Raw genomic sequence first — 72,089 nt, 5'->3', positions numbered from 1 at the left:
TGGAATATATCTCAAACCCTATTTTTGAGATACAATGATGTTTCCTATACATAGTTAGGTTAGTTTCCTTCTAGTAGTTTCCTATTTGTCAAGAAGTGCATGAGCACATGTGCTTTCTAGAGGTTGCAGAGGATTTTGGTTGCTGGTTGCAATTGTAGAGAGGCATTTTTGAGGTTTCTTGGGTATTTTTGTACAATTTTAGGGTTTTTTCCAAGTAGATCTTCATGATTTCTATGACTCTATTGCCCAACAGATGCACATGTTATTGGTTTATGCATAGTTGGCTTGCATTTGCCCTAAGTTGACAAAATTGTTGGCTAAATTTGCCTTCCCACCAAAATTGCCATATTTGAATTCAAATGCTAAATGGTCACTTGCAATATTTGAATATTTAAATATCGTGGAAATATGAGATAAATAAATGAAATAACTTTATTGTATTTCCTATTTTCCTAAGTTTATTTTTCTCAGCCCCACAACTTTTTGGACAAGCATATCTTGCATAGATCCATGGTGAGCCCTTTCCTACATTATGAAAGTGCTATATCTTTATGTGATGCAGAAAAGTGCCTCACTACCATGTGGCATCCAAGTCTTATTTTTTATGGGCCACAGACAAGGTAAAGATGTCAAGCTAAGGTGGCAGATGTACATTGGCATATAGATGGAATTTCATTAGCTATTGATTTCTTGCATTCTATTTCTTGTTAGAATATTGTATGATGCAAGGAAGTGACCTTCTACTATGTGGTTTATAGGCTAGGTTTTATTATGTGGGCCATAATGTGAAAAGGTGATGAGTCAAACTGAGGTAGCATATAATGGGTATTTTATTGGCTGAAGCCTCTAACATGGTTAGTTTGGTGGGCTCCATTCTCTAGATCGTAAAGGGTGAAAGTCAAGGCTATAATTATATGACTATGTTTCATGCTACAATCTTATGATCTAGTGTAAGATCACAAAGTCAATTATCATGGTCATTAATGTTATGATATGCAGTTATCCTAACATCATAGAAGTAGATGGTCATGATAGGTGACAAAGAAGGGTTTTGATCTTACAATATATGGTTGCCATAAGATTGTTAGTGTAGTGATAGAGGTCTTTCAAAGGCATGAATATAAAGGGATTGTCATAGCATTGTGATGATCATAGGATCATAGATAAAATTTAAAGGAAGCTCAATGTTATGATGAGTTAATGATCATATGATCATAGAGATTTTTGAGGGTTCCTCCAACCATAAGATTGGTTGACAATCAAATGATCATAGAACCTGGGTTGACCTGATAAGATGTTTCACTTGTCTAAGATGGAAAGGTAAAGGGTCTCCAACCAATAAAATTACAAGAAAGGTATAGGATGAGCATTGAATATAATTAGATTGTTGAAATATCTAACTGGGCATGCTAGTAGCAATGAAAAAATGACTCTTTAATGGTAGATCAGATTTCTAATTGTCTATAGATTGCTTTCAAAATCCCCATGCCTAGTAAATGCAAAAGAAGCATACACTCATCATTTGGTTATCTATCTACCCAACTATGCATTGATTGGCACCATTTCTATCACTTCAGAGTTTACTACAGTCAAGGTTTTTCATGATTTTCATGCCTTTGCAAGTGTGACCAAATGAAATCTATTGTTTGGATCATCTTGATTATTTTTTGAGTAGTTAATGGTAGTGGTTATGGAGTAACCTCAGTTAGAAATATCTCAGTTATGCCTGAGCTATAAAGGTAGATTTTGTAATCTTTGTAAGGGTTGATCTTTCTCTGATTCTCTAGTATTGCTTGTATGCATACTACTATAATTTCTCATGCCTTTGATCCATTCTAATCCTCTACCAAGTCTCTTTTAGCCATTAACACATTGTGTAAGATCTCTTTGCCTCTAATTAATTTTTTGTCTATATTCTGTAATTTGCATCATTGTATCTACTTTTGTCATTTGAATGATGTTAAGTGAAGTCACTTCCTCTAGAATTCTTTTGTTTTTTGATCTACATGTGGTTGATGAGTTAAGAAAAGTTTGAATCAATATTCTTCCACATTATAATTGGTTAGCTTTGCATTTATGGGAAGAGGTAAGGTCAAACACTCTATTTTGGTGAATCACCCCTTAGATTAGATTAGGTAGTTTTCTTTTATGCATTCCTTCTCCAGAGACTAAACCTCACAGTTCAAATCTCACATCTTGGAGGTTGTTTCCATGTTTCACAAGGTTGTCCTTAGATAAAAGCTTTGGACAAGGGTGGAAACTTTTGTGACAACAATACTCATGAGCATCCCTAGGTAAAGCCTTAGTGAATATATCAGCTATTTGTCCCTTAGTGTTTACATACTCCAATCTCACTTCTTCATCTTGAACTAGCTCTCTCAAGTAATGATATGTGATAGCAATGTTCTTAGTCTTTGTGTGCATCATAAGATTTTTTGATATTTTTATAGCACTAGAGTTATCATAATAGATAATAACTAGATCAATGATCTCTTACTTCATTCCTTTCTAAAGTTTCTTGATCTATATGATATTTGAACAATTTAATGTTACTTCCACATATTTAGCTTCAATTTTTGACTGAGAAATGTAGTTCTTCTTCTTGCTTTTCCATGAAACTAGTCTCTTTCCTAGAAAGTATGCTCCTCCACTTGTACTTTTTCTATCATCAATATTTCCTGTCCAATTTGAATCAGTAAACACTCTCGGTTAAAAATTTTCATTCTTCCTCTAATACAATCTAGTCTTTTGTTCCTATAAGATATCTCAATATCATTTTCACTGCCATCTTGTGATTCTCCTTAGGACTTGCAAAAAATCTTGTAACTATCCAATCTTCACCAGATATTTGTCTAGTATTTAATACCATGATATAAGGGCTTATTTAAAATATATATAGAGCTTTTTATATCTTGAATACCATGTTTTTCTTGCTGGGGTTAACAAATCCTTCTAGTTTTTTAATATAAACTTCTTTTTCCAATATTTTATTCAGAATAAATATTTGACATCCATTTGGTATACCTTAAATCCTTTATAAGAAGTATACGAAAGTAATGTTCCAAATCCTTCTAATCTTGAAATAGGGGCAAATGTTTCCCCATAGTAAATTCCTTCTTCTTGTCCATATCCTTTGCATACCATCCTAGCCTCATTCTTTGTGACTTCACATTTTTTATTCAAATTTTTCTTGAATACCCACTTTGTTCCAATAACATTTTTGTCCTTTGGTCTAGGTACCATTGTCCAAGTTTTGTTCTTCTCTATATGTTCAATTTCTTCATTCATTGTTTGAATAAATCCTCATTCTACAAAGAATATTTTACTAATTTTGGCTCACACTCACAAATTAAACATGTCTCAATTCTGAGTCTTTTCCTTGTCATAACTCTATTCTTTATCTCTAATGATTTGGTCAGGTGCATGGTGTCTTCTAACATATTTTTCTAGTATAGGTTCTTTCCTTATTTTTTCTACTATAGGCTCATCTTGAAAAATGACTGCAAGTTCATTTACTCTCTTTAATTTTGGTTCTAGTTCATGTTCTGTTGGGACTCAAAATTGAAGCCCTGATTTTGAGTACCTTAGAAAAATTAAGCCCATAAGTGCTTTTTGATGCACATGTACCTAGTTGTCCATTTATGGCTTAAGAGGCATTTAATATTTCTAACACCTTCCATTCAATATATCTACTCATGCCATGAAGATAAATTTCCATTCTGAGCCATTCTGTGAAGTCCCATTTTGACCAATCTCCAATTATGTATTTTTGCCTAAGTGTTAAACAATGACAGGAGGCCTTGTTTGCAATTGAATATCTTGCACTTAGTAACATTTCATGACTCATTGCTTTGGGAATGTCTAGTGTCCATACCAGAGAACCTATGTTTCATATTTTGAGTCATTTCAATTTTTTTTTACTAGGTTTTGAATCCCTCAAATTCAGTCATTTATTGATGTCATGCTTATGCAATTTGTTCTAAATTCTAGGAAGCCTTGTTTGACTTGTTATAATTTTGACTTAGTTGACCAAATTGAGAAAATTCCTATTGTGTTACATTTTAAAGGTCAGAGATTTACTATGTTTCAATTTTGAGCTCACGATGAATCCATTTGATTAGTTTTCAAATGCAATTTCTAACTTTTTACTGGTGTGAAGGCAGATTGGTCAATACCCCTGTTCATGATGTCATAACTCAAAATATATGATAGATGAGATTAAATGGATTGCACCACTATGTTGTACTCTAAAAATAATTTAAGTGTACCAATTTTTAAATCTTGACAAATCCATCTACACACTTTCCCAGGTCCATTCCATTTGCAAAAAATGTCTTTCTTCCATTGCTTCCAGTCCTGCAAACCTGAGTAGCCTACTTTGACCACTCGCCATTTGTGCCCAGTTATTTTTCATGAGCCCCAATAATATATTTATATTGTACTCATCAGAGTGAATAAATGCCCTAGTTTTCATTTTCCCTAGTGTTAGTTTGCCCAGTTTTCAAAGCCAGTTCCAAACATGATTTATGGTTTTCTGACATGTTTGCTTGCAGGAAATTTTGAGAGGGCAACTTTGATAGTCAATATCTTTTGAATGATAATTTTTCATGAGACAAGATTTGATAGGGTAAGAGTGTACAGAAAAAAGAATCAATATTTTTTATTTCAAAGCCCAATTATTTGTTTGGGTTAGTTTTTTAAGCAACCAGTGAAAAGGGAAGTAAACTGAGTTTTAAAAGTTGAATTAGTATTGTGAATTGTCTCCAGTTTGTGAGGTAACTTCTTTGGAAACATTCAGATGGGGTTAGGTGTTTGAATTCAATTTTTTTTTTTAGCCGAACTTACTTTAGGGCCCAATTGCCTTCATCAAATTTTGAAGTAGTACTTGCAAAATAAAGTTGTCTTGACAAGACATAATGTTGATAATGGACATGAGACAAGCCAGGGAGCTGAAAAGATGATTGAATGTTCACTTTCAAGGAGAGGAAGGATTTGATGTTGGTGGGTTCACATGGGAATGGTATCAATTATTTTTGAGGGTAATCTTTGATAAGAATGCTTTTCTATTTACTACTATTGGAAATGAAGCTATATTCCAGCCCAATCCAAATTCTTGTTACCAAATTGAACACCTTTCTCACTTCAAGTTTTTCAGGAGAATGATTGCAAAAGTTTTGTTTGATGGACAACTTTTGGATGTTCATTTTACTATATCTTTTTACAATCATATACTTGGAGCCAAGGTTTCTTATCATGACATTGAGGCTATGGATCCTCATTATTATAAAAACCTTAAGTGGATGCTTATGAATGATATAAGGGACATGCCTAATCTTACATTTAGCATGGATCCAAACATGAATACAATCTATGGATGTCATTGCATTATTTTTTCCCATGTTATTGAAAGTTCAAGATATATAAGAAATATTAGTAGAGGCCACCCAAAATAAGGTTGAAGTCAAAGATAAGGACATCAATCTTAAAATGATGAGACCAGAGACACCTTTCCTTGCATCGCACATACTAAATATGGTCTTTTCTAGATTTTAGGATGAGGAATACATAGCAAGCCATGACCTTGGAAGGAGGCCCTACTATAAAAGATAAAAGTTCATAGGGGAATTTGGAAGAGCATCACGACACATGTCTAAAGTAGTTAATATTTTATAGTTTTTGAAATTATTGACTTCTCTACCAAATTCATCTAGAAACCTTCCACCAGAGTTTGGCTGCTGATAGAAAGAGTGTGAAAAAGGTTAGTCTAATTGTGTAAAGCATGGAAAGTAGTCCGCAATAGAGGAGATGTCTTTTTCATTTCCTAATTGGAACCTTTTTGAAGACAATGGAGAAAGTTGCAGGGATGTATATGGAGAGGCATGGCAAAAGAGGAGAGTTGCCATAGCAGAGCATCCCATGGCATGCAAAGGATACCACATTCAAATCAAAATAGGGGAGTTTGATGCTAAGAAGAACACTGCAACAACATAAGACTTAAGCCATAGTAGGGGAGACCACCATGGCCCCTCATTCCAAGAAACCATTACAAGCCTATTATGTGAGCAAGGAAAATATCCCCAAATAGTATTATTAACCTGCAATAGGTGTTTGCAAGGATATAAAATGAAAAAATTCCACATGAAAATGAGCCAATAGGTTAAAGCAAAGATAGTTTAGCTATGGAGGTCCTCAAAGGTTGAGAATTTGTGGCGATGGAGGAGCACTAAGAAATGGTTTGGTGGTGGCATTTTAATTATAGATAGATAAATAAGCTCATTGTATAGTTACTGGGATATGTGAGATAATACCTTTTATTCCCAAGATTGGATCTTTTCCAAAAATTGAAATAATGGAGAATAGTATCTAGAAGAAGCTTATCAAGTTTAGTGTATGCAAGGAAATTATGGAGCAGCAACAACATAGATTGGTAGTCTATTTGAGACAAAATAGGTCAAAGCTGTCGGAAATCATATCTTCTATTCTGCTTGATTTGGAAGAATTAGAAAATGTAGTTTTAGCGACTAGAACCTCAGAGATAGCAGATTGAGCAATCTACCAAAAGGAATCTTTTTCTCGTGAAAGTGTGAAATGGATACAATGGTTATGTTTGAGGAGATGTCAGAGGTAGTCCTTGAGCAAAAGAAAAATAGAGCAAAATGGTCATAACCATTAACATTGCCCATATTTAGTCTTTGCTATGTCTTTAAATACAAATCTACTCTATAGCATAGTGTCTATTAAGACACAACTTTTAAAGCCTAAGATAGCTCTATGGTGGACCCAACCATGGATGTTAGCTGACCAGACTATGACTAATGAAATTTTTTGAATGCCCAAACATGCTAGTCCAAATATTGGTGACATCAACATGATAGGAGATGCCAGAGAAAATTGGCTAGAATCTAGTGGGTGCTATGTTCGCCACCAAAAAATAGGAGGTTTTTTGGCAAGTGACATGGTGGCCTAATAGAAAGCCTTAAAATATGATGAGAAAGGTGTGGGACCCAATGATAGTGATAACAAAAAACCAAAATCCAACAAATGGTAGCATGTGGTGAAGTAAAAACTAATGTGGCAGTCCAAATCTCACTGAGGCATAGGATGGTGACACATGGCAAATCCAACAGTAGTTGCCATGTCGCTAAAGCAAAGTTGCTCAACTGTTAACCAAGTGACATGGTGACCATATAAGATAGTGATACGTGGCAGTGAGTTGGCACTAAAGTGTTGAGCTAAGGTGGACAGGTGACTAGAGGCTAAGGTGGTGGAAGGTGACATGTGTCACGTGGTCACTATGTTGCGATGATGTGGCATGAGGCTGACTCAACATGTGACATGGTAACCCAACTAGCAAGTGACATGTGGCAACCACATGGTGAACATTTTAGCCAACTATGAAAAATTAGACCAATTGGGAATTGACACGTGTCACTAGGGTGGTCAACAAGGTTTGACCTAGATGGATTTCTAGAGGAAAATTCAAATTGCATTAAAAAATTAATTTTTAATATTCCTTCCAAAAACTTATGTGCCTATTCATTTTAAATAAATTTTGAATTAAACCTATAGTTCAAATTTCATAAAATGATTAAATGTTAGCAAATATGTAATATGAAGCTATAATAAGGGCTGATTTTTCAAACCAAGATCCTAGGAGTTCCCGATATGCCAATATAGTGATATTATATATTATCGAAACTAGAAGAAGATGAACTTTCTGATTATGGATTTTTTTTTGCATAGGAAGTCACTGGTTCAAGTTATAGGTAGAAATGTAAATTTTGGGCCTTCTCAATGAAATGGGCAAAAATTGAAAATGCAGTTACAGGCTTGGTAAAAACACATGGTAAAAGGTCTATTAGATTAATTTTGAGGATATTATGCAATTTTGGTATAATTTGGTTCCAATTTTCAATTAGGATACCAAACTAATCAGAGGATTTGATTTACCAGTTGTAGAGAGAGATTATAGAGATTATTTTCACTGTTAGGAGATGTTTTCCAAGTGGACACATGTCAGATGCACAAAAAATCCAAGAATTCACCGTCCTCTATATCATTCACTTTCTCATTCTTTGTAGAGGTTCTAGTTTTGGAGAAAAAATGACTCATTGCTATGATACCATTTGTATTCCAATCTATAGTTTTCTCAAATTTGTGAAAGCAGGATCTAGTCTTGATGTGTCCTCATCATTGTGACACCACATTCATCAGCATTATTTTTCTTGTATGAATAGTAGTAGTGAAGATAATATATAAAGTTCAGCTTTGTTAGGCATTTTTAATGTCTTAATTTCATGCATCTTAATGTATAGTTTCAAAGAAATGAATACAAACGAGTAGAATCTCTTTAGTTTCATTCTAATTCTTGTCTCCTATCTTAGTAATCTGCAGTCTTATGTGGTCTAGGAACAAAGAACTGACACTCATTTTCATCCCTTTAAGGTTGTATGTCAGATATGTTTTGCTATTGGAACAAAGGTCCAATTAAATGCTTGATGTGTTTGATAGGATTGCTAGTTGTTTTGAGAAGGATACTTCATAAGAATGAGGTATTTATGAACATCGATGTCTGATTCACAAAGTGATAGGATAGATTTGATGTCTAGGTAGTCCTAGATATCATAGATGTATATATTTAATTCATGAAATTGCCTAATAGATAAGCCACTAATCAATTATAGGATCACTAGTTTATACTACTACATATTTGAGGTTTTTCTGAAATCAACATTATTAATCAAACATCTTTCCCTTTCATGTTGAAGAGAAGAAAAGAATGTGCTCAGTCAGCTTTTGAATTTCATAGAGTTGCAATTTTCTACTGCACATCTTTGTTACTGCATACGTATTAGGAGATATAAGAGCTAAATCTGCTATTAATAGATTCAGGAATATGTTTTAGCACTGGTACCATGTAATTTGAATCTAAGGTCTACCCACCTAGGTTTTGCAGAGCTTGAAGTAGAAGAAGGGTCTAGCCTTATAGTTGGCCCAGTGTCTAAAATGATATGTTAATGATGGGAGTTAGCTGCCCCTAGATGTGTCTTGTTCTCATCATGGTAATTTGAAACCTGTAGCATTTCAAAACACCAACATGTTCTACTTGCTTGGTATTAACTTCATAATGTTCAACATCTTTTTCATGTACCTTGACATCATCTTATTGTTGCTTGACTCCCACAATTTTTTGCTTGGAAACTTGTTGTTGGAAGTCAATATTTCTATTTTGTTGCTGATTTGCAATTTTTTCTCTTTCTTGGGTAGGGTGCAAGGAGCACCTTTATTCACATATATGAATGAATTTTAGTCTTTAGGTTCTATTTTGTATTCAACTTCATTATTTTCTACATATTCATCAACTTTCACATTTGCACTTTCCACAACTTTTTTAGTGTTAGATTTCAAATACTTATAAGCTTTTCTTTTAGTGGAATATCCTAAGAATATGCCTTCATCACTTTTAGCATCAAGTTTTCCATTTCTATTGTCCTTTAGTATATAGAATTTGTTTCCAAAAGCTTTAAAATACTTCACATTAAGTGCATATCCATACCACAATTCAAAGGGTGTAACATTTTCTTGACTTGCACTTTGTTCAAAGTATAATTTACTCTACTTACAAATTCTCTCCAATAATTTTGTGATACATTCTTCTCCATCATCAATGATCTAACACAATCCATGATTGATCTATTTATGCTTTCATCTATTCCAATTTGAGGAGTGGTCCTAGGTGCTAACATTTGCCTTTTGATTCCTCTATAAATATATTGAATTCATTATGAATTCTCTACCTCTATCAGATCTCAAGCACTTTAGACACTTTCTTGTCTCCTTTTCAAATCTGACCAAACACCACTTAAACAACTAAAAAACATCATGGTCATCATCCTAGAGTAATTATCAACAAATAGAATTGTAGTGCCTCTCGTGTTTGCAATCTATGCCTTGCCTAATTTTGATTCATGAGATACTTGATACTCTTATTATATGTACTTTAAGGTGGCTTGGGGGTTGAATGTTATACATTAATTCAATACCATAGGTATCATACTACTCTGTTGTTCATTTTATCATATTTTCATGTTGATGCCATTATGAGATGGTAGTAGATCTATGATGATATCTAATTATTTGGTATTTAGACATATTTTCTAATTATGTTATGTGATGGATTTTACGCTATGGTTAGTTACTTCATTCTTGTCTATTTATGCTTTATGCAAACATGAGTGATGTAAATGGATTAATGAGGTATTTAATGCATTATTTCTTTGTCTATGATATTATATGAAATTGTACTTGATTGTGTGTTTTAGTGTGTAGGAATTGTATCCCTTGTAGTGGCACATGGAGTTAGTGATTTAGCTATTCATATTTGACCAATGTCACCCCTGTATGGTCGACATATCCTTATTTAATTGTTTAAATTAAATCTTTTGGTGATTATTAAATCTAAACTCATCTACATTATGTGATTAGACTAGTAAGCATGTTTGTGCATTTAGAGGTTTGCATTGTCATGAAAGTTGTTAAGTGATTTTTTGTGATTTTTGTTTTTTGAGCTTTAAATCTTATTGAATTTAATTTATGGCACTTTGCCTTAGGTGAATTCCTGTTACAAGGAATAACCTATTTTCATTTGGGTCAATTTAGAGTCTAGCTAGTCTAATTGGCTAATTGCCCTAATTGACTATTCACTCAAAAAATGAATAAGTATTGAAAAAGATATTTGTATTTTCACTTTTCAATTTTACAATTTGGAAATTGGAGAGCTTTTCTAAAATCCTCTTCTAAAGGATTTGAATTTTGTTCATTCTAGGAGCTATGAATGTGGGATTTTTGTGAGATTAGTCTCTTGTATCAGACTTGTGGAGACCTTACTTTGCCATCACTTTTGGTAGTTTAAGTGAATTATTTATTTTATTAGCCTAATTTTAGTTTTTTGCCCCTTTTTCTGTTAGGTAGGGCTTTCCAATTTTCTTTTTTCTCCTTTATTTTAGCTTCTATTTTTGGTAGTAGTTTGTTAGGAGGTTGAGAATTAGAGCTCCCCTCTATTTTTGTTTTTTGGTTCTACCTGGTTGGTCGAGTATGAATATTTTCCTTATTTTGGGGATGGGGGTTTGGGATTTTGCACTATTATGCTAGCCATTTTTGCATACAGTGTCTGAACTCAAATATTATTGGATTTTTAGAGTTCTTCTACCCAAAGGAAAAATTGATTTTAATTTCAATGTTTTTTAGTTTTTAGGGTTTTTACCTCATTTTGCATGCTGCCCTATTTTCTTGAGTTTTATTGGCATGAGTTTGGTTGTGGACCTGGATTATCTATTTAGATCTCTGTCAAACCTTGTTGCACTTTTATGTTGCATTGGGATGAATGTTGCATCTATCCTCTCAAGTTTGTTTTTAGTTGAGTGACTTTTTGCATTGTGTTCTCATCCAATCCTTGTGTTATCCTCTTTGTGATGGTGGTACACCACATATGAGTATGTGCATGTACAATTATTCGGTGAGTTGTGAGGCTCAATATTTTGTGGTACTTCAAGAATTTATGATTATTAGGGTTGGGTTTGGAATTTTCATGCCTACAGGCACTCATCATTGGATAAGCATGGGTAGGGCAGGGTAGCATGTGGAGGGGCTTCTATCCTACAACATGATCACTATTTTCTGTCAGTTGGTAGAAGAAGTTTTATATAAGTGATAACTAAATTAACATACTAGGTGGTAATAAATATAAGATAATTAAAATTTTCAAAACTATACCTTCCATTGGGAAGACTTACCACCTAGATTATGCACCTTCTGTTGGGGAGTGCAAATACCAAACTAGCTTGGGTTTGTCAATGTCAAGTGACTCTCCATGATGTTAGCCCCTACTTAGTAGCCCATTGAGTATTTGACCAAGACCTGTAGTTTATGCATTATCTATGATCTTGGTTTCAATCATCATATTGCCTAGCATGTGTATTAGCCATAGATGTTTTCTTGGTGTGTGTTTGTGGTTGGATAATTATCTCCATCAGCACTGTGAGAGTGGGCTTGCGGGTTCCACATGGTTGGGAGGCATAGCTATCTATATCATTGCTAGAGACTAGTGTATAGAGATAGCCTTTTGTCCTAGTGTGACCATTGCTAGATGTTTTCACTTGGTGCTTCAGGTTATGGAGTATGCTTTCTTGTGATTTATGATTTCATTGGGATGCTTGTATAGATAATGTATAGATGATTTATGTTTAGATAATGTTAGTTATTGATGCATTTCCATATTATAATGATTAGCATCTAATAGATGATGTTATCCATGTTTGTAGGATTATCTTATGCTTTACTTCTACCATATTAGATTTTCTTATGCTCATGTTGTAGTACATTTTAGTAGTGGCATTCTTATATTATAGTATTGATGATCTAATTGGTAGCTTAGGATGTTATTAGGAGATGGCTAGGGCCCAAGATGGCCTTATGATACTATTATGGTTGGGAGAAACAACATACTTAGTTTGGTTGTACTTTATTGTGATGTCATTTCTATTATTGTAATGTTATTTTAGTACACTGTGATGTTACCTTTTGTAATTTCCCTTCACTACTTGTTAGATGGTTAGATTTTATTTGTGTCTTTTAGTATTCATTTGAGTGTCCTTTCCTCAATATGTGGATCTGGTACTCCTTAGAGTGGAGGAATTCATTTTCTAGTTTTCTTCCTTTAATGTTTCTAGCTTGCTATTCTGGATTCTCATGCAAAATTATAGTTTCTCATGTCAGAATGCAAATTCTCACATGGTGTGTTGGGTTTCTTCATGCAAATTTTGGCACTTTCTCACATGAAATCCAACACTAGTTTTAGGTGTCTTGGCTATTGGGCCAAGTACATTCTCACACCATTCAGTGCACTTTCTCATGTAGATGGCAGTTTCTCGTGTGGCATTTTGTACTTCCTCATGCAATAATTTGTTAGTCTATTGGCATTGTACAAAAAATAGGGGATTTCTAGCCTTGTCTGAGAAAAGTTTAGATGTTGGTTCTGGACACCTTGTTAGGTTTTACACCTTCCCAGTTCAAAATAGATTTCTTATGGGGTTTAAAATACATTGTTTAACTTGATGTATATTTAATTCCTTACTTATACTTAAGATATATTTTAATACATGTGATGAGTCTTGTGAGATAGGTTCTAGACCTCTACGAGCTAAGATAAAGATTCTAGAAGATTTTAGGGCTTCAAGATTTCAAACTTAGCCAATTTTTAAGAGTTAGCTCTTGTCTTTGTTACTTGGTGTTTAGTGGCTGAGATATGCTTACTTTACATCTTTGATGTGTGTGAGATCATGGTTGGTTTCTATTGTTTTCTTGTTTATGTTTTGGTCAGTGATGACACCTGGAGATCTTTGGTGTTTGGTTGTTTGGTTAGTCTTCCATTGCGATCTTTATGATCCATGTATGATGGTTGTCTTGTGCTTTCATACTTGTTCAATAAAAAATTATCTTGGCTTATATTTGTCCTTTCTCCAAGGATCTCTGAGTGGGGCATTACAAGAATGAAATATTTATCTTCACAGTAGTTTTGAATGTGAATTGGTCCACAAAGATCAATATGAACCAATTCTAAAATATCATCAAATGAATATGTCTTTCTCTTGAAACTAGAATTTGTCATTTTTCCCAATTGACATTGTTTACACATAACATTATCAAGTTTCTTCAATTTTTCCAGAGCTCTTACTCTTTTTATCTTACTATACTTATCAAACTATCAAAACTTATATGACATAACCTCTTGTTCCATAATCATATGTCCTTATACTATGCAAAAAATATGTCTCATAAAATAAATCTAGATAGAACAAGCTAGCTTTTTTTTTATCACCACTTCTAATCACTTCACCATCAATATCAAATATCTTGACCTTCCTGTGATGGAATTTAACTATGTATCCTAATTTTTAAAAAATTTGAAACACTCAACAAGTTATAGTTAAGTCATTCAACCCAATAGAAATGTTCACACTTGATATTATTAGTCAATTGTATTGATCCTTTACCTTTCACAAGACATGGTACATCATTGCCAAACTTAACACAACTACCCTCATATGGTTCAATGGTTTTAAATTTACTTTTATCTCTAATCATGTTGTTTGAACAACCACTATCAATTATCCATTTGTCACTTTTATTCACATAAGAGATTAATGTAGTTTTCTAATCTTCATTAGAATCTTATTTCATAGAAATGTAGACAACTTCTTCATCATTACTTTTAGATTCAATATTAGTTTCTTTTTTAGATATATAAAAAGTTTCCTTACCTTTTTCTTTGTAGTACTTTTTTCTCCTATTGTCTTAGTCATCTCTTCTTCGTTTCTACTTGCTTTCCTTTCTTTAATCCTTGTCTTCTCTATTAGGACATCTTGTAGCAATATGATCAACTTTTTTACATGAAAAATAGATTATAGGAACTTTACCTTTGTATTCTAATTTTCCTCTTGGAATTTTACTAGCCATTAGTGCCTAAAGCTCATCAAGTTCATCATTAGAAACATCACTGTCACTTTTCACACATTTTCCTTACTAAGAACCAATGTGATTTAAAAGTAGATTCGATAGTTGTAGGAGTGAAGTTATCAAAAATTGACATCTAAAAAGCAGTAAGCCTTCCAATCACACCTTCTAGAGTTAGGTTATTACTAGGAGTACATCTCAATTCTTGTATTGCAAAAACCCTAATAGCATAAATATGAAGTACAGTTCTTAATACCTTTTTGATCATAGTTTCATCATCAATCTTTCCATTGGATCCTCTTATGGCATTTACAACTACTTTGATTCTCACCTTCCATCATTATTATTTAATCAAACTTAACTCTCAAGCTTTCTAATTTTTCCCTCAAGACATTCATGTCTCCTCCATAGATGGTCTACAATGTATCTCACATTTCCTTAATAGTCTTATAATATTTAATATCATCAAACTCATTATAGCATAGGGCTAATGCAATCTCCAACATTGCTTGGTTGTGTTCTTTCTTCTCTTTCAACTGTTGAGTTGTCAGAGGAAGAACTATTATCTCCACATATGTATTGTCCGCAAAATATATTGCACCATCTTTGACTCCTGCTAGATGTAGCCTCGTCAAATTTTTTCATGTAGGTTCTCTTTGTTCAACCAAGGTACCTCCTTTTTGTACATCTTGATCTTTAGCTTCAATTACTTTCAAAATTTTCTCTGCAAGCACCAATGTTATGACACCAATTCTTAGAATGTTTACAATAACTAAGAAGAGGGGCGAATCAATTATCAAAGGTCTAGATTTAACAAATGAATGAACAAACACTTAAACTACTTCATTTCTAAACATTCATTAGCTTGACCTCTATAGAAAAATTTTAGTAACATAAACTAGTAGTCCACTATCCTAATAATGTCAAACTTGAAGAGTATAAACATTCATAGTAAGTCATAAAAAATAACATCCACACAAATTTGACACTAGGATTAAACATGGAAACCCAATTTTGGAAAAGCCAACCAACATGTCACCAATACTTTTACTCTTTTGAGTTGAGCTCTATTAGGAGCCAACCCTATTAAAGGTTACAAAATAAACTATTAAATGTGACCTTGTTAAAGGATTTAATCACCCTATTAGGAGTGGCCTTGTTATAGGACTTTAGATTATTCTATTGGACTTCCACCTTGACTAAAGGGTTTACATATGATTTTTAGGTCAACCTTGATTAAAGGATTTCAATACTGATATAATGGTAAAAAGTAACAATAGGTTTTGATCTAGCAAATATAAGTCACTTTACAAATATAGATCACAGTTTGGCTCACATACTAATCCAAAGATTGGCCTTCATTATAATCTCATTTTCTAATCTTCTTGGCAACCCTTCAAGTAATCATTATTCAGCTCTTCTCAACTTTTCTCAACATTCTTCTTAAATTCACTAATCAATAACATCAAAAAATTCTCCAACCTTAATTAAGTCTTTACCAACTCTTCTAACCTCAATAAATTTTAAAGTTGTGCCTCACACCTTCTTAAATAGGTAATATTGATCTTTTTCCACTTAAACACCACCGCAGATCTTAGGTTTAGGTTAGATTCATCGAATCCTTCCAACATTTCATCTCCTCTCTTCTTTTCTAGAAACTTCTCCAAACTTCTCCTTGAATCCTAGTAGAGAAATGCACAACACAATTTCCCTTGATTTAAATTTTCTAGGTTATCTATCTTTATCTTCAACATGTTTTACATATTTCAAGAAATCAACTTCATTGGCTGGAAATCAAAATTTTCTCATAAACTTTAAAAATTTTATCCCTTGACCAACACTATAATCTGACACTTGGTCATCACCAAATTACTCAATCATTTCCAACATTCTATTTGGTGCATATATTGATGCTTGATCAATACTAATTCTTGACCAAAATTACTTTTGTTTAGCTTATATAGGGGTTTGGTCAACACTAGCATCACTTGACATACACTTCAAGTTTCTTAATCTTTTGCTTTGTTGTTCAATCAAGCCTATGCATTTGGTCAATCTTTGATCACTTGTTCAAGGCTTCAGTACAATTGGCTTCTTCACTTGTAGCATATTTAAACAATCACTTTATCTTGTTAAATTCTATCTAATCAAGTGTTGACTATAGTTTCTTCTCATAACTCAGCCTTTCCTCTAAGTGCTATTGTTATGTCCAACTTCTCAAATCCTCTTCATCAATCATGTAGATATGGTACTCAAATTAGATAGAAATTTTGTTTACCAATAAGGTTTAAAATCAATGACAACATACTAATTTTTCCAATTGTAGTTTCCAACAATATCCTCCTTAGATCTAGATCTTCTACTACTAGCATAGTCTCTACTAGTGATTGTACTTCTTGACAAAGAAGAGTGAGCACTTAATGAACTAAAAGTTATTTCCACTCTAGGAAAATCTCTAGATTTCTTCAAGATAACTTCTATTGCTTCCAACCTTCCAAGAAGAGTTTCTCTAGTAAAATTCTCAATGCAAGGTATCACTACCTCAATCATTTGCACTATCTTCTTGAATGGTGGCATCAAAGTTTTCAAGCTCTTCCAAATAATATCATCTTCATTTTTAGATCAATTACAAGACTTGATTCCTGTAACAATTAAAAAAACTAAAATATAACTTGGGGGTGGGGGGTGTGTAAATCAGTTATCCAACTATTAAAACATTTTTCAACCTTATTTATCCTTAACCATGTGAAAAATATAACCAAAAACCAAAAGAAGATACACATACACAACAACACCAGATATGTTAACTAGGAAAACCCTTGATAGAAGGGATGGCCCTAGTGAGGATGGTATCCATACAATGATGTACTAATATAAAACTTCCTTGTAAGAGGATGGAACTTGTTAGGAGATAATGAAATTCATTCATTACACATTAGTCCCTTTTAGGAGACTTTGAATCCCTGTTAGGAGTTATAAAAGGTAGAAGGACCCATTGTCCAAATAGCTTCAAGGGAAAGACCACTGAACTCACTATCCAACTAATCTTTTAATTATTACTTCTATAATAATAGAATGAAATAACTCAAAATCCTCTATCCTCTTGACTAGACCAAACCTCTTCAGATCTCTATATAAGGTATTTGAACTCATATCATAGTGATCCCTTTGATCACTTATATGCATTTACCAACTTTGCATATCACTTACTCATATATAATTGAATTCACACTCTTTCACACATTATACACACACTTCACCACAAGTAATATAACCTTTCTTTATACCATATCCTCAAAATAATTCCTTGAGTTTGCCTTGAGGCTTTCTCAATTAATTATAACAGGACCTCGTTAAGATATTACTATTCATCTCATCTTTCACAATTACAAAACATTAGTATTGGCTCATAGTAAATACAAATTTTCACATGTATAACCTGTTATCATTTTTTACACCTTGCCAAGATTCAAATTTTAAATTTTTGACCCACCAATGGCTAGTGTGTAGAGTTAATATTATTTTAAATACCCGATCAAACCTTATAATATGTTCTGCGGCCCGCAAGTCTTCCATCGTCAGATCTAAAGAATATCTATGGTTGGCACTATCTTGCCATGGGAAGTTGCACAGTGGATACGTTAGCAACATAGCACCCTTATATTGTGTGTCAGGTGGGTCCCCTTTTCCTCAATTGTTTCTGTAGTGCCAGGTTTTTCTAGTTCCATAGTGGGCACCATGGTGCTATCAAAAAATCCAAGCTTCTTGCTGTTAGCGACATAGCGCCCAGACGAAAGTGATCTTACGACAAGGTTTGGAAGTACGGTGGGTCCCAGGTGTGCCCTGTTAGATATCGACAAGGATTCTTCAGATAGTTGGCACGTGACCAGTTCCTATTGGCTATGCATTGAGAACTCATATCTATCTTGCTCATCATTAGATCAGTTCAGATCAACGATGGGCCCTATCTCGCTATGGAGAACTGCGAGAATTTTAACCATAGCGACATAGCGCCCTTTCGCCATGTGGACCAAAGGGCTAGGTCTCACCAAGGTATGTGTGCCAAGGATTTCCAAGTGTCATTCGAGTGTGGTGCAGTTGTCGAGATGGTACCAAGTATGATGGGCCTGGGTAAGAACAAGCATAGTATTATGACGAGTCTTCGCGATCGTCAGATTTTAGGAAGATCGATGGTTGCAATTATCGTGCTATTAAAAGTTGCACACTATATACCATAGCGACATAGCGCCTCAGCGACACATGTCAAATGGGCCCGTGTTATCTCATAAACCTCAAGGATGATGCTAGGTTGATCCAGGTAGATACCAGGTGTGCTGATAACATTTTGCAAGCCCAGAAGTTGAAAAGCAAAGTGCGAAACACGACAAGTCTCCACGATTGTCAGATTAAGAAAGATCAACGATGGGTGCTATCTCGCTATGGAGAACTATGAGAATTTTAACCATAGTGACATAGCACCTTGGTGACACATGTCTCACAGGCTCGGCCAAGGTTGATAGTTAACGACTGGCAGTTAGTGTAACCGTCTCAGCTAGAGTTTCAGGAGTTGGTGCGGTTAGTGATGAAGAGATGGTCAACTATGTAGGACTTCCATGAGGTGGCAAAATAAAAAGAGGTTGTTGGCCCATGTGGTCCATCTTGCTTATAGAAATAGGTTGACTCCCTGACTCTGCTGATTCACAACCCAAAAAAAAAATGAAGGTAATCAATTTTGTTACGCGATCTGATCTTCATGATCAATTCCAACTACCATGAAATAAATGCAGAACGAGAAGAACACTCCACCACCTATCTTTTGATCCATCTACTGGGTTAGAGCGTAGTTATGGGGCCATTTCTATCTTCTTAGGGCCTTGTTCCAAATCATTATGTTTGGATCCACATCTAGATCAGATTTCCCCTTGATTGTTCTTTGCAGAACTTAATGGTAGGTAGCTGCGAAGTCACTTCAGCTGGAAGAGATCTCAATTATGCTTAAACTATAAAGGCAACTTTTGTAGATTTTGTTGAGGTCAAACCTTTCTCTAGCTTTTCTTTGCTGTTGCTCTACAATTCTAGTGTAAATTCCCCTATGCCTCTGAACTGTATTATTCTCTATTTTATCTCCTTCAACCATTGGTATGAAAGTGCAAGAACTCTTCACCTTCGCCATTGTTTTGTGAAAGTATGTAATCTGCATGACTGTATCTCTTTTGGCTTGTGAATGGTATATAAGTGAATCTCTCTTTCCTTGTGACATTCATCTTGATCATCTTGATCTGCATGTGGTTATTTGATTAAATCAAGTCTAAATGTGTATATCCTTAGTTTCATTCTAGTTCAATAGTGCATATATGGGCAGAGATTAGTCTGAACACTCTATTTTGGTGCATCACCTCTTTAGATTAGGCTAGGTAGATTTGTTTCATGCTCTCCTTCTCCCTTTTCCCCTCCAAGAGTAGTTAGGTGCACCCTGATAGTAAGAGGAAGCCGACCTTCTCCAGAGACTCAACCTCACAGTTCAAGTCCCACAGCTTAGAGGTTGTTTCCATGTTTCACTAGGTTGTCCTCATGCATAGGCTCTGGAAAAGGGTGCAAACTTAAGTGACAACAATTTTTGGCATGCCCAGTGGGATCACATCTCAGAAAATTTCAAGTCTACTAGTGTCAAAAGGGAAGATTTCAAGATTAATACTAAAGAGATAGTACTGGCTTCGGTGTTTAAGCCTTTAAGAGGCTCATTCTTCAAAGTACTTGGTGACTCTGAGCTTTAAAGACATATATGGTTCCAGACCAAAGTTGCAATGATTCATGCCTAGAGCTGAGACAAGGACATCTTCTAGAGGTAAGTTTCAATACCAAGAGCATTCACTTTCAAACCCTAGAAGAAGGAAGACTAAAATAGCCTTATCACTAGTTAGGAGTGTAGTAGTAATAAATACTCCTGCAAGATCTATCTCTACTCCTCCTGCTATTAGATCTCATCCTAGACTGCCATCAGCACGTATCAATAGATCACTTGTCTATATGGAATTTCCTAGAGCTCATACTTTTGCCACCTTTAATGGTGGGAGCCCTCTCTTGTTAGCCCAAAGACATGAAATGCCAATAGCTGCACTCAAAAGTGTACTAGAATTTACTGGTGAAACTTCTACCTCCCTCTCAGAACACATTCAAGAGGTTACAAATGTCTGCAATATCCATGGCATTATAGAGGATGATGTTGCAGTTAGGCTCCTAGCCTCATCCCTGAAAGGAAAAGCACTACAATGGTATAGAGGTTTAGCTCATGGTTCTATAACAAATTGGGATGGATTAGGAGCAGGATTGTGTAAACATTTTGAGGATAAGAGTGACTATTTGTCACTTTTAGAGTAGTTGACTACTATAAAAAGAGCCCCCCATGAATGTATGACTGATTTTAACTATAGATTCCAAAATACATGGGATAGAATACCTACTTCAATGAAGCCTACCCCTGGTAATGCCTTCTTGCATTACCTTAGAGCTTTTAATAGCAACATTTCCACTACAATCCAAACTATGGGAGGAGATACCTTGCCTAACGCTTATGACATAGCAATAAGGGTGAAAAACATCTTGATACAAGGAGGTAAGTTAGCTCCAAGGCCTCATATGCCTTTCTTCCCTGATGTTCCAAATCATCAACCAGCAATGGCTCCCCTTCCCACAGCTTCTATATCACAATCCCTTACTCCAGTCTCTCAATCTTCCACATCCTCACATGGGATAGATGAAATCAAGGAGATGATGCAATCTATGATGCAGAACATGGACAAAAGAGACAAGAACCTTGATAAAAGATTGCAGGATCAAGGGAGGAAGTTAGAAGACCAAGGAAGGAGGCTAGAGGATAATTTCTCTATGATACAAAAAGTGAGCAACAAAGTGGTGACTTTAGAAAGATAGCAAGCTCAAGGTAGTAAGCCTCATCAATTGCAATATCAAACTCCAGATAGTGGTAGGCCTCCAAATCCTAATCATTGGAACCATTCTTTTGATTAGAGTAGGCAAGGTGGCCAAGCTTCAACCTCAAATGTAAACCAAAGTAGGGCCATAGTCCATCAAAAAAATATGGCTCAAGATCAAGATTTTTTCCCCTCCTGTAACTACTCCTATGCCTATTGTATGTCTCAGAAGGCTGAATCTTATTTGGCCTTGACAGTCCAAGAACCTGCAGCAAAACAAGCATACAAGGATGACTAATTTAAGGATGCCTCAGATATGCAAAGATAGGGTGATTGCTCTTTTATAAATCATTAGATGGAGGAGCATTGTAATGTAAACCAAGATTCCATTGCTCATAATACTAGAAGCAAAAGAAGAGCTATGGAAGATGTTGTCCCTCCTCCTCCCAATCAGGCCTCAACTTCGAATACAGTACCTCATGAGCAAGCAGCAAATAATCAATCAAGTGCCTTTCAGCAACAAAGGTAAAACCATGGTAGAAATGATACAAGTGATCCTCAGGCCATCCCATCATGACCTCATACAGTTGCAGCCCCTAAGGTTTCTACCAAAACTACTGCTATGCCATTTAGTGTGGTAGAGAAAATGAAGAAGACAAATGTAAATATCTCCATGTGGGATGTTGTTGCTACTATACCAATGCAAAGGAGGTTGCTACAGGAAGAGTTAGAAAGAATTGAACCAAAGGATCAGACGCCTAGCATGGAAAGTGCCACAAGCCTAGTACAACCATCAAGGGAGGAAGAAACAAGTAAAAGGGTTAGACCTCCTCCATTCTATGTTTCCCTAATTATAGGATGCAAACTAGTCCATAATTGCATGATTGATTGAGGGGCCAGTAGTTCAGTGATGCCTAGGTGTGTTGCTGATGCTTTGGGAATGAAATATGAGCCCATTGTTAGGGATGTATTATAGTTGGATGGTAGTACTGTCAAGACTATAGGGATCCTTAGGAATGTGGAGATGGCCCTACATGCATGCCCTAGTTGTACTGTAACCCAAGATATCTCTATTGCTAAAGTCAAGCCATATTTTGCCATTTTTTTATCAAGAGACTTTACTGCCCAAATAGGTGGTTTCATATCTTCTGATTGGTCATATATGTTTTTTAAAACCAACTATGGAGCCAATGCTTCAATCCAAGCAGAGCCTCAAGCCCTCCATCATACTGAATCTTATAACCCCAACCCCATCAACATGAATTGTCCTATTCTAGAGATGGATGAGAATGACATAGTGAAGGAGCCCACCACTCCCCTAGCAGAGATACCTAATTTCTTCTTGGATGAGTGGGCTAACGCATATCAATTTGACCCTATGTCAGAGATCCTCAAGACAGGTCTAGTACATATTGTATATTGGAAAAGGATGCCCTGGTTCCCAATCTTGTGGATGCTAAAGAAGATGAAAGTGAGATATGGAGTGTGTACTTCGATGGATCAAGGAATAAAAATGGATCAGGAGCTGGTGTAATGTTAATTTCCCCTAAACAAATAAGGTATTACTTCTCCTTTAGGCTCCAATTCAGTTGCACCAATAATGTGGCCGAGTATGAATCCTTGATCCAAGGTCTCTTACTTGCTCAAAAAAGAGGAATTCAAGCCTTAAGGGTCTATGGAGATAGTGAGTTGGTGGTTAATCAAGTGAAAAATTAGAATATCACCAAAAATGGTTTTCTCAAGTCTTATAAACATAGAGTTTGGGATTTTCTTGAGGGTTTCAATGCATTTAACATCCAAAGCATCCCTAGAAAAGAAAATAGACATGCTGATAGACTTGCAGCAATAGGTGCATCTTATGATGTGCCAGGAAATCTTGAGGAGGAGAAGAAGAAACAAATCAGAGTGGTAGTAATGCCTACCATCCCTAACAATAACACCCACTGGCAAGTGTTTGAGTCTGATGAGAAAATTGTCAGCTTCTTGCAGAATGAGGCAAAATTTTTAAAGAGAAATTAGTCAAGACTACAAGATCAGTATGGTGATCAGATCATTCATCTCAGTTCTAACAAGCTTCCTAAAGGTCTCATTACTTTAGAGAGTGTTTTTAATCTTGATGATCAAGCAAAGGGCAGGGCCATGAACCTAGCTACTGATGAGGGTGACCATACTCCAGTCATGGTTGCTGATGGAAAATCCTTAAACATGGGGAAGGTATGTTCTAAAATTGAACAATAAAATTGTATTCATCTATGTTAGGAATTTAATGATATATTTTCTTGGACATATGATGACTTAAAGGGTTTTGACCTAAGGTTATTTCAATATACCATAGATTTAGTTGATGATGTAAAAACAGTAAGACAAAAACAAGGACCAGTGAATCCCAAGATTGAACCATTAATGAGAAAAGAGCTATCCAAGTTGATTGAGGCCAATATAATTTTCCCTATCAAGCACTCATCATAGGTAGCAAACCTTGTCCCTATTAGGAAGAAGAATGGGGAAATTAGATTGTGTATAGACTTTAGGGACCTTAACCAAGCTTCCCTTAAAGATCACCATCCTCTCCCTTCTATGGAGCAGATTTTGTCCAAGGTTAGTGGTTCAAAGAGATTCTCATTTCTTGATGGATTCTCTAGTTACAATCAAGTGCTGGTTAAAGAGTCTGACAGGTACAAGACTACATTTACCACTAAATGGGGTACCTATGCTTTTTTTAAGATGCCATTTGGGCTAACCAATGCAGGTGCTACATTTTAGAATGCAATGGAGATGGCTTTCAAGAAATTGATTGACAAGTTTTTCTTAGTTTACCTTGACGATATCATTGTGTATTCAAAGAATGTAAATGATCATTTTGATCATCTCAGACAGGTATTCTTAAGATGCAGAGAGTTTGGGGTTTCCCTTAACCCAAGCAAGTGTGTCTTTGCTACTAACCAAGGAAAATTATTAGGGCATATTGTATCTAAGGATGGCTTAACCATTGATCCAAAGAGAACAAAAGAAATACTTGCCCTTCCTCTTCCTAAACACAAGAAAGGGTTGCAAAGTTTCCTAGTCAAGATAAATTTTGTGAGAAGATTTATCCCAAATCTTGCTACCATGGTGAAACCTCTTACAACTATGCTTAGGAAAGGTATGGTCTTTGCATGGACCAAGGAAGGGAAGGAAAGTTTTGAAGAGATCAAGACAGCCATAGCCTTAGCCCCTACTCTCATGAACCCAAAATTTGAGAAGGATTTCATTCTTTATACCTTAGGTGGTGAGTCAAGCATTTCTACTTCTTGACTCAAACAAATGATAAGAATGAAGAACAAGCCATAGCTTTCTTTAGTGAAGGGTTTAAGGAGTATAAAGATAGGTATAGTTATGTAAAAAAGAAAGCCCTTGCAGTCATCAGAGCTTTAAATAAATTCAAACACCTCCTATCCCATAACAAGATTCATTTGTTAGTACCCCATGCTAGTGTGAAGGGTTTCCTTTTGAGAAAAGATATTAGTGAGAAAAGAGCTAGTTGGATTACAAGAGTGATGGAGTATGATGTTGATATACAGGTCACTAAGATGGTAAGAGGTAAAATATTGTGTAAGTAGATGTTATCATCTCAAGAGCTTGATGAAGAAGTTGTCATGATATTAACAAAAGAACAAGAAGCAAGAAATGAGGGCCCAAGGAATTGGATGGATGACATGAAGAATTTCTTATTAGGGAATGGATACCCTCAAGGATTAGAAAAAGCTAAAAGTAGATAGTATAGGCTACAGTCAATTCCTTATGTCATGGTTGATGATATCCTTTTTAGAAGAAATTTTAATGGAGCCCTATTAAGGTGTCTTGATATAAACCGGGCTGAAAGAATGATCAAGGAACTTCATGATGGTCCTAATGGTGGCCACTTCTCGGCTAGAACAACTGCAATGAAGATCATGAGGGCTGGTTATTACTGGCCATCTCTGTTCCATGACTGTCATAAGTATGTAAGGAAGTGTGAAAAATGTGCCTTCTTCTCTGGCAAACAAAGACTTGTAGCTCTTCCCCTCTATCCTATTCAGGTGGATCAACCTCTTGCTCAGTGGGGGTTGGATTTCATAGGCCCTATCAATCCTCCTTCCATTTTTGGTCACAAATGGATTTTAGCTACTACAAATTACTTGACCAAGTGGACAGAGGTAGTGGCATTGAAGGATGCCACCAAGTCTTCAGTTGTTGAGTTCCTTGATGGAATTGTGACCAAGTTTGGTGCCCCTTCAACCATTATTTCAGATAATGCCAAGTCTTTTGTTCGAGCTCAAATTTGTGCATGGGCAGTGGATCATAATATCTATATGAGCACATCTTCAAATTACTATCCTTAGGGTAATGGTTTGGCCGAGTCATCCAACAAGAACCTAATTAGGATCATGAAAAGAAAAATAGAGGATAATCAAAGGTGTTGGCATAAAAGTATTAAGACTGCACTGTGGGCTGATAGGATAGCACCTAAAAGATCAATAGGGAATTCACCATTTGTGTTGGTATATGGTAGAGAAGCAAGGCTTCCAATTTCATTGGAGTTCCCAGCCCTAGAACTAGCTTATCAGCTGGAGTTGATTGAGGATGATGCCATGACAGTGAGAATGGCAAAACTGACGGAGCTACAAGAAAAGAGAAATCAGGCCATGCAGACCCTAGAGGCACACCAACAGTAGGTGAAGAGGAGTTTTGACAAGAAGGCTAGGGTCAGGATCTTTAGGGAGGGAGATTTGGTTCTGAAGTGGGATGTAGATAGGGAAAAACCAGGAAGACACTCAAAGTTTGATGCATTGTGGAGTGGTCCTTATCTAATTATTAGTTGTAAGCAGACCAATGCTTTCCAGTTAAGCAAGCCTGATGGTGAGATTCTGCCCATCCCAGTCAATGGGATTTACCTTAAGCCATGTTTTTGATAGGGTTTGGGGTTCCATGTATATAGTTAGTTTAGTTCTTTTCTTTTTTGTTCCCTATTTTCTAAGAAGTGCACGAGCATAGGGTTGTCTCTCTGTGAGATCGTAGGTTTTCAAAATTTTGAAGATTGCAGGGAGTTTTGGTCTCTGGTTCTAGTTGCAGAGATAGAGATTTTTGGGTTTTTCTCTCAGAAGTAGGGTTAGGGTTTCATAATGCACAGGATCTACATCTTTTTGACTCTATAGCCCAATGGATGCTTTAGGCCACTGGTCTTATGCATAGCAGGCTCGCATCCCCTTTGAGTCGCTAGAAATGTTATCATTTTTTACGCCTCGCCAAGATTCAAATTTTAAATGTTTTACCAACCAACGGCTAGTGTGCAAAGTTAATATTATATTAAATACATGATCAAACCTTATAATATGTTCTATGGCCCACAATTCTTCCATTGTTAGATCTAAAGAATATCTATGGTTGGCGCTATCTCACCATGGGAAGTTGCACGGTGGATACATTAGCGACATAGTGCCCTTCTACCGCGTGTCAGGTGGGTCCCCTTTTCCTCGATTGTTTCTCTGGTGCTGAGTTTTTCTATTTCCACAGTGGGCGCCATGGTGCTATCAAAAAATATGAGCTTCTTGCCATTAGCGACATAGTGCCCAGATGGAAGTGATCCTGTGGCAAGGTTTGGAAGTACGGTGGGTCCCAGATCTGCCCTGTCAGATATTGGCAAGGATTTTTCAGACAGTTGGCATGTGGGCAGTTCCTATTAGCTATGCACTGAGCAGTTAGATCTATCTTGTTCGCCATTAAATCAGTTTAGATCAACAATGGGTGCTATCTCGCTATGGAGAACTATGAGAATTTTAACCATAGCGACATAGCGCCCTTTCGCCACGTGGACCAGAGGGCCAGGTCTCGCCAAGGTATGTGTGCCAAGGATTGCCAGGTGTCATTCGAGTGTGGTGCAGTTGCCAATATGGTGCCAATTATGATGGGCTCGGGTAAGAACAAGCATAGTATTACGATGAGTCTTCACGATCATCAGATTTTAGGAAGACTGATGGTTGGCGTTATTGCACTATTGAAAGTTGCACACTATATACCATAGTAACATAGCACCTCAGTGACACATGTTAGATGGGCCTGTGTTATCTCGTGAACCTCAAGGATGATGCCAGGTTGTACCAGGTAGATACCAAGTGTGCTGACAGTGTTTTGCAGGCCCAAAAGTTGAAAAGCAAAGTGCAGAACATGACAAGTCTCCACAATCGTCAGAACATGACAAGTCTCCACAATCATCAGATTAAGAAAGATCAATGATGGGCGCTATCTTGCAATGGAGAACAGTGAGAATTTTAACCATAGTGACATAGTGCCTTGGTGACACATGTCTCATAGGCTCAGCCAAGGTTGAGAGTTAATGGTTGGCAGTTAGTGTAACCGTCGCAGCTGGAGTTTGAGGAGTTGGTGTAGTTAGTGATGAAGAGATGGTCAACTATGTAGGACTTTTGTGAGGTGGCAAAATAAAAAGAGGCTATTGGTCCACATGGTCCATCTTGCTTACAGAAATAGCTTGACTTGCTGACTCTGTTGATTCACAACCCAAAAAAAAAAATGAAGGTAATCAATTTTGTTGCGCAATCTGATCTTCATGATTGATTCCAACTACCATGAAATGAATGCAGAATGAGAAGAACACTCCACCACCTATCTTTTGATCCATCTATCAGGTCAGAGCATAGGTATGGCATCGTTTCTGTCTTCTCAAGACCTTGTTCCAAATCATTGTGTCTAGATTCGCATCCAGATCAGATTTCCCCTTGATTATTCTCTATAGAACTTAATGGCAAGTAGCTACAAAGTCACTTCAGCTGGAAGAGATCTCAGTTATGCCTGGACTATAAAGGAAACTTTTGTAGATTTTGTTGAGGTCAGACCTTTCTCTGGCTTTTCTCTACTATTTCTCTGCAATTCCAGTGTAAATTCCCCTATGCCTCTGAACTGTATGATTCTCTATTTTATCTCCTTCAGCCATTGGTATGAAAGTGTAAGAACTCTTTGCCTTTGCCATTGTTTTGTGAAAGTCTGTAATCTACATGACTGTATCTCTGTTGGCTTGTGAATGGTATATAAGTGAATCTCTCTTTCCTTGTGACATTCATCTTGATCATCTAGATCTACATGTGGTTATTTGATTAAAGCAAGTCTAAATGTGTATATCCTTAGTTTCATATTGGTTCAATAGTGCATATATGGGCAGAGATTGGTCTGAACACTCTATTTTGGTGCATTGCCTCTTTAGATTAGGCTAGGTAGATTTGTTTCATGCTCTCCTTCTCCCTTTTCCCCTCCAAGAGTAATTAGGTGCACCCTAATAGTAAGAGGAAGCTGACCTTCTTTGGAGACTCAACCTCACAATTCAAGTCCCACAGCTTGGAGGTTGTTTCCATGTTTCACTAGGTTGTCCTCATGCATAGGCTTTGGACAAGGGTGCAAACCTAAGTGACAACACAACCTTTGACCTTGCACAATTTTTGATGTCATCATCTTGCTGTCTACTATCACTATCTAACTTTTCTCATCATGATTCTATCCCTATTAAGAGATACAATCCACACATTAGAAACCACTTGTCAGGTATTATGTTTGAACATTTCCCTCTATAATTCTTGAATGAGTCTTACATGTATTTGACACTCTAGACATGCACTTTTCTACTTCATCAAGATATAATGTAGAGTATTTCCCTAACTATACTTTACGCAAACATCAATACACAGTCAGTACGAACTCATTCTTTGTGTACTACTATGACAGTCTTTACATAAACAATACTATGTTGACACAAATGACAAACATAGTCATGAATGCAACATGTCAATCATGCCAACCAACTCTCTAATGCTTAGGATACTCCCCAAAGGAATACCATCAATATTCATGCTAATATTTGTTTGACGATTTTGATTTTGAATTAGAAGATAAAAATAGTGAAGAAGTGATTCATGAGAAAAAATGGTTGATAAAAAGAATCTTTGAAATAGATGAGTTAGAATAAGAAGAAGAGTAATACTATCTTGGAAAACTAAAAATAAGATAATTCATAAATTTATATGATATCATAAATTCTAATAATAAAACCTTAATACTATAACATTATTATATGTTAATCATAATGTAAATTATAATCATAGAGAAGTTTTTCACATCAGTTTTCAATGGTTGTCGTAGGAAAAATTTGAGGTTCAAAATTCAACTATATAATCATAAATTCATTAAATAGTAAACTTCCTATCCTCTTTGTGAAAATTCATTTCTTTCACAAAAATTAAATATTACCTTATTCAATTTTTATACACAAAAACCCTCCAATAATCTATAAATCTACTTAAATATGACATAATATGTTTGAACTCACATTTAATGAAGACTATAATTAAGAAAAACATCAAGCAACCTTACCAATCCTCTTTTTTTTTAATATGAATGTAATAATTATTTTTCTTTATCAAATAACTAACAATAATTTTGTTCAATATATGTCAAGCTGTGTAAATACAATCATAATTTCTAAAGATAAGAATGGTAAAGGACTCTCTTTCAAACAACAGTTGAGTTGGTGTTTTAAAACTACTAGGCTATAAAAAAACCTAGCATTAGGATTTAGGGGAAAAAATCCTAAGAGATAGCTACTTCCTATATTCAATATGAATTTCTTCATATCTAGACTAACTTCAACAACATCTCAAGGATTCTCTACTCTTTTGGTTTTGCAAGACCAAGATGTGTGCACCTCAGGGATGAAATAACTAAAAACTTGATACTTTCTTCACACTTCACTCATTCATTGATATTCTTTCATCATACATATCCATTATAGCAGATATTGGTCACAATTCTTCTTGGTGTTATAGATAATTCTTGGTTATAGTACCTAACTATAACACACAAGGATTTACTACAAAAAGGTGTTAACCAACAATTAAATTCTTCATACAACAAAGTAAATATTGATTTGATTTTAAAATGTATGCTTCATGTAACCCCATGAGTTCTTCAACATGCAACTAAATAAATGATTAGTGCCCTACCCATTGGCATTTAGAGTCTACCCAATAATTTTTTTGACCTAATTAATGGCCTTACAATCAATTATATCAGCAATTAACCCTAAACCTTATTCTTATAAATATCCTTGTTATATGACTCAAAATCCTACCAGTTTATTGAAGCATTACTTAATTCTGTGAATTAAAAGTAACAACAAGCTGATATACAACCTATCCTAGTTACATTAAATTTCATAAACCTTGCTCATACAATCCCAAGATAACTAGCACATAATAATGGAGACAAAATTTAGAGAAAAAGATATAACAGGATACTCATTTTGCATTAATTCTCCTTGAAAATCATACAATGCTGACGTAAATGCAGAAATACTTCAAAACATGAAAACTTATCATTCAATGTTCACTTGTATTCTTAGATATGCAAATGAATACATCACAAAATTGATACAAAGAATGATTAGGCCGAATGCAAATAGCACAACACTAAAAATTACGTAGATTTCAAACCATTCCTCTAGCCTTGGGATCTCATTTATATAGCATGAGATGCAACAAGCTACCAGCATGGTCTAAAATCTATGTAATTTTTAGTGTTATGCCATTTGCATTCAGCCCAGTCAATCTTTGTGTCAATTTTGTGATGTATTCTTCTGCATATCTAAGAATACAAGTGAACATTGAATGATAAGTTGTCATTTTTTGAAGTATTTGTGAGTTTACATCAATATTGTATGATTTTAAAGGGGAATTAATGCAAAAGGAGTGTTCTATTATATCTTTTTCTCTAAATTCTATCTCCATTGTTATGTGTTGGTTATCTTGGGATAATATGAGGAAGGTTTATGTAATTTAATGTAACTAGGATAGGTTGTATATCAATTTTTTTCCGCTTTTAATTCAAAGAATTAAGTAAATGCTTTAATAAATAGGTAGGTTTTCTAGTCATATAACAAGATATTTATAAGTATGGGGTTTAGGGTTAATTGCTGATATAATTGAGTGTAAGGCAATTAATTAGGTCAAAAAATTTACTGGGTAGACTCTGAATGCCAATGGATAGGGTACTGATCATTTATTCAGTTGCATTTTGAAAAACTCATGGGGTTACATGAAGCATAAATTTTCAAATCAAATCAATCTTTACTTTTTTGTATGAAGAATTGAATTGTTGGTCAACACTTATTTGCAATAAATCTCTGTGTGTTATAATTAGCTATTGTAACCAAGAATTGTCTGTAACACCAAGAAGAATTGTGACTGATATATTCTATAGAGGATAATATCAATGAATGAGTGAAGTGTGAAGACATTATCAAGTTTTTAGTTATTTTATTCCTAAAGTGCACCCACCCTAGTTTTATAAAACCAAAAGATTAGAGAATCCTTGAGATGTTGAAGTTGGTCTAGATTTTAAGAAATTCATTTTGAATATAGAAAGTGGCTAACCCTTAAGCTTATTTTTGTCCTTTGAACCCTGGTGTTAGGTTTTTTATATCCTAGTAGTTTTAAAACACCAACAAATGACGATTCTACTAGGGACTATTCAACACATGTTGTTGTGTAAAGAATACTACAGTCTCTAGTATTATTGATATATGTCTATCTTCATATTTCTATTACATCTTGTACATGTTGTATTGGACTTTTATAGTGACAAACCTTGAGAATTTACAAATTTCTGAATACTATGAGCACACTGATGTATACCATCTTTGCAAAGTTCCTTTTTTGCCAAGCAAGAGTTGTAGTCCTAAAAGTCTTTCTAATTGGCCCTTTTTGTGACAAATCTTCTTTATCTATTCCCATGAATTTTTTCTTAATTTCTAAAGCCATTTCATATTATATTTTCCCTAGAATGGGGTGGTGACTCAATCAAGGTTTTGAAGCTAGTGCTTATTTTCAAGACAAATGGTAGAAAAGAGAAAAAATACATGAGCCTTTACAAGAGCCAATCCAGAAGTGCCATTATATACTGACTTACCCCAAGTAGGTAGGAGAAAAAGAAAAAGAAAAAAAGAAAGCATATCCAAATACTTCCTGGAGACCTAGAGGTATGGTTCAGTGCAATCTCAATACTAGCCTATGGTAGAGAGAGAGAGTCTTATTCCTTGAACTTTGAATAAGAAACTACTAGACTCTTAGGAGAATTGTTCAACACCCCACTATAGAAAGAAATAGTATATCATGATAAGAATGTGTCTTCAATAGGGGATGTTCCTTGTTGCCTAGATGTGATTAAAGAAATGAATCATAGACTGAGATATAAAAGTGCTATGGACACTCCTTTCAATCCTAGGCAAGCTCCATATGTAGAAAAAAAAATCATAGATCTAGATGATCCATTTGGTTTAGAGGTAACTTCTGTAGACCTAGGAGAAGTATATTTAGAAATAGAAGTCCTTAAGAAGTGGGTTATAGAAGAATATGACAAGCACATTTTTTTGGAGAAGGAGAAAGAGCAAGCCACCATGAATGCTCTTATTGAGATAGATAACAACCTAAGAAGGATGGCTGCTCTAAAAGAAAAAATAAGAAATTAGAAGAAAGAACTTCTATTTTTCATTTTGATATTTTTGGAGATATAGATAATATAAAGTCCAAGCTTCATGAACAAGAAAAAATCTTGAATCAAAAAGAAGAACCCGTTATATCACAAGTCTAGCCCTACAAGCCTATTCAATCAGAGTTCATAGATCTGATTGTATAACCCACTGATAAAGGGGAAAAAAAGGTTGTAGGGATTTAAATAAATGAACCTCAAGCTATCCCAAAAAAATATGCAAATCCTCCTATGTCTAAATTAGATTTGGATTTAGAAAAAGATATAAAAGAGAGGGAAGATTTAGCAAAGTAGCTTGAGAAAGTAGAGAATGAAGCACATGCAATAGAGACTAGAAGAAAAATTTAGTTCATTAAATCCAATTTCTTTTTAGCTTTATGGCCTAATATGTCCACTCAAGCTAAACTTCTATTCCCACTTGTGGACCAAAGCCCCAAGCCAAAATGTCACTAGTACTCAAACCCCTATTGTTTGGAAAATACAACAACCTCAAAGCCTTGTCCAAAACTAAGAAAACACAAAAAGTACATCAAATTATTTTAGTTTTTAGAAATGATTCATATACATGGAAAAGTATAGAAAGATATCATTTATAGGCATCCCTAGGTTTCCAAATCCTATCTCCTTTGATCTTAGAGATAAGGTTGTAAAGTTTTCAAGAAACAATGCTATCACTGGTTAAGAACACCTAAGAACATTTGTAGATGTGATAAATGACTATGGAGTCAAGCATGGAGATGTGATCATGAAGTTATTTTTGCATTCACTAATTGAAGATGTTAGGGATTGGTTTAGAAGGATGCTATATGACAACATTTATTCATGAAGTGACTTGGAAAAATATTTTAAGGAACATTAGGAAGATAATACTAATGTTGGTTTCATGTTAAATGACTTCAACAATATAAAGAAGAATGCCAATGAGTCCACATTGGATTTCAATGTGAGATTTGAGAAAGGGATGTACAAGATTTTCCAAGTAATGAGGTTAGGAGAGAATATGTGTCTTACTACATATTTTAATCCATTTGATAGTAAGATGACATATACCTTAAGAGACTAGGATCCTAAAACACTAAGAGATTCTTAAAAGATGGCAATAAATATTGAAAACAATAGAATGACCTTTGGTAAGCTAGGAAAAAGAGATGATCCCAAATTGTTCAATCCAAGGAACAATAAGAAAGAAAGTGAGAAGTCTACTACATGTAAGAAGCTAGAGGATGACACCATGGGTCAAGTGTTAAATCTATTAAGCAACATGAATCCATCAACCAACAATGCAAATAAGAAGGATAGTGGTGATAACCTCAATTCAATAACCACTATAATAGGCAACCTAAAATGAAAAATTATCCATATACCACTCATTAGAAAGATGGAAAGCCTATCCCTAACCCTACTCAAAGTACTAAAGATAAAAGTACCCCTAAGCCTCTACAAAGAAATTCTATTAATATAATCGATGATGTACCATGGTGTGTTGTATGTCAGTCTCCTCATTCCTCTGATTATTTTATTGTTGCCATACTTTTCATTCTCTACCAATTAGAAAAAATGAATACTTGTGTTTTAATGAGAAGAGTGAATTCTTGGTTGTGATTGAGTCTAGATCTAAACCCTCTTAGGTTGGACGAGTCTCCATCAATTTTTCCATCTTCTCCCTCTCCTCATTCATAGTCAAGTGGTTCTTCATTTTTTTGAGTGATCTTATGGGTAGGTTAATGCCTAGTCTGATAGATATTCATGTTACTCATTCAATGATCAATTACAAGTTATATCCACTTACAACCTACCACTATTTCAAAAAAAGTAGAAGCTTGCTGAAATCTAGAAATCATCTTCTCCTTGATTGGTTTTCTACCCATGAGGATGATTTCTCATGAAAGGCACTAAATGATGGACATAGATTTAAAAAAACATGAAAATAACAAGGCATCGTATGGAAAATAAATGCTCACTTTGCGATTATGACTTCAGAAAATGTTTCAGATTCATTGTGGCTCTCATAATCATCCTCAACAAAAAATTTAGAATTAACTTCTCCTTGTTGGGTTTCAACCCATGAAGTTGGTTTTTTGAAAAGATAGTTTAGGATGAAAAGGAATGATAAGTGGTCTTTGACAAGCTCTTTGCAGCTCACTTAGACATTTCTAATTCCAAGAGGGGAAATAGTCTAAAGTTCAAATAATAAAGGAAACATTGGTAGAGAAACATAAACTATCTTCTCCTCGATGGATTTTCAACCCATGAAGATAGTTTCTTGAATTCCAAAGAAAATCAAGTTGATGATCAGGCTAGATTTGCAATTTATGCATAAAACATCTCATAATGATAATAAAGAGAACCTAACCATTATGGAAAAGAGATAATGATCATAATCTAACTTAGCAAACATTCTCCCACAAATTACTCTAATGGCAACTTCCCAAAACTTAAAGGAAACTGAGAAAGTAAGTTAGGCGGATATAGAAAGTTATGGAATAGTAAAAATACCCCTAGACACATGTTAAACCCTCACATTTAGTATTTCAATGGGTATATCCTTCAATTTATTCATGTGGCATGAATCTTGAAGACCAACAGATGAATCAAGGCTCCCATATATATGGAAACATAAACAATTGAATATAATACCACTCTTTCTTTGAACTATTATTCTGTTAATGTCCATAATTTTTGAAAAGCTGGTAATTGTTGCATTAGTAATTCATTTCACTTTCTCATTTCAAATCTCACTCTAAAAGTCATGGCAACTAGGTTTACAAGTTTTGACGGGTTGACTAGAATCATACCCCAATTACAAAATTTCATAGACACCTCTCTTTATTTCTATGACATGGAGGATTTTCAAAAGAGAGTAAGGTCTAAGTAGATTCACCCCACCACTAAGAAACTCTGAGGATGTGGGTTGGTCAAGGTGGCTGGAATTTTGATTGTAGTTCAGGCCCCAAAGTTAATCGATGAATGTATACAACATTACAACCTAGAGACAAGGAAAATTGTGCTATCAAATGGTGTTGATTTCGATCGAGAGGAAAACTATGGTGAATTTCCTTTGAGTACTAGAATGGGAGGAATTCTTAGACATGACCTTCAGAGGAGATGTTTCTAAGTTCTTTGCCAAGAAGATGATCTAGAGGAAACAAATCATGTAGACATGGTTCTAGAAACCATAGAGTGCTAAGAGTAAGATTCCTAAGACCTTGTTTGGAACCAACCTCAAGCCAAAGATTATTGATATCTAGGTTCTCCTATATAGGTTTAAAGTTGAGGTAGAAGCTTTGAACCTCATTGAGTAGTATTTATTTTTAGTGCAAGTCATTTGTTGTGACAACTAATATATTGATTAGGCCCATGAGGTAAGTTAAATTCTATCCAATTCTCTCTGTGCTACAAAATTCTACAATACATTCTATATGTCCTCTTTCCTCATCTATCTGTTGGCCTCATTACAACTATGGGTAGGCCTCTGAAGAGTGGAGAATTTAATTAATGATGTAAATTCATATGAGTTTTATGCATTCTTATAGTTGGAGAATAGCTATGTAGAGTATGTGAAAGTTAATGATGCATTTACTATGAGGATTTGCAGGGAGCTACAAGGATGTCCAAAAAGGAGATTCAGTCCTAAGGCCATGGCATCCATCAACCAATTTGGGAGTTAATTCATTCAATTCTCATCCTTTTCTTATTTTCATCTTGCAACTTTTGATGGTTTCTCCTTGAAGCTACCAAGATATGCTAGTGACATGCTTGTGTTGATTGAGATCATGCAGTAGGCCAGTCAAGTGAACGTGTTGAGTGAGAGCTTGTAGAAGAAGGGGTACAAATTCCCCATGAAGGTGGGGGCTTTCAACTGCGACACCCACTTTGATGTCAAGAACATGTTGAAGGTGTTTGATATGAAGTATAAGTTGGACATATACAAAGTCTTAAGACCTATGTTCAACCTGAATGAGCATGCAAGGGATGTTTTGCAAATTGAAAGTGTAATTAGCATATTACCAACATTGAAGATTAATGGGCCAATTATAAGAATGATTTCAAGATCCATGATCAAGCCTTCACTAGATTAATAGTCAATTAGGTAAAAATGTACAAAGTCAACATTGATGTAGAAGGAGTAGAGGATGATGGCCAGAACATGTATAGCAATACTTACCTGACTAAGCTTAGAGGAACTCCAATAAGCTCAAAACCTTATGAAGATGCTAGCAAAGAGCTAGATATAATGAGGGCTCAAATCGACAAGAGGACTAGAAAATGGGTTGAATGGACCACAACTAGAAGGATTTGGAGTAAAGTCATATCTATTCAAGCTTCCCCAAAAGTTGTAGTGGCTTCCTCTTCCTAAGGTGGTACATCAATTGCAACCTTATCAATTACCCAAGGGCCAACACAACCATCAGATGGAGGTGATGAACCTCCCAAAAAAATCATTCCCCTATCCAAAACTTGTTAGGATGACTCTTTGCCTATAATTAAAACTCCAATAGAAGCTAAGAAGAAGGCAAAGGAATTAAAAGATGGTGCAATCACACTTTCTCTCTCACCCCATATCAATCTCATCCCATTTGCAAGTGTTTCACTACTCCTTTCAAGTGGTCCCCAAGTACAAGTAGTGGATCTTAGAGATGGTGGAAGCAATGAGAGTGAATCTACTGAGTCTAATGAGGCAACAAAGAAGACTACAAAACTAGAGAAAGGCCCTAGATCTTCAAAGATAACCTCATAAGCCTTGAAGAATGATGCAGAGCCACACCTTGGAAAACTCGGGAGGAATCAGACACTCAACTGAGTTGCATCAAGGGGCATCTACAACCTTCAGGATCACACACTAAAATCCAACATCACAATGTATTAATTGAGTTTCTTCATACACATTAAAAAGGAATATACTCTCTAAATCCATTCTATATACTTTTCCATCCACTTAATCCATTAAACAAAAGTTTTAAAACAAATTGCCCAGAAAATACATTCTTGCTGCTTCCTGGATAGACCTGCACTCAGACATGAATAACTTTTGAACCAAAAAAGATTTACTCAATCCAACTGTTGATATTTTTTACAACTAGATTTTAAACAACATATAAAAATTTGAGAGAAATCCAACGGTTCACACTTGAGATATTGACCACGCAACAGAGTACATTTTTCTGCAAAACATTTCTTCGTGCTGTCTCTAGATAGACCTGCACTCAAACATGAATAACTTTTGAACCAGATCAAAACTCTTCGATTGCCTTGGTAAAGATGGGTGAAATTAGGCCTATAATGACATATCCAAAGCTCATCAAAATCCAACAGTGCATTTGGGAGATATTAGCCACGCACTGAACTTGTCTCTTTCCCTTTCTTCCTCTCTAAAAATTGACTCCCTAAATAAAGAATATGAAACGTCCCTATCCAAGAATAGGATAAGAAACTGAAAACCGCCAACTACCTATTATTGGAATCTGACAATCATTAAAACTATTCTAATTTTAAAAACCTATACCTGGTCCTAGGTGGCTATATATGGAGAGCTTATCGAACTACTACTCTAGGTATGCCACCACATGTAGGACGTTTATTGAAAACATTATATTTAAATATTGAAAACATAAAACATTTCTTATTTTATTTCCCGCTCTGCTACTGCAGCATACTCCCCTGTAGAATGAATCTCAAGTCCTCTTGAGATGATGTGTTGTAGAAATGAGTCTCATTCTTCTTTCGAACTTTCCAATTTCTTTGAACTAAGATGAGCATATCTACAAGAAAAATAAAAATAATATCCAACTTCTCCACCTTGTAGCTTTGATTCTTTGATGCTGTAAATGTCACAGAAAATTCTCTAGCATGATTCACCATCCCTGCATAAACATTATTAGAAGAAAACATATCATCAGCTTTAAGATTATTTGAGTTCTCTTTTTGAATATGAGCTTCCTTATACACCATGTAATGTGCATCATATCTATCTTCATCAATAGTAACCATAAACTTATCTGCTTCTTGACTATCAACCAGTTTCACATCTTGGATCTTAAGAATCGTATTTATCTCTTCTTCCTTTATTAAACATTTATCATCATCTTGATCTTTTGTAGTAATCTCACTTTCAAATATTTCTTTCTTATTACAACTTTGCTCAAGAACAATAACAGTATTGCATTCTTTCCTTTCTTCTTCAAGCTGAGTTTTCATACTACCGCCATGCCTTTTCCATTCTCCCACAATGGCTGCAAATTTTTCCCATAAATCAGATTCTTCTTTAGAACTTGCTGTTACACATTCCTTAGCTTCATCTTCATGCCATTCCTCTTGACATTTTTCTTCATTATGCATATTTAAGGCTTCATCAGTTGCCTCCAAAATCTTTTCCATAGGAGTACCTTCCAACATTGTAATCTTGTCTATTTTCAAAGGACATGTTACTGTTCCAACCATAGATTGTTTGCATTCAAATCCAATAGGGCTTGTCTTGTTACTGCTCTCGTCAAGAGATACTTGCTGCACTTCTTGTTGCTGCACTTTGTGTTCTTGCTGCACTTCTTTCAACTTAGCTTTATTCTCTTTCAACTTAGCGTTATTCTCCTCAAGTCTCCTTCTCAAATTTTTTATCTCCTCTTCTATCTTGCTTAGCTCTTCTCTTTGTTTTCTCCTTTCTCCTTTCTCTCTTTTCTCCTTTTCCTCTATCTCCTTCTGTTTAAAATCCTTTCTCTATCAATACCTTCTAAAAAGATACAATAAAGTTGCTTCTTCTTGTCCCATCATTCCTCAGCTAAGTTATTTTTTTCTTATCTAGTCTCCTGGACTTTTTCTTAGACTATTTCTCTCAATCTTTCACAATCACACAAACATATACACAACTACTTTTTCCCAAACCTTTTGTTGAGCTCCGATACCAAAAATAATGCAGAGCCACACCTTGAAAAGCTCAGGAGGAATACTCACTCAACTGAGTTACTTCAAGGGGCACGACATCAATCAGCCGGGATCGAACTCGCATAAAGAAAATCATCTCCAAAACTTTTCCACTTCAATTTTTTTCTTTTTGATATCGATTTACAAGATGAGAGAGTAACAAAGAAAAAACTGAAACTTTTTCTATTACCCAAATTCGAATGCCTCTCTTACATAGCCAACCGGCTTATTTAAAACTGACTCTCCTTTTCTAATAAAAGGATGAGAAACATTTTTTTGTCTTCTATCCAAGAAAAGGATAAGAATCCAAAACTGCCTACTACCTATTATTGGAATCTGACAATCATTAAAACTATTCTAATTTTAAAAACCTATACCTGGTCCTAGGTGGCTATATCTGGAGAGCTTATCGAACTGCTACTCTAGGTATGCCACCACATGTAGGACGTTTATTGAAAACATTATATTTAAATATTGAAAACATAAAACATTTCTTATTTTATTTCCCGCTCTGCTACTACAGCAAAGAATCCTTTCTCTTTAGCCATTAAAACATTGACCCCAATCAAGAGAAATATGTTTAGTATAGACACCCTTGGGACTACATCTAAGGTGACTGGCATAGATTCATGGTTGAAGGATAACTTGGATAGAAAAATGAAGAGGAAAGAAAAAGGAGTTCCTAACAAAGATACTTTATCTTTGGCTATCTACTTTGGATCAACACTGAGTAGAGTCAAAAAGTAGAAGACCTTGTCAATTCTGGGACAAGATCCTAACATAGGGCATCTGGCAATGGAAATTTCCAAACCCACTAAAAGGGGAAGGATCAAAGATATGTCTGCACAAGATTTTATAAATCTTGGTGAAGTCAGACATGACACCAAGATTGGCCTATTGAAGTCAAAAAATGATGTGATAGAGGGATAACTTGAAAGCCTTAAATTATCAAAATTCATAATGAAAGGAAAAATTCATGAACTCAATGGCTTTATCAAATAGTTAGTCACCCATTGGCAAGCATCTTTTGGATGTCAATTACCAGTGATCCTACTACTACTAATGTTCAACCACTCATCTCCCAGCTATAAGCAGATAAACATTTTGGGTGGACTAGTAGAGAGTGGAGTGGGAAACTCAAGTTAGAAGGACTTGCGATTTTGGAATAGATTGGCAATGCAATATTGAGGCTCAAAATAGAGAAGGATAATATTTTAGGCAATTGAGCCACCCTAGTAGCAAGGAAAGTTAAGAGTGAAGATTGTATTTCTTTACTGAAGATGATTATCCATATGAAGGCTAAGGAAGCTATGGAAGTAAATATTATTCCTAGGGGAGATTTGAGCCTTTATTTGAATGGCTCTAGAGCATTTAATTCAAGTTTGAAATGATCCTGGTGGTAGAGGAAGGACTTAAAGAAACAAAAACCAAAGTGAAAATGGATTAAGATAGAGACTATGAACTCTTAAGAGGCCTACATATAGATTCCCAGACTAGTGGATAAAAAAGGGAATCATTGGAGTAGCCATGCAAAAGAACTTCTCTAGTTATATAGATGGCCTGATAGAGATATCTTTTGATAACAGAATAGAGTTTCCAAACTCCAAAAGCTTGGCAGGTGCATACGTGTGGCTATCAAGGAGATATAGGAGCAGTTAAATGCCATCAAAGATTTATCCAAAGAGCATTCCAAGTGGCTCTTGAGATACACTAAAGTTCATGTTCATAGACATGAAGAACTGATTCTAACCATTGTCATCATCAAGGCTTATAAGGAAAATTCAGAGAAGGGAAAGAAAACAAAGTGATTCATATCCCTTCCTTTCATAGTTTGATGTAATGATTCTAATAGACAAATTGGCTCCTTGGCATTTGTCAATTTTGAGGAGATGAATTGATTTGAGTTCCATTTTGTAATGGTCATCTCAAAATCCTATATGTACTAAATCAAAAGATTAATAAAAGGTTGGCTAATTTTTGGTGTGAGATACTTGATGTTGCAGAGACAATTGAATGGCATTTTGTGTCAATTATTTTTTGTTCCATTCTATTTATGTTAGTTTTATGTTTTCTCTTTCATCTGAATTGAATCAATGAATGAATGGATTTTTATTCCCCTATTTCAAAATAATAAACTGAAGATAATAGTACTATTATCATAGGTTCAAGAGAAATTCCCTTTTATGTTTTCTTTCAAGTTAGTCTTTCCATCTCTAGAGTTAGTTTCTTGCTGATATCAATTTAGTTTTTATATAGCATACATTGCTGAATTGTTAAGCTTTGCAAGGTCATAAGATGTGTGAATCCATAGACTTAACTAATCTTAAAATAGCAACTCTTTCCTAAGCTAGTTCCTATGTAGGCCTAGCTTGGTTTACCTTTCCTATTCTTGGGTTAAGAACATACCCCATTTTAGAATTAGTAGCAAACATAATTCATTGTAAATCACTAATATACTAGGGAGTTGTACCTAAGAATTCAGAGGGAAGTTAGTGATTTAATAACAACTTTCCAACTATTGTAATCCTACATTGTTCACAAATTTGGGCATTTAAAAGTTAAATTGAAAAGAACAATTTTTTTTTACCAACATGTGCATTAGGCTAATCATTTTTTACAAGGTAGCATGTGGAAAATGAAGAAGAAGAAGAAGAAGAAATTCATGATGATGTAAGGTGCAACATGGTGAATTTATGTGATGATTATGATGATTTTGATTTAGAAGAACCTAAAAGTGATTTTGCTGATCAAAGAAATGTTTACCAATTACATTATTAGAAAGTGTTTTTTAATAATGAAGATTATGATGAAGACAAGGTATGTAATAAATCTTTAGGTGTCAATCACATAAATTTGAGAAAACCCTCTAAAGAAGAAATCAACATAATTACAACCAAGATGATATATTAGGTATATAGTAATTACAATCTTAGAAACTGAGTTGTTAGCAATGATATTGGTAAACCATCTAGCATCTTTATTAAAGATATCACTCACAAGATGACTGATGACAATAAAAAGGATAACATAGTGACAACCAAGGTTAAGAATGGTAAGAGTAAGAAATGGGAGCCTAAGAAGAAGGTACAATTCTAGATAGTTGAGATAGTCAAGACTATTGTGCAAGAAAAGAAATCATAACCTAATGTCACCAAGCAAGTAGTAGGGCCTACCACTCAAACATTATTAGTTCCAGGTATTTCTATTAAGCCTCCTATGTATGATCTAGTTGACATTATTTCCATGTTATCTCATATTACTATTAAGGTTCCTTTATCTAAAATATTTAGAGTAGAAGAACATAAGAACAAGGCTCTTATTTGGTTGGGTGGGATGAGTAATAGGAATAATGTTGACAAAAATTCCATAGTCTTGCAAAAAGCTTCACCTATAATAGAAGATAATGGTATCATATAGATCAAATTACTCAAATTTATTTAGAAAACTCATCTATAGCCTACTTTCAAGATATAGATCCTTTTTTCCTTAGTTTAGTTATAAATGGTAGAACATTAAAGAATTGTATGATAGATTCAGGAGCATCTAATACCATAATGCCTTTCAAAGTTATGGAAGCCTTGGGTTTAGAAGTAGAAACCAAACAAGGTAGGTGTAGATTTTTTTCAACATGTTTTACCACTAAAAGAAAATGTCAAGCCCTTTAGGCAAAAGTAGAGGCCTATGAATCCTAGTTTAGCTCCCAAGATGCGAGAAGAACTAATGAAGCTAAGGGATGGAGGAATAATCAAACCAATTAGACATTCTACATGGGTGTCAAATTTAGTTCCTGTGAGGAAAAAAAGTGGAGACATTAGATTATGTGTTGACTTCAAGAACCTAAATATTGCATCCTTAAAAGATAATTATGGATTTCCTAACATGGAGGCTATGTTGCAACAAGTAATTGGTTTAGAATTAATGTCCATGATGGATGGTTTTTAGGATACAACCAGGTTCTTGTGGATGAAAAGGAACAATTTAAAACAATTTTTACTACTCCTTAGGAAACATATGTATGTTTTCATCAAAGCCACATGCATTTGAAAAAGATTTTCATCAAAGCCTTAGAGTATGGCATTTCATTGAATCCCAAGAAATACATATTTGGAGTAATAGACAAGAAGTTTCTTAGCCATGTAGTCTCTAAAGATGGAGTGAAAATTGACCCTAAGACAGTGGCAATGATTGATAAAGTCCCCAAGCCTAAAAATGTAAAAGGGATTCAATCTTTCTTTGGGCAAGTGAATTTTTTGAGAAGATTTGTCACTAATTTTGCTAAGATCAACAAGCCAGTCTCTAAGATTCTCAAGAAGGGAGAAACTATTAATTGGGGGGTTGAGCCTAGAGAAGCTTTTCAAGAAATTATAACAACCATTAAAAATGTACCAATTCTAAAAACACTAGATTATGAAAAACCAATGCATATCTTTTCTTTTGCATCTTTCCACACTATTGTAGTAATTTTTTTGTAGAAGAATGAATAGGGACATGAACAACCAATTGCCTTTTTCACTAAATGCCTCCAGCCTACAGAGCTAAAATATGAAATCAATGAAAAGCAAGCTTATGCTTTAGTCGAAGTTGTTAAGGCTTTCAAATTTTACTTAGTAGGTGATATTGTCATTACATTCATACTAAGTGTAGAAGTTAAAGATATTTTATCCCAACAAGAGAAGTTTGGTAGGAGATGCAGATGGATTAACGGGATCCAAAATTTCAATATTGACATCTAGATCACTAAGCTAGTCAGAGGCCAAGGATTAAAAATATTAATGGCTCAATCAAATCTAGATGCTAACCAAGTAAATCTAGTAAGTGAAGATCTTAGATCAAGCACTTGTGATATGGACCATTGTGAATGGTATACAAATGTGATACATTATTTATAGTATATGGAAGCTCTATCCCACCTAATAGATAATGAAAGAAGCACAGTGAAGCTACATGCTATTAGGTATGTTATTGTTAGTAAAGTTTGTGGTGGAGAAATTTTGAAGGGGTACTCTAAAAAGCATAGATCATGAAGAATCTAAGAAGGTACTGAAAGATATACATTCTGGAGTATGTGGGGGTCACTACATGGCTAAATCTACTACCTGCAAAGTGATGAGAGTAGGATTTTGGTGGTCTTATTTTTTTAAAGATGCACAAATTTTGGTTAGAAAATGTGATTCATGCCAAATATTTGTTGGAAAGTTGAAATTTTTTGGTAATAATTCTCTAAAGTCAGTAGAAGTACATGCACCCTTCTAGCAATGGGGCATGGATTGGAGAAATTTTCCCCAAATCTAGCATTGGTCACTCCTAGATCTTGGTTGCTATAGATTACTTTACAAAATGGGTGGAAGCTATTCCTATAAGAAATTCTACCAGTAAAGTAGTTGGTAAATTTTTACTAAATAATATCATAACAATATTTGGGTGCCCTCAAAGAATTGTGACTAATAATGCAATGTGTTTTAGGTCAAAAGAGTTTATCAATTTTTGTGATAAATATATGGCATTACCAGATCAACATCTTTGCCCTATCATCCATAGGGAAATGGATAAGCTTAGTCTACTAATAAGAGTTTGTTGAAGGGCATAAAGATGACTTTGGATGATAACAAAAAGGCATGGGATTCAAAGCTACACCTAGCAATTTGGGCTAATAGAGTGACAATAAATAAAGCAATAGGTATTTCACCTTTTGACCTTGTTTATGGAATCCAAGCTAGAATGCCCCAAAATAATTTGATAGGCCTTTACAACTACATCCAAATGTATGATGAGGATGTTATTTATGACATGTAGGAGAGGATGTATGAGTTGGTTGGATTAACAGATACTAGAAAAGAAGCTTCTACCATAAATATTAAGATGCAGTTGAAAGAAAAAATTTTGTATGATAGAAAAGTAATGGCCAAGAAATTTGAATCCAATGATCTAGTTTTAATGTCAAATTCTAGAGTTGAGGATAAAGGTAAACATGGTAAATTTTATCCTATTTGGTTAGGTCCTTATCTAGTGGATTCTACATGGGAAGAAGACTCTTACATACTAAAGAATTTATCTGGTAAAATTCTTGAGCTACCAATTCATAGATAGTTCTTGAAGAGATATTTTTAATAAAAATATTTTCTATTTCCATGAATAGTGGTCTAGGGTTTCTATAAATTATGTAAATTTTGGTGAATCTTTTGTAAAGTCCTTGTACTATGTTTTTCTTTCCTATGTTGTTTCTCTCTCAAAGTTGTCAGATTGGTCAAGTAAGTGGTCTACTTCTTCTAGGGATTTTGAGCCCTCGCATGAATATGCATATTCATCATCCCCAAATAGAGCCATTGCTAATGTGGTTTTTCACATATTTCAATTTTATTTTATTTTGTAATTTATAGTGAAAAATCTAGTTGATTTTTGAAATTAGGGGTTATGTGTTTTAATTTGTGTTTTTCCTAGGTAAAACCTCTAATTTTGTGTTATCCTAACATTTGTACCCTAAGTTTTAGAAATAAGGTTACACTTGTTCAAATTTTCAAAAGTGTGAGGGAAACATTTGTGATCCCTAAATGCCCTTGAAAAAACTTTATTTCTTAATTTTCATGCAAGCCTTTTATTTTCTTCCTCAAAAATATTTTTACCTGAGCACATTTTTCCTTTTAACCATGGGTTGTGGTTTGAGTTAACTAGTATAGTGTTATTTTGAAAAGGCTTAATCATTAAGGGGTTTAGTTCCTAATTGTTGATCATGAGAAGATCAATGATTTATGCTTCCCTAGATTATAGAGATTGTAGAACTTTAATGAAAGTGGCGAAGCATGGTGATGCCATGTGGAGTTAGTGAGGTTATTTCTTTTGTGGGCCACAAAAAGGGAAACATGTCAAAACAACTAGAAAGTTGTTGAAACAAGTTGGAGGATTGGCATTACCTTATTGGATATAGTTGATTACTAGGTCAAAATAAAGTGAATCTTTCATGATCATTGATCATTTGGAGATCGACGATTGTTTCTTCCCTGCATTATGAAATTGATTGATCTTTAAAGAAAGTGGGGAAGGGACATTGCAACACGTGGACATGTGGGTCAGCTATTTTGAAGATTGTCAAGTAATGCTTAGATGGATTATATACCAAATGTCTTATCATGATTTTCCAAAGGTATTATGGGTATGTGAAGGTGGATGTTGAGTTGTCTTAGTGGGCCCAAAATCTTAAAACGAATACATTAATAATGAGAATCTTTCACAATTGTTGATCATTTGGAGATTGACGATTGTCACTTCCCTACATTATGAAATTGATCAAACTTTAACAAAAGTGGGGAAATGAGGTTTTGGCATATGTCAGGTATTTATAAAAAAGGTAATGCAGCCTATTAGTTTTAAAGCTTGATCATCTAATTTGATGTAAATCAATGGTTGGATTTCAAATTTTGCAGTGCGACCTAAAATGTGGCTATTTGAGCATTAACTCTGATCAATGCAACTTCATGTGAGACCAACTGCCATAAGATTTTTGATTTTTCTCATTATTGAATACCATGTTATAAATTCTTAGAGAGGAAATATTCAGAGCTTAAAGTGCATTTTCTAAGAGTTGTGAATTATTGCAAACAAATTTTTTAGTGAAGCAAACAAGAAAATTGGGTAAGTACTAAAATTTTTGGTTGATTAAGAAATTGCAGTCTTATTAAGATAATATAAACAAGATGCCCCCACAAAGGGATTTCTTAGGAAAATTAGATAACCAAAAAAGGGTTGTACATGATGAATTTTTAGAACAAATGCTGCAATCTACAAATGAATTCTCTAAAGGAAAAAAAATGATGCCAAAAAACCCTAGGTTATTGGTCAATGAGGGTTTCTACGACAAGGAAAATTGGTTGAGGGTTGCAAAGAGATCTATTGGGGGTTTATAGCTTTTCTGAAAGAAAAATTGATACTCCTTTAAAAAATGTATGGGAATTTGATATTGGTAAGTTAATTGTCCCAGGAGTTTTCTTTGATGATGATTTACTCATAATAATGGTGAAGAAACATGACCCCATATCAAGGATAGTCAAAAATTGTGTTGGTGATAATATTTTTATGGTTTCACTAGAGTTAATTAGGGAAGTTTTCAAATTAAACCCTAATAATATAGTGCATGAGAAAATTGATATGGAGAACCTACAAGAAAGATATGATGCACTGAGGGTATACTTAAAAAGAGATCCACTACAAGAGCATTTTATTAAGATAGGTCAATTGCTATTGGTAACTACAAATACCCCAAAGCCATTGTTGAAGAAATATTTTAATCCTAGGGCTCAAGCATTGTATTTTTCCCCTTGTAAAATATTTGGGATAGATGAATAGGATCATATCCAAGGATCTATTGTGTTTATCATTGCTCAAACACTACAATATGACATGAGCTCAATATTTAATTTTGCCACATACTTAGTAGAAGAAATTCATAATGGACTAATAGGTATAAGCAACAGAAAAGTTGAAAAACCTTTTTGCTAGCATTCCATGTTGATGTACATATGCTTGTACAAGGGTGTCACCTTTTTCTCCAAAGAAATGAAACTAAAGTTAGAGAAACATGGAAAAAAGCTTCGTGTCCAGTTGTGGAGTGCAAAAATGACATGGAAGGTCACTGATGCTAGCTTCATTAGATTTGATAGGTATTTTAACTCCAAACTTAGGATTTTATTAACTGGAGAAAACCCTAGAATACCTTAGTCCCTATTGGAATTAATTAGACCAAAGGATCATGCTAAAGGAAAAAAGGTGAGCCATAATTGGGGAGATATTGTCCCATATGCAGTCTCTATTATGTTCAGAGTATATAGTTACCTTGGAAAACTACATGTACTGCCATATCAAGTCCCTTTAAAGGTGGGGATTATAGAGCTCTTATGGTAGATAGGAGTATTCGAAGAAAATAAGTTGATTGGTAGATCTAAAGGTACCTTTTCCCTCAAATTACAATTGTGCACAATTTTATTATTATTAAAAATGGGTGGAGATATTTAGAAAAATTTCTAGATAAGCATCAAATGGCTTAGTCCCATTCCTAATTCATAGATCCTAAGGGTTTTTATGATTTGTTCAAAGAGAGCACTAGTGCCAAATCTCATGAACATATTGTCTACTTCCTGGAAGATGTAATCAAAATTAATTTTCATTGCAAGAATAAGGGGTTAGGAAAGAAAAGTGGAAATTATACAGTAAGGTGCTTGAATTTGTAAATGTTTTTGAGCCAAATTATGATCCCATTATTGATAAGAAATATGGGGGTGCCAAAAAGGATTTTCTTTTGAATAAGTTTGTTATTTTATGCAAACCTTGAATGAAAAGAAAGCAATCCTAACCTAAACTTGTCTAGACAAGGTAGCTGAGGTCGAGACTAGGTTGGCTAATAGAGTAATCATATCACTAGGCCAATATACATTACAAAAAAGACCTGGATATGTGGTGGCAAAGAGTGTACAACCTATCCCTTTTTATAAGAGAAAATTGTCTAAAAGCCCACTTACTACACCTATTACCAAAAAGGAAGAATTAGAACATGGTTCTTCTTCTAGGATTGAAGAATATTCTCCCTCACAAACCCCAATCCATATAGATGATGAAGACTTCTTAATGAAGAAACTAAATAGCTGGGAGGAGAGAAGGACATTGTTATAACTATTGTAGATATAGGAGTGCCCAAAGAGCCTCCTGTGCTAACATTGGCCCTAATGATAGGAGACTATCAAGGTAAAGACATTGATCCTATGGTGGAATAGGCATCCAATAAATTTTTAGATGATGAAAGATTTATAAAATCAAGAGCATTTACTCAAATTTTGTGGAGAAGAAACATTAGCAATTTCAAGGCTAAATGCAAAAAGATTAAAACAAAGCAACTTAATAGGTAGGACTCTAAAATTGAGGAACAGGTCAAAGCTAATCTCATAGAGGAATTTACATAGATAACCCCTAAAGGGGATAGGTAGTTGTTGAAAGACTCAAGGGTTATGATATTACCTTAATGGTACATTTCCAATGCAATAATTTTTGACACAGTAAGGAAGGAAAAAGACACCCAATTTAAGACTTAGGAAGAAGTCTTACAAGCCCATAAGGGGTTAAAATATATTGATGACCATCAACTCTTGGTAATATGGTCCATTCAAAAAAGAGATAAAACCAACTTTTAAGAGGTTTTAGATTCTAAGAATACATGCAGTCTTATGGTCTATAGGACATATGAGGTAGATAGTAACAGAGTTTCTAGGATGACCAAAGAAATAATGGATTTTGGAGTAGTAGTTGCTACCAAGGATAAGAGAAAATTCTTAGAATTGAATAATAAATTTGAGAGGGTATTATAGGCATATAAGAAAGAGGAAGGGGAATACACCAGATGGAAGGTATGATTGCTCAAATGGAGAAAAAATTGGAGAAAAGAAAAGTAGGTGTAGAATCTAGTCAATAAAGGATTACTTATCCTCCTTGTCCTCTAGTTGCACCTTTTAGCAAAAATCCTATTATAGAAATACTAAATACCCATAGGAATCCCATTTGTATACAAGTGATGATCTTGAAGAAGAGAAGACTAAATTATGGTCAATGCATGTGGAATTAGGTGTTCAATATGAAAACAAGATAAGAGATACAATTATGTATCTAATAGACAGGGTAGGTTGGCCTACTTTTTATGTACAATTGTCAAAATTAATAGATATGTAGAATGAGTTAACAGAAAATGGGGTAGTTTTGAGGTGAATTGTGAACAAATGGATTAGTAGCAACAATGGCATTACTATTTTGTGTTGTTCAATTACTAGTTTTTCTTGTGAACCAATAGAGAAGTATTTGACATGACTAATGGCATTTCAGATTTGGATAGTTAGAGAAATATGTTGCAGACGAGGATTAATAATTTTTTTTTAAAGTATCTTGATAGAATTTTTGGGCTTTTCCTCATGCACTCAAGGTTGTTGGTAAATTAAAGGATAAAGAAGAATGGGCTAAAGAGTAGGGTAAGTTGATAGCTATTAGACTGAATAAGGTTATAAATGAAAAAGGTCACATATGGTTTGCCAAGATAGTTGAGAAAGTTGTGTAAGTGAAGGTTTTATTTGATTCTTTCAAAAAAGATTTTGTTGAGATAGAGAAATTAAGAGAAGATATTTTTAAAAAAAAATAGGAGGTGTTGAGTTTCAATTGGCTAGATGATGCACTTTTCAACAACCAGATGATAGATTTTTCTTAGCCAAATTAGTGGCTATCTTAAGAGGCCAAAGAAGAAGATATGAACTTAAATGAATCACAAATAAGTGATGTGCTAAAAGAAAGAAAAGAAGAGAAATTAACTAAAAAAATAGATAGGGCTTTGCATACTGGTGACCTAATAAAAGAACTACTTGTTATAACTGTGGATATGATAGTTCAATCTAATGACCTAGAAGGAGAGTAATGAGTTGTAATCAATTTTTGTATATCCAAACCTAATACATCATATGCAAATTAGATGGTCCCACAATTAGAAAGGCAACAGATACAAATAGATCAATCATCAAATAAAGCCTCTCAACAACAAAAGGTTACAATAGAAATGGCCCCACCACAAGAAAATCAGTGAAAAAGAAGTTTTGTTGTAAAGTGCAAGTGAACAAAAAGTTTTTGTCTTCTTATGACAATGACAACTTTGTCCCCTTTTGTAAATTTTTTTGTAAGGAAAATTGTCCTTTTCCTCTGTGTCAGTATCTTGTTGCATCTCATGCTATATAAATGAGATCTCAAGGCTAGAGGAATGGTCCAAAATCTATGTAATTTTTAGTGTTATGCTATTTGCAAACTTAGCCTAGTTAGTATTTGTGTCAATTTTGTGATGTATTCATTTGCATATATGAGAATACAAGTGAACATTGAATAATAAGTTGTCATGTTTTGAAGTATTTCTAATTTTACATTAGTATTAAATGATTTTCAAGGAGAACTAATACAAAAGGAGTGTTTTGTTATATATTTTTCTCTAAATTATGTCTCCATTGTTATGTGTTGGTTATCTTGGGATTGTATGAGCAAGATTTATGCAATTTAATGCAACTAGGATAGGTTGTATATTAGTTTTTTGTTTCTTTTAATTCAAGGAATTGAGTAAATGCTTCAATAAATTGGTAGGATTTCTAGTCATATAACAAGGATATTTATAAAAATGGGGTTTAGGGTTAATTGCTAATATAATTGATTATATGGAAATTAATTATGTCCAAAAATTTGTTGGGTAGTCTCTGAATGTCAATGGATATGGCACTAATCATTTATTCAATTGCATATTGAAGAATCATCGAGTTACATGAAGCATAAATTTTAAAATCAAATCAATCTTTACTTTGTTGTATGAAGAATTTAATTGCTAGTCAACACTTGTTTGCAATAATCTCTATGTGTTTTAGTTAGCTTCTATAACCAAGATTTATCTGTAACACCAAGAAGAATTATGACTATTATCTTCTATACAGGATAAGTATGATAAAATAATATCAATGGATGAGTGAAGTGTGAAGAAAGTATAAAGTTTTCTATTATTTCATCCTCGAGGTGTGCCTGCACTTGTGCTATAGAACATGAGAGTAGAGAATCCCTGAGATGTTTAATTTGGTCCAAATCTAAAGAAATTCATGATGAATATAGTAAGTAACTAACCCTTAGGCTTGTTTTTGTCCTCTAAACCTCAGTGTCAGGTTTTTTATAGCCTAGTAGTTTTAAAACACCAACAAGTTGTACATGAAATAATATCCAAGGTGGATGAGTTAAGCCATAATGTAATTATTGAAATAAAAATATATATGTCAAATAAGGAATGCCTTCTTAAATTCCCAAGGATGGGTATTCATACTTCTCTAACAAGACTCTAGTGCTAGGCTATATTGGGGATTTTATTCCCCTTTCTTTTTCCTCTAGTGCTCACACTTTGAATGGGGAAAAATATTGTAAATATTTTGATATTAATATAAATATGAATTTTCCTTTTACTAATTGAAAAATAAAATAAGTTAATAATACTTTTATACAAAATTACAAAAGTAAATATGTTTTTTGAGTCTTTACTCATTTTTATTTGCAATGAATTTATCTCCATACAAATTTATATACATTATTAATTTTTCCACCTATCCTTACACCCATTTTAACTTTTCCCTCCATCCTCATATTACTTATTTCTTCTTTTGAATCAACCTTATGGTGTGCAAGATCAACCTCTATTAACAATATTAACTCACACTAGCATGTGAGAGTCATTAGTGGAAAGCTTGCTTGTGGTTCACATTGACTAGATAAAATTGATTATTGTTGTTTATGATGCAATGCCATGTATAATAGATGCAAGAGTTTGGTAGGTTGTTTTATCAATGACAAGAATGGTCACAAAGGAGTGATATAAATGGTAGGGCTTGTTTGTGGCAATTTTTTGGAGGAAGATATTAAAATAGGGTGTCTTTATCTCAATTGTAACTTTTAGGTTTGCTAATTCAATAGTCAAATTGTAGATAATTTTATTGTTGTGATTATTTTACGCTTTGTGTTTTTTTTTATTGATTCCAAAATTAATTGAGTTCACTTAGTTCACTTAAGTTAACTTCATTGTATCCACTATAATCTAAGACACAAGTTTGATATGCTCAATATGATGGAAAATGGTTATAAATTTTTCTTGAAGTGTTAGTTTCAATGTTTATTATTTTTTTTAATTTGATGGTAATGAGTTTCTTGTCGCTTATTGAATGTCTAGCATATATCCTCTATCTAGTCATTGCCCTTTCTTAGCTTTTTGTGATTTATTTTTTGGTAAAATTACCATATCTTTTGTCCGTTAAAGTGTGACATATCCATGTTTTCAATAAAAATACATTTGTACCCATCTATGGTACATATGCATTCAAAAGATAAAGAACTTGAAGTTACTCCTAGTTATTTTAATGGTCATCTTCTTTATTATTTTTTTTCTGAATTGTTTTCCTTGGTTTGATATTTTACCTTCTCTCAATTCTTCCCTTGCCATGGTGAATATTGTTGTTAAGCTTACCTTCTATCCTTTTATTTATGCATCTATAGCTTCTTCCCATCCTACTACCATTGCTTACATTTATTTCTACTAGTTATATAATTACTAATGTTCATAGGTTCAAGTTTGCATCTATCACTAGTGCTACCTCTTCTAATGACCCTTCTAGTGTTTTTTATTCTACCTAGCTCAATTTCTTTCTCCATTCCCATTTCTATATCTTACAACACACCCTCTTCCACATCTTATTTTTCCCATAATATATAAACATATCTATGTCATATCATTCAGTTGATCAAACAACTTTCATATTTGATGTCTCTGTGATGATGATTCTTTCCTTTACTTTGAGCATAAATATTTAAAAGGTTGATAGAGTAGAGCATAAAAAAATGGCAAAGATAATGATGAACATATGGAACCATATAATTTACCTATTGTTAATTTTCCTTTTCGTAGTGGTTTTTTGGTGCCTCAATTTGAAATGAACAATTGTGTTGCATGTTTGTACTATGTGTATCTAAAGGTTTTCCATGTCTTAAATAATATGTTGCCAGGTGAACTTATTTTAGCCCGAAAGATAAATCCACTCTCTTTCAAAACATACCAAAGATATCCTCAAATACTTAAAAGTTAATATGGGTGTAAAACCTAATAAATAATTTATTTGAGTAGTTACAAAGACCTTATAACAAAATACATTATATATTATTAAATTTAGGTCCTTATTCTCTAAGTTAAACCATCACCTTCATGAACATGAAAATGGGTTTTTTTATTAAGGTAGTATTAAAATCTCTTCATTATAAATAATACTTCAATGGCTTGTGTAGTGCCTACCCCTAGGTCGCATTTTTGTTATCATTGCCAAACTCTTTTAGAGCTAGTTTTATGTTGATGGTTAGCAGCATTGTTTTGAGACTTTCAGATATTGTGTTATGGATTCAGTTGATATGTGATAGGATTACTTAGACTCTACATTTCATATATGCATGATGATTATTACATTATTTTAGTTATTGATGATGATTAGATAGATGGTTTACTATATGTGTTTTCTTATGGATACTTACCCCATACTTGCACGTGTATGGTGTGCATGTTCGTTTTCTTTATGTATGGTGTGTCTGATGTGGTTAAGGAAGGGAGTCATAGTCACCTGCTAGTCAGGATCTACACGATGCACCACTTCCTGCCATTGCCTGTTAGTTTAGCGTTATATATATATATATATATAGTATGTACATGTGTGGTTTTTATGCAGGTTGCAGGTATCGGGTATCGACTTCCCTGAATTGCCAGGATGAGCATACCCTATTGCATTATCTCAATGGTAAGAGAGGGGAGATAATTCTCAAGTCCAAATCCCAACCCTTTAAGCCATTTGTCCTAATTGGGAATTAGGACAAGTATCTGAGTTGAGTACCCTTTGAATGTGTCAGATGACATAATTCGTGATATTAACCCTTTTGGTTTGATTTTGTATGTGTTTTGCTATGGTGGGTTTTTCGTATTTTATTTTATGAGTCTTTGGTGTATTTTCTATTAATTAAGCCTAATTAAAAGATTTAATTAATGGTTTAATTTAATAGAAAATTAATATGATATTTTAATATTTCTTTTATTTAATTAATTGGGAAAATAATTAAATTTGAAGATAAAAATTATAATTTTAAAGTTGGAATGTGATAATATTTAAGTTAATGAATAATTTAGCAATTAAGTTTCAAAAATAAATGTAAAAGTGGAAAAGATATTAAAATTATTAAAAGATTCTAGATTTCATTTGATTAAAATATAAATATATTAAGATAAAAACAAGTGGAATTATTAAAGTTAGTGCATGAGATTTGATAAATAAATAAATTAAATTGAAAAGAGTAAAGTAAATATTATATTAATTAATGTGCATTATTTTAATGTTTTCTCACATAGGAGTTTGCAAATTCTCGAGAGTTGTCATGTAGACAACACAGGAGTTTGCACTCCAAGAATGCACAAGTTGTCTACACTTAGGAGTTAGCATATAATTTGAGCACATGGTGTCTACAACCTTATGACTCATCTAGAAGGTTGGAGAAGACTCATGCTTAATTGTCATGCTTATCTTCTAGTTCTTTCTAGATACATTCTAGATGCATCTTAGAGGCATTTAAATAGAGGCTCTCCTAGTGTGTTTGGACAAGCTTCAAGGCTTACATGCATTTGAGAAGCTCATATGCTTCTACATGCTCATATGTTTCTACATGCTCCTATGCTTCTTCAAGCACTTCTAATCACTTGGAGGTTTTCAGTTGGCTTGGATCATGGAGAAATGGCGAATGTTGGAGAAGGAAAGGATTTTCTATGGACTTCTAAGGGATGGCAAATTAGCATCAGTGTCTAGGTGTACTCATGATTTTTGCATAATCTATTTTTCACTCTTTCTCTTCCTATCTTCTTCGTGACTATTATATGTGTCTGAATATTCTCTGTGATTGAATCTTCAATTTTGAAATTGGAATCTAGATATGTATGTTAATTTTAATTGGTTGAGAAGAAAACAATAGAAAACCCTAGTTTCAATTGAAGAAGAAATTATATCTAAATCGGGTTTGGGTTCAAATTAGAATCAAATTGAGAAATAGATTTTAAAAAAGGTTTTTAAATTTTATAATCAAATCTATTAGAAGAATTAATGGGTTGATTACCCTTTTGGAGAAATTCTTAATTTGTCTAAATAGAAAGCCCTTCTTGTATAAATTAGATATATATGTTCTCTTTTTATATATACATATGAAATTTGCATACATATATATGGAAGGATAATGCTATCGAGGGAACAAACGGGTTGACTTGTAGCTCAAATGATTAAACTTAGACACTTGAAGTATACTTGCAAACAGAAATTGCGATCTCCAAACTTTATTCAACTATGTGATTTTAGTAAACCAAAACATGTGTTTGCATTGTGTTTTCTCTATGCTTCTTGTTTTGAGTTTTTGGGTTGACTAGTGTTGACTAGTTATAGGACATCTACCAGAGGCTTGGGGGTCTATGAGATGAGATGGCATGTTGATCTTATTTGGTCTCGATCTTTCTAAACCCAACCATGGTTATGTGATGGAATGCTCTATGAAATGTTTGTAATTGCTAATGGTTATTGTTTTCTAATATTCTTGTGAGAAGCTAAGATTCATATGCATCTGAGACACTTGACTTAACCATTTTTGAGTCACCGATCAGTTATCCTTGGATTACTTTCTAGTTGTCATAATGGGACTGAAGTGTTGATTTATTTCTTTATGATGTCATGTTGTGACATGTTTTGACTCAACCATTTTGGAGTCTTTGATCAGTATGATTTTGAGATATATTTTGGTTATTGAGAACTAATGGATACTTTTGATTATCAGTGATACCTTCAGTTTCCAATAGAGAACTATTTTGGTCATGATTTTCTATGGATGCTTTTCAGATGCTCATGGAGATTTGATGCTTTTATTGTGGATATTTGATGATTCTTGTTGTGGACTATCTTTTGGTATTTCTTTCTAGTCACTTGTATAGGACTGGGGTGATTTATAATTCCATTAGCTTAGGGTAGGTTATCTGCTTGTAGTGTCAGGAAGTGGCTTGCAATGGGGGTCGGGGCCCTAAGTGGCTGCTAGGGTAACTCATTGTAAGTTTTATTAATAAGTGATAACATTTACACTAAATGGGGATTAAATGAACCTAAAAATATAATTGTTTTTTTTTTTCCCATGCCTCGAGTGCTTGTACAGACTAGGATGGGAGTAGAGAGAATGCTTGGTTGTGACCTTGCATTCCATAGTATGCCTTGTTAGTATGAGAGGATACTAGTGGCCACATGAGGATTAGTAGGGACCTATGGAGTATAGCTAACTACCAGGGTAACTTCTACATGATATATGTGATGACACTTTCCCACTTGCATAGTAGGTTTCCTACATGTCTTTGTGTGCCTCTGGAATTAGATGTCAGTTTTGTGATTGGAACCTTTGAATTAGTATACTTTTAGGATTCTTGGACTTAGAGAGTATCTATGCTCTGTGATTTTGATAACCTTTTTGGGACTTGAGATTATCTCCTCAGCATGGTGGGAGTGGACCATTTAGGTTCCATGCGGTTGGGTGGTAGTGTTTTTCCACTCTTATCATTTGAGATCCGTCCATAAACACCGTGGTTGGAGCATTCTTGGTTGGTATTTATCTTCATTCTATTCTTGGAGCATTATGATAGATGATATACCCTATGATGGATGTATTTACTAGTATGTTTCTTATACTGATGATTTGCATATGTTAGATGATGTTATCTTATGCTTTATTTTGCATGTTAGATTTCTTTTTTGCATATGATGTAGAATGTTTAAGAGTGACATTCCTACTACGTAATAATACTGATGATCTCTTCGATGATTTGGAATGTTATGCATAGATGGATGGCTAGGATCCATGATGGTCTAATGATGCTATTTATGGTTGGGAGGAACCATGCACTTAGTTATTTATGTTTGTGATATATGGTTATCTTTTATGATGGATGTTTATATCTTTATGATGATGATGTATCATGTATTGTTTATGGTTTCATTTACTTTAATTGCATCATGGATTAATAATGGATGATGATGTTCTTTATTTACACAAATGTATATTCTTTTAAGCTTTTTATACCCTAAGACATGTACAATGGATGATTGAGCAATCTGAAATGCAATTCAAAAAGGACACTTGTATATTGTTTAAGTACATTGGATGTATCATTATTATTTTTTGTGGATGTAGTACTAGATGGTATCATGAATAGTTATGATTATATGTGATTCAACATTAAGGGATCCTTAAGAATGTAACCTATTATGTATGTTATGTTTACTTTCACTTGTACTATTGTTATTGCTTCCATTACTATATATAAGTTGTAAATGGAATTACTTTTGTATTAAAAAAAAAAATTGTTTAGCAAACTTAGGTTAATTCTTTGGTTCCCTTGGTGGGGCATTACAACTTGTTTATTTTAAAAATATGCATGCTTGTGTAAGAGCTAATGAATAAACATTTCTTGAACCAATGTGCTTGAGTATGACTAAAAATTACATATTCACATCTTATTACTCTTGCAAATTCTAAAAGTAATATTTTTCAAACAACAATAATTCTAAAGGATAATGTGAACGATGCAAATAATAATTTCAATATGTCATTGTTTGAGCCTCATAACTTGAGAAAATTTACCAATATATGGGAATCCTTAGATATCAAAATCCAAAAATAATTCAAAGCTATAATTTGACTAGTCTTCTACACATTCATGCAGTAGATCCAACTAAAGGACTACACAACAACCATAATGAGAATGTTTTTATAACTTTCATAACCTTAATTGGCACCTTCCTCATGAGATGCATGGATTTAAAACATGAAGTGTAACCTTCGGTTGGATATGACTCATGTATCACATGCTTTATTAAAAAAAAAAAAATTATACTAATAAATATTTTAATAATTCTAACAATATCAATGCATGTCATGAACATGATCATTTTTCTATGGTAACGGGGTATATTGATAGAGATTAATGGATGGTTATATTATTTATTCTCATAAAAATTCTTATGTGAATAGTACATTCTAAAGATGCATCCCTATCATGTCATGGTGTCATATTGACTAAAGTTTCTAGATGAGGACATTCCACAAAATAAATATTATAGCTAGTTATGTATCTTTAGCAATGTTAAAGAAAGTTGGCATGATTAGTTTATGATTAACCTCAATTGTTAAACTAACATACAACTTCATGGATAATCATTTATTTATCATAATAAATCTCTTAGAATGTGTTTGTTTGTTATTGATAATTTCTAATGAGAATTTGATAAAGATTATGTTATTTCTTTTTTTGATAAGTTTGATAATTTTCTTTGTCCGATGTGGATATAACAATAAAAATATATATCTTTCCATTTTTATATCAATTTATTAAGTTGGTCTATAGAGAAATGTAATCAAAGTTAATTGACCTCCATAATTTGATTCATTTTATAGTAGGTATTTTTTAACACACAAAAAGTATCTCTATATGAGTTAAAGAGTGACATACATGACTTATCTAAGTTTCACCTAGTAGAACAACAAAGGAAAATATGAGCATATTTTTTGTAGCTACTTACACACCTTCTCATTATTGAAATTATGAAGGTAAAGGGAATTTAAGCAACCAAAACTTGCATATTGTACACTATCTAAGCATCAAGTTCAAGTCATACATGTGCCTTTAAATGATCCTTATGGAGTACTAATCAATCATTTATCAAGAAAAAAGAAGAAGAATAATGTCATTATGTTTCAAAACCTCACACTCCTTCCAAATGCATTCAAAAAGTAAATGTAAAATCTCTCTACATGACCATCTATAAATAATTGCAAGAAATTGAAAATTTAGATATTTTAATAATTACTCACATTTCTTGTGACTTTAATAAGAAAACAAAACTTATCAATACAATAAACACTTATTTAATGAAAAAGAGCTCAAGAAATTATTTGTTATGATAAGGATAAATTCTTGAATGATTATCTGTATATGTTTCATTTATTTTTAGTAAATATAAGTAAACAATATTTGAGGAACAATCCTAATACAAAAGATTATAGTTTATACCATAGCACATCCTTATATTGATACTATTCACTAAGGTCACTTTTGAGATGATATTACATACATAATTTTGAGCCTACCTTTTTCAAAATGTATACAACTATATTAAAAAATAAAATAAAAAATTATGTCAATTTAAACTATGTTTTCTATGGTATAGGAACACTGACCCATTTGAGCCTAATCCCATCTTGGATGATTTCATGATATGGATTTGACATCCATGCTTCCTAGGGTAAAACTAACAAAGGTGGAGGAGCACCAATAACAATGCTGGAGGAGTTTCTACTTGTGGGGGGTGATGATCATATTTCAAATCGAGTCTAGAATTATTTCCTATTGTGAAATAACTTGATGAAAAATTATGCTCAGGGTTTCTTTTCATGTTTGAAGCTCCAAAACTTGTCTATGTTTAAACCTGATAAGAATCTAGAGAAACCCTTCTTGCATTATATTTTGATGTTACTTTTTGGTGACTTAAGTTGAGGATATAGTCCTTGTTGATGGGCCATGTTCCTAGTGTTCAACATTATTAGTGGCTTCGCCCATGATGAAATATTTTATTTCCTTAAGTCCTTGTTCTTATTTGTGGTTTGTGTGTTATTTCCATTAAGTTTTTGTATGGTTGGTGGGTCCTCACTCAGTTATATTCATGTCCAATTTTCATGTTTTTGTGAAACCACTAGATGATGTCATATTTTTCTTTCAAAAATGCAAAACCTTGCCACTTGGCAGTTGTCAGGCTCATTATATGAAGGAACTGCAAAAGGAAGGAGTGAAGATCGACGATCCTCATATTTTTAGGAGGATGTCACAATGTCTTCCAAAAACACACAATGCTTCCACATGTCCACTCACCTGATAGAGTGCATGGATGTAGGAAAGCTGGATAAAATCAATGATGTTAGGAGTGTTGTTAGTGAGGCTAGTTTATAGATTAAGATTAATACACTTGTAGAGATCAATGAATACCATGTTTTTGTGATGATATCAATGAGCCTTTCCAAAAAAATGAGATCTTCATGCATGAACAATGGGATCTAGACTAAAATGGTCTATGAGTCCTATCACTATAGAGGGTCTTGTTCATGGATTGGTCTATGTCATACTTATTGGACATGTTATTAGTGGGGCCCATAGTTATAAGGTTTTCAATGAGCTACTCATGGTAATGTTGTTGCACATGCATTTTTTGACAATGATGTTTTAATCTTCAATTGGAAAATGCTCAAGATTTAATGAAAGGTGAACAAAGGCTTAGACTTGGTTTGAAAAAAGATTAGACAACTATCATATTTCCATGAAGATGTCAAGAGGGCTTTCCCAAAATCTTAAGATGTTTTCACATGGATTCTCTTTACTAACAAAGTTTAATAAGGTCAAAATAGATTATGTGGCTCATCTTTCATTTATTGTTGGCTCAAAAAGGCAATCTTAGATGCTATGCAAATATTCAATGAATATCAACATGATCTCTAGCTATAGATGTAGTGGTAGATGAAAATCGATAATACATGTTCAAAGACAGTGTGTAATGCCCCACTTGGGAACCCAAAATAAATAGACCTAATATATTATAAAGTTTATTGAACTATTTTTTTCAAAGTTTAAATGACATCAAAGTAACAATGTGGAAGCAATATACACAATACAATAACCAAACATATATAATTATAATACATATTTCATTCCTCAAGAGTTCCTTCATGTTTAGTCACATTTAAGAAGTTTTATTATTAAGTTTAAGTATCAATTACAATGTCCATAATCATAAATGAATAACAAATATATAATCTGATAATCAAATACAGAAAAAAAATAGAAATGATAAAGTACATCTAGATAGCAATATGCATTGCACAGATTACAAGGTATGTCACAAAAATACAAGTACAAGAATATAACAAATCATTTCATAGGATCTCAAAATACAAGATATATAATATGTAGATAAAATGTCTAAATAGAAATATTTACAATAAGAATAAGAATGATAATATAAAACTGCTTTAGTGAACATCCAACATCTGCCAATTTGAGGGGGACCCAAATGATAAGAAGTCACTACCTATTGACTTTGTGGTCACCTAATCAGGTTCCCACTCCCATCATATATGGGAGATAATGTATGGTCTACATAAAAATATCAAATCATAAAACAAATTCTAGGCAAGGAATCTTGATAGCTCAACCTATCTTAAGGATAAACAACTACCGATAAATAAAAGATAACCAAATTTGAAAAGATAATCATCCAATACCAAAATCACCACATACCAAAGTTAACAATAAGAGACCAAGTCCAAATAAAATATCAAAAAAAAAAATACAACACTAAAAGGAAACCACTTCCAAATCAAATGCCAAGTGTTAAAAGACTAATAGCCAAAAAGAAATAACTGTCATCAATAAAAGTCCACCACCCACAATAAATAAGATCCAACAATGAGTATTAACTCACAATAAATACATACAAAAAGTATACAACCAAAAGTATCATCCACAATAAGTACACCACAAAAAATAACAATTACAACAAGTACACCACCAAAAGTAACAACCAAAAAAAGTACACCACTAGATGCAAATATAAATACCACAAAGGAGACTCAAGATACATACTAGGGAGTGTTATCACATGAGGCAACTCTAAGGTTATCCTATTAGTCTCTCTAAACCCTAGACCCCTAATGAATTATGCATAATTATAATATCCTCTCATGAAGATAAGGTAACTAGTCATACCTCTCACTAGGTATCATCCAATACCCATCCTTAGCCTATACAAGCACTCAATGCATGAGTGAGGCAATATCTATAACTTATATTTTAATGTGAATCTAAAGATTTTGGTTACTATCTTATCACTTATTACACAACTTACAATAATTTATAAATGCAACCACATTGGATCCCAACCCCCATTACAAGCCACTCCCATGGGATGCACCTAGACTACCCTCCAAAAACTCATGAACCACAATTGTGTCCCATATAAAAAAACTGCTGATAATCAAATTTGATTTCATGAATAGAAAATCAAAATGCATTGGTTCTCAAGATTCAATTCATCATAAGTTATCTTCAAAACAAATCTCATAAACATAAATCTCAACTTGAATCATAAGATACATCATGACATCCAATCAAATAAACATTATAAAAGAAAACTCAAAAGCATCTAGTGCACATCCTAGTTTTTCCAACTACACAAGTCACATGAAACCATCAAAAAAAGTATATCACGAGACTCTAGAAAAATTATAAAGAACCACATAGTCTTCATCCATATAGTTTAATTCCATCATTTTTTATGTTTAGATTGATCCATAAAGATGTATTTAGCAAAAAAGTAAGAATGTACATGTTTACATAGATTGTTAGTCTAATATACTTATTTAAATGAATAAGTATTTAAATGTAATGTCTCTTTGTGTTCATAAAATATCATGTAATATTATCATGTTATTAATTTAAATAATCTTAAATCATAAATAACTTAATAATAACATAAATTTATATTATTAGATTAAATATTAATTTGACTTCTATTTAAGTCCAATATTAATATTTACTTTTCCTTTAATTCATAATGCAACTATAACTAACTAAAAATTAAAATTATAGTTATAATTAAATTATGTATTACCAAATCTATCTTAAGAGCGTTAGAAATATAAGGTAAGCTAGGTTACTAAGAGGGGAGGGGTGAATCAGGAACCAATAAAACTTTAACTCACTTCACCAATTAATCATTCATATATTATTTTGATTTAATTACATGCATGAAAGAATGAAAGAAATAAAACATTCATAACACTTTGACACAAGATATGGTGACCAAGAAACCTTCCAATTAGAAAGTAAAAATAGGGTGGGGATGATACCCACAAGATTTAGTACTACAGTATAAAGTTGACCTATTAAGGCTTACAATTGACTACTTTTGCTGATCTATCCTATTAGAAGAAATAAGGATTGTTAGGTCCACCTTGTAAAGGATTTACAAACATATAGTGAATTATGCACTCTATTAAGAGATTTAGAGAAAGATGATTAAGTCTACTTGGTTAAAGGATTTGATTGATGCACCTACTAGAATGAATCAATGATTGATCTTTGATCTAAAACTATGATTTTCTAAATGAGATTCTTTGAATTGCAATGATCACCTAATTGTCATAGATAAGTCTCTGTTGCACCATATACTGCTTGTAGCCTTCAATTCACACTCTTCTTCTTATACTTCTTCACATACTCAAAATGAATTACACATTTGGATATGATACAATACATCACATATATATCAATCCAATCAACTACTTATTGCAGTCAACTACAATACTAAATTCGTCATAATTCACAAAGTCAACCCATTGTTGTAACTTGCATTTAGAAGACAAACTTGGTGATGTTCTAACACTCAACAAACATTGTCAACACTCAATATACTCTAGAACTTAGTTAAAGTTGATGTTCACTCCATACTAATCACTTCGAGTAGCATGAACTTGGTCAACTTTGTATGACTCGATAAACACTGAGAAACTCGATAGATACATAATCACTTAGTTGACACTATATAACTCAACCAACAATGCATTCACTTTGCTAACACTACACAAAATGATTGACATAGTCTTGTCCCAATTCTCTTATAATACCTTACTTGCATGCAAGGCTATCTATACCTCTACTGATAGTTCCATCATGTGGTCAGCTATGGAGAAGTTGTTGTCATGGATGAGTATCTTTGCATGTGCAATGTGATTTTGCAGTACATACATGTTTGGAAGAATCATGTCCTAAATTTTTGCAAGTGTGACCTAAAGTTGGCTTCTTCCCACAACAATTCTACTTGTGGATCTATTAAGTATTTGATCTTTGTGAAGTGTGCAAAGTTAAAACAAGAACCAAGTGATAGCTAGTGTGCACTTGCCTTCATATCTTCATCTATCTAAGATAATTTATCCTTAATTTCCTTTGTAGTAAGAATAGTAGACAACTCTACTTGATCAATAGCAATTTTCTATGCTACATGTTCCAAAACTTTATTTTCAAATTTTCTCTCAACTCTCTGCAATAGTTTTTCTTGTCCATTCAATTCTTCATTGTACTTGTGAACAATTTTAGCTAATTGATCCAAAATAGGTTGTTTCCCATTGACCTCAATATTTAGAGCATTAATAAATATGCTCTTTATGTCCTCAAGAATTTGATGAATCTTATTCTTCTCTTCTCTAAGATTCTTTTTCTTAGCACTTTTCTTCCAAAATTCTCCAATGGTATCCGACTATTCTGGAGTGAGGTTAGAGGTATCCCAATTTGAAATAACAATTTCCTCATCTTAATCAATTTCCTTTTCTTTATCCTTTTCTAAAGAAATGGTAGAATGAACAATTTCTTTTCCCTTATTTAGAACTTTAGTGTTCGATTGATACTGATTCTCAACTGTCATTGCACTAGCCATGGTGGAAACAATAGTTGAAAAAGTAGGAATAGCACCAATAGTACTAACAATAGAAATAATATTAACAATAGGAATACCTTAGTGTTTCTTGGTCAATTTTGATGCTGGGAAGACTTGCTACTTAGTAGATGAAGTGCTAGGCACTTCAATTATTGAAACACTCAGCACATCAATTCTGGAGATTGGTTGTGTGCTTGGTGTAGTAGATTTGATATCAACCAACTTAGTAGAAGCCTTCTTTGAGCCTGATTGGACTAAGGCTTTGCTTATATAGTGAGGAAAAGAAGTCAACTAATGCTACAATCTTTTTTGCATTAGTTTCTTCAATACTATATATTTATGGAAGACTTCCTCTAGTGGTTTCTTGCTCTTCTTCCTCATCATCAAGATTGACATCATCTATCTCATCATCTTTGATGTCTACTTCTTCTTCAACATCATCATCTTCACCATATTTATTGTCAACATGCACAACAAAGTCACTAGGCTTATACAACACATTTATATTTTTCCATGTGGTAGTAGTAGACTTCACTAGAAATTCAATGTCCTTTAGCAATATTAGACATGTATTGAATTTAGGTGTGAGCTTCTTCTGATTTGCTTTGAATGATTCCTTCTCTTTGTTATTGAGACTTAGCATAATCTATCTCAAAGTTTATTCACTGATGCCTTTAGTAGCTTTCATCACACTATCCAATTGAGGTTTGACTACTTTCAAAAGCATATCAGGAACTTGTTGTGTAAGCTCATTAGGTGAATACTTTCACTTACCCAATTTTGTTAAAAGGGTATCCTCAATTTTCTTTGTCTCCTCTTTGTTCATAGTCTCACACTTAAGAGACTTAAAACATGTCATACATGTTCCTTGTTCCATCTTCTTCAATCTTTCCTAAAGGGTAAGGGTAGACCTTTGAAAGATAATATGTCCAACTTCATCCTCTTCACCCAACTTTAGCTTCCTTTTAGATTTGGTAGATCTTCTTGTAAACACAATAGGGGAAGACTTGGTAGGTTTGATATTATAGTCTTCCCTTTCTTCTTCAGAGGCTCCTCTTCCTTAGGGTTTTCTTCCTCTACATCCTCCTATTCATCTTCATCTTTTATATCATCTCCTTTGCCCTTAGTAAGCATGAGAGGAGAGCCTAATTTCTTAGTATTCTTCTTTATTTTCTCAATCATTTTCCTTCCTCTACTCACTGCTTGGGGGAAGTTGATTTTAAGTTCAATTCTAGCCTTAGCCTCTTCATAAGTAGCAAAATATGTTGCTTTAGGATCCACAGGATCATTTAGTAGAGCCTCAATGATATCTTTAGTGTCATCAATGTTAACCTCATATTCCATAGGCTTAACACATGCCAGTCTAGGCCTAACTGCTTGAATATAAACCTTGTCATAGTCAACCATAAAACAAATATCATGCTCATAATCCTTTGCTAGTTTCCTAGGTATTCTAAATTTGCTCTAAATTTTCTCCTTAAATATCTCAAAATAGTTATCCATATTATTGTCAAAGTTTTCTCCCATCTCTACTAATTCATTTATTTGGTACAATACTAGAGTATCTTTCTTCCATACTATAGTACCTTTAGAAGGGAAAAACTTTTGAACATAGAAAAATAAACATATCAAGAGAGAACCAATCTTACATGGATTGTTCTTTGATACTTGGATGCTCTCCATATTCTTGCTTAATTGATTCAACAACAACTCAGCAATGTTGAAGAATAAGTTGTTCTTTACTACCTTGTATGCTAGGTTAACCACTTCAAATGACATGTTGTTCAATCGGCTTGAGCTATAGCTTTTGTGTGCAATCACATGAATGCAAAACTTCAATTCCATGTCAGTTACACCACTTAATGTCATGCCTTGTCTATCCCATTTGGCAAGAGTCCAATTTGTCAATTCAACTTCACTTAGGGTTCTAGTGTTTTTTGCTTTATTCAGCACAAGTAATCCAATAATCCTGTGTATCATCTTCTTGGTTATCAAAATAGGATGATCTAACCATAACTACATGCTATGAACATGACACAAAATGAGTTTGATCCAATTCATTTGAAAATCCCTTGACATAAGTAAGATATGTGTCAAACCCTTTGTCTCCAAATGTTTGTTCTCAGGTTTTAGAATACCATCCACACATAATTCATTGTATGCTTTATTCATCTCTAGGGATCCAAACTCCTGAATAGAACAATGATAAAATGATTGGATGTCATCAAAAAGAAGTACCTTGGGTGGAATCTGGGATTATGCTCTAGTAGGGTCAAGTACCTCTGCAATTGCCAGACTCAATTTTAATGTGGGGGCCTTACAATCAACTCCATAAACCAACATTTTAGAACCTTTCTTAACCTTGATACTTGAAGATGTCATCAATCGGTAGGGTTCCAACCAAAAGAGTAATCTTCAACAATACTTTCTTAAATCACTTAGAGGCTTTGAATTCTCTCTATGCTCTATGCTCTAAGAATTCATGGTGAGACAATGCATTCAATTTCCTCCTTTTAACAATTTTAGTCTTTATAATCACCATTAATGCTTTGTATACATATCTACTCGATGATAGGCTGTCATCCACTTAGTTTAGTTTTTAATGCTTGGAAGACACATTCAACTCATTAAGGTCCCCTTACTTGGTAGGAACTACCAAATCAACATCTATATCCTAAAAAAGATATGGAACCTTATCTTTCTTGGTAAGGTCTTGCAACTTGACCATGCTCAGTAAGGTATTGAACTTCCATCATCACTTAGTTATCCTTGTGCATCTTGAATGCTAATATGGATCTTTCTACTTGCTAGTTGGAACTGATGTTAGATGACTTCTTCTAAATCATATTTCCAGTGATCTCCATAGGGAACTAAATTGAGGTGATTATGCCACCTAACTCACTAACTTGGGTGTTAACAACTTCAGGACTTTAGCTTGCATTCTTTGGAGATTTTTGCACCCATTGCTACATCATTTATTTTTTGATATTTTCATCTTTGGCTTTTTCTTCATCTTCAATTCTACCTGTGTTCATACAGTTCTTGGCAAGATGTCCATGTTCTATAAAAATAAAACATCTCTTTTTAGTGTCTCTTTTCCTCGTGCTTCTTGGTCTTACATGTTGAAAATAGATTGATATAAGTATGAGATTATAATTTTTTAATCATTATTTTGACACTAATGTCAAACTTGCTACTTTCTAGTAAGACAACTACTTAGTTGACTTTAGTACTATCATTTGTTCGATTAATGAGGAGGTTTTCATCAAATAAGATAACAAGAACACCTAGATGAAAGCTTGAGTTATGGTATGAAAAAGGAGTACAAAGATTAGTTAAGATAGTGGTGACATATTGTATTGATTATCTACTTAAGGCTACAAAGGATGGATACACTGGTTAAGTCTAGAAGAACAAGTAAGAAGAATTGAGTTTTCCAGGCTTGACCAAGTGGAAAGTAGGTTGCAAACAAAGTTGGTGCAAGTTGAGAAGAAAATTAGTTGTAGCCAAGAAAAGTGAACTTTTAGTTTATGTTGAGTGAAATTAGTGTAAGCCGAGTAAAGTTTAGTTGATCCCAAACACCAGTAAACTTTAGTGTTTCCTAAGTTATCTAGTGGATGACAAGTGGAAGAATAGTATGAAAGTTTAGTAACAACATATTGGTGCCAAGTGCCAGTATTCATGTTAAACCATATATTTGATGAAGTTGAGATGAATATTTTATTTTCTTGAATTGTGTGAAGCATGTGGAAGATAACTATGATGAGCTAGTGACACAAAATTGAAGGTAAACTATTTTGAGGAAAATTTAAAGAGGATTGAGAGAGAAGTTTATAGAGGAACTAAATGGAAAAGTGGGTAGATTCATTGTATCCTACCTAACCCTAAAATGGATGAATGAGGTTGAATGAGAAAAGATCTAAAATCTCTATTTATAGAGAAAGTTGGTCAGAAGAAAAGGTTGTCATGTGTGAGAACCTAAGGAAGACAAGGAGTTTGAGGTATTGCTTCATTTAGTGGCTAAATAGAAGAGACTATTATTGTTTAAGTGTATGAATGATTAAAGGGAGAAAAAGCTATCACAGTTGAAGTGTGTGAAAGCCAAGTAGAATGGAGGATTGAAATGGAGATCTATAATATGCAAGTGAGTTATAAATTATTATCTAATCAAGCCTTACTATTACTTTCTAATCATTATATTGGTCTAAGGTAAATCCTTTGGATTAAGGTTGACCTAATAGTCATTTGTAAATCTTTTAATTGGGTGACATTCCAAGTAAATGACCTAAAGTCCTCTAACAAAGCTCACTTCTAACATGGTGATTGAAATCTTTTAATCAAATCACATTATAGGGTTGGCCTTTCACAAGGCATCACTTTAGAAGAGTGAGAATTAGTAGCATGTTGTTGGTGGTTTTTCTCAAATTGAGTTTCCATGCAAAATCCATGTGTCAAATGTGTTATTGAATCTATTATGTTTCATGTTTACATTTTTGCTAAGATATTTTGACCTAGGATAATAACCTACAAAGTTTATTCATTGTGTGATCTAATGGATGCATGTGTATTAAGTTTTTATAAACATGGGTTATCTAAGATATGGAATTTTTTATTTATACATCTAGACCATGGATAACTGATTCTCACCCCCTTTTAGTTATTCTAAATAATTCCAATAATTGGTATCAGAGTCATCTACTCAAGAGGACTACCTTGAAAGTACTAGATGCAAAATATCAAGATGTCAAAAAGAGAGGTACCCAATATTAACAAGGAAAACTTCTCTACATGGAAAGTTTTGATGAAGCTACACCTAGGAGGTTTTGGAGATCATGCACAATCTACCATAATCACTGAGCATGTTGATCCTACTAGAGTCCTAACTCCTAAAGATCTAAAAAGAAGAAAGAGACACAACCATGCAATGTTGGAGGTTGCCTTTGCCCTAATTTATTGTGATTTCCGTGATATCAAGGGTTATGATAGTGCAAAGAAGATGTGGCATGCTCTTCACACCATTTATGGAGGAGACACAAATATTCTGAGAGCCAAATCTAAAAGTCTTAGAGGTAAGCTCGATGATATGAAAATGGAAGAAGGTGAGAATGTTTCTCAATATTTCTCTAGAATAAAAGATGTTGTTAATGCTATAAGAGGAGCTATTGAAAAGATAGATGATGATACTATATTGAATAAAGTATTGAGAACACTACTTCTCATCTATGTTATTAGAGTTTCTGCCATACAAGAACTGAGATGTATACCAGGTTCTTGATGTATGAGACTCCCCTTAATACCATAAACTCATGATAGAAACAAAGAAACAACAACAAATGTGAGAAAAAAAATGGACTTCTTATTATCGCCACAAATTGTTGGAAATGATTGAAAATATCTTTGAATGAAGAATGATGGAATTAGTAAAGAATGCTTTCAATCATTGTTTTGTCATTGATGTCAAACTTGCTACTTGTAGGAATGAAAATTGCTTAAGTGATCCAAATACTATCACTTAGTTGATTGACAAGGAGGAGGCAATCAATAAGATGTAACTAGAACACCTAGAGAAAGATTGAAGTTATGATGTTGTAATGAAGTATAAGGATCAGCTAAGACAATGATGAAATAATGTATTGATGACATACTCTAAGACATGGGGAATGGACACACTTAGATACACTCAAAATGCAAGGTTTAACTAAGTCATTTGTAAAGCATAGCTAAGTTCATTTGTGAGAGCCAAGCAAGCTAGTGAGAGCCAAGAAAATTCTCAGTTGAAGCTGAGCAAGTTCAAATTCAGTATGTGTTGAGCAATTCTTTAGGTGCCGAGCAATTCTTCAAGTGCCAAGCAAGGTGCCAAGTAACATAGGAAAGCTTCAGGTGCCAAGAAAAGTAGAAACCACAGTAGATGCCAAGTAGTCTAGAATTAGATAGTGTCGAGCATTAGTAAACCAATGATGCCAAGTTGTTGCATTATTTTTTAAAGTCACAAGATTCACCAAATTAG

Source organism: Cupressus sempervirens, chromosome 2 (assembly GCF_028749045.1).
Source record: "Cupressus sempervirens isolate cs-2001-9-10 chromosome 2, ASM2874904v1, whole genome shotgun sequence".
In the NCBI taxonomy this organism is placed as follows: domain Eukaryota; kingdom Viridiplantae; phylum Streptophyta; class Pinopsida; order Cupressales; family Cupressaceae; genus Cupressus; species Cupressus sempervirens.
This window is presented reverse-complemented; position numbering follows the sequence as displayed.